We start from the raw sequence: 72,089 nt of genomic DNA on the forward strand, positions 1-72,089 counted from the left end.
TTGAGGAAATCTTGTCTAGAGTCGGTCAGAATTCATCAGCACAATTAATTATGGCAAAATTAACTTGTCAAACATTTGAAAGACTTTCCAAAAATGCCTTAGTTTATAAAAGAATTTCCTTTGATAGGTGGGGTATATCACATTGGGGAGACCGTAAGTTACGCCGTGTTTTCTTTAAAGCATTAAATGCGGGGAACCCAAATGCAATTTTACGCTACGGGTTAAGAACCTATTTTGACTCAACATATCCCAACATAGAATTTCGTGAATTAGAAAGAGCTTCTAACATGCAACATAAAGAAGCATGTTATGCTTATGGGTTAGTGATGTTCGCTTCTTACCAAAGTGAGAAAAAGAACATCGGATTGCAAGTTTTAAATAAAACCTTCCCACAAGTGATGGATTCAGTAGTTGGGGTGAGAAACAAGGTTTTTAGATTATTACGGGGCTGTTGGACATTATGAAAACCTCGTCTTTTTGACGACATTACAACATGCTGCCTAGCCAATGGTCATAACGGTTATTTTCCACAAGACCAATGATGGGAAGTCGTCTTAGTAAAACCAGAATGCGTGACTTGTTTCTGGACTTATGAACTACGTGTCTTTATTTCCTTTTGCTGAACAACTTGCGTATTAACTAGGTTTATCTTCAAAAACTGTCTTGTATCAAAGAGTACTATATTTCTTGTTATATGTAATATAACGAAGTTGTAAGTTTGAAGAATATTTATATGTGATATATTATTATAATCAGTTTTTCATATGGAATTGTAGTAGTTGAATTGTATATTAGCTACTAAGTATGAACTTAACGGGTAGGTAGTACCCGAATTTAAACTTATAAAATGCTAATATGAAGAAAAAGCTTTTATAAATGAGTTCATATTATACTACGAAATACTATTGACTACTCTTAATATTCTGTATGATTAACTCGATTCAGTTGGCTATTTTGAAGGAAATGGCACCGACTACTCGACACACCATGAATATGAGCGAAGAGGAATTTCGTACCTTTCTTGTTGCAAACATAGCCGCAGTACAGGCTGCGCTACATATTAACAATAACTCTGAATCTAGTAATGCAGCTAACGGCGCAAGAAATCGTGTAGGATGCTCCTACAAAGAATTCACTGCCTACAAACCTTTGGAATTTGATGGAACCGAAGGACCAATTGGATTGAAACGGTGGACTGAGAAAGTCGAATCGGTGTTTACCATAAGTAAGTGTACTGAAGAGGACAAAGTTAAGTATGCTACGCATACCTTCACAGGTACTGCGTTAACGTGGTGGAACACCTATCTTGAACAGGTAGGACAAAATGCTGCTTACGCACTACCGTGGTCGGCATTCAAGCAATTGATGAACGAGCAGTACCGTCCTAGAAACGAAGTCAATAAACTCAAGGCAGAACTTAGAGAGTTACGAACACAAGGGTTCGACGTTACCACATATGAATGACGATTCACAGAGTTGTGCCTATTGTGTCCGGGAGCATTCGAAGATAAAGAAGAGAAGATCGACGCATTTGTAAATGGATTACCAGTAAGGATTCAAGAATATGTGAGTTCACACGAGCCCGCTTCTATACAGAAGGTAAGTCGAATGGCTCATAAACTCATAAATCAGATTGAGGGAAGAATTAAAGAGCAGGCGGCCAAAGAAGCCAACACGAAACAACTCAAGAGGAAGTGGGAGGAAAATTGTGACAAGAGTCACCAGTACAACAACAACAACAACAATTACAACCACAATCGCAACAACTATCCCAACAACTGCAACAACAATCGCCACAATAACCAAAATCCTAACAATAACTACAACAAACATCCCAACAACAACAACAACTACAACAACCGTTTCAACAACAATAACAACCCCAACAACAACCTCAATAACAACAACGGCAACAAAAACCAAAAACAGCCATGTCATAGGTGTGAAGAAAATCTTCAGGGGTTTTGCACGACATTTTGCAACAGATGTAAAAGAAATGGTCATAGCACGACAAAGTGTGAGGTCTACGGACTAAAGTTTAACAGAACTAAAGGAACAAATAATGTCGGAACAAGTAATGCCGAAACGAATAGTGTCGGAGCAAGTAATACCAACGCTGTTTGTTATAAATGTGCAAAATCGGGCCACATTATTAGAAATTGCTCGAATCAGGGGAATACTAATGGGCAGGGACGTGGAAGAGTTTTCAATATTAATGCGGCAGAAGCACAGGAAGACCCGGAGCTTGTTACTGGTACGTTTCTTATTGACGATAAATCTGCTTATGTTTTATTTGATTCGGGTGCGGATATAAGCTATATGAGTAGAGAATTTTGTGCTAAATTAAGTTGCCCATTGACGCCTTTGGATAGTAAATTTTTGCTCGACTTAGCAAACGGTAAATTAATTTCAGCAGATAATATATGTCGGGAGAGAGAAATTAAACTGGGGGATGAAACGTTTAAAATTGATTTAATACCAATCGAGTTAGGGAGTTTTGATGTAATAATTGGCATGGACTGGTTGAAAAAGGTGAGAGCAGAGGTCGTTTGTTACAAAAATGCGATTCGCATTATGCGTGAAAAAGGAAAACCTTTAATGGTGTACGGAGAAAAGAACAACGCGAAATTAAATCTTATTAGTAGTTTGAAGGCGCAAAAACTAATAAGAAAAGGTTATTATGTCATTCTAGCACACATCGAGGAAGTTAAACCTGAAGAAAAGAACATCAGTGATGTTCCCATCGTAAAAGAATTTTCCGATGTATTTTCGAAAGAATTATCGGGATTACCCCCACATCGATCCGTTGAATTTCAAATAGACCTTGTACCAGGAGCTGCACCAATAGCTCGTGCTCCATACAGACTCGCACCCAGCGAAATGAAAGAATTACAAAGTCAGTTACATGAACTTTTAGAGCGTGGTTTCATTCGACCAAGCACATCACCATGGGGAGCTCCTGTTTTTTTTGTCAGGAAGAAAGATGGTACATTCAGGTTGTGTATCGACTACTGAGAGTTGAACAAACTTACCATCAAGAACCGCTACCCACTACCGAGAATCGACGACTTATTTGATCAACTACAAGGCTCGTCTGTTTATTCGAAGATCGATTTACGTTCTAGATATCATCAAATGCGGGTGAAGGAGGATGATATTCCAAAGACTTCTTTTAGGACGCGTTACGGTCATTACGAGTTTATGGTTATGCCGTTTGGATTGACTAACGCACCAGCTGTGTTCATGGACCTCATGAACCGAGTGTGTGGGCCATATCTTGACAAGTTTGTCATTGTTTTCATCGATGACATACTTATTTACTCGAAGAATGATTAAGAGCACGAAGAACATTTGAGAAAAGTGCTAGAGTTGCTGAGAAAAGAAAAACTGTACGCTAAGTTTTCAAAGTGTGCATTTTGGTTGGAAGAAGTTCAATTTCTCGGTCACATAGTGAACAAAGAAGGTATTCAGGTGGATCCAGCAAAGATTGAAACCGTTGAAAAGTGGGAAACCCCAAAAACTCCGAAACACATACGCCAGTTTTTAGGATTGGCTGGTTACTACAGAAGGTTCATCCAAGACTTTTCCAGAATAGCAAAACCCTTGACTGCATTAACGCATAAAGGGAAGAAATTTGAATGGAAAGATGAACAAGAGAAAGCATTTCAATTGTTAAAGAAAAAGTTAACTACGGCACCTATATTGTCATTACCAGAAGGGAATGATGATTTTGTGATATATTGTGACGCCTCAAAGCAAGGTCTCGGTTGTTTATTAATGCAACGAATGAAAGTAATTGCTTATGTGTCTAGACAATTGAAGATTCACGAACAGAATTATACGACGCATGATTTGGAATTAGGCATGGTTGTTTTTGCATTAAAGACTTGGAGGCACTACTTATATGGGGTCAAAAGTATTATATATACCGACCACAAAAGTCTTCAACACATATTTAATCAGAAACAACTGAATATGAGGCAGCGTAGGTGGATTGAATTGTTAAATGATTACGACTTTGAGATTCGTTACCACCCGGGGAAGGCAAATGTGGTAGCCGACGCCTTGAGCAGAAAGGACAGAGAACCCATTCGTGTAAAATCTATGAATATAATGATTCACACTAACCTTACTACTCAAATAAAGGAGGTGTAACAAGGAGTTTTAAAAGAGGGAAACTTAAAGGATGAAATACCCAAAGGATCGAAGAAGAATCTTAATATTGGGGAAGACGGAACCCGGTATAGGGCTGAAAGAATTTGGGTACCAAAATTTGAAGATATGAGAGAAATGGTACTTAGAGAAGCTCATAAAACCAGATACTCAATACATCCTGGAACGGAGAAGATGTACAAGGATCTCAAGAAACATTTTTGGTTGCCAGGTATGAAAGCCAATGTTGCTAAATACGTAGGGGAATGTTTGACGTGTTCTAAGGTCAAAGCGGAGCATCAGAAACCATCAGGTCTACTTCAACAACCCGAAATCCTGGAATGGAAATGGGAAAACATTACCATGGATTTCATCACTAAATTGCCAAGGACTGCAAGTGGTTTTGATACTATTTGGGTAATAGTTGATCGTCTCACCAAATCAGCACACTTCTTGCCAATAAGAGAAGATGACAAGATGGAGAAGTTAGCACGGATGTATTTGAAGGAAGTCGTCTCCAGACATGGAATACCAATCTCTATTATCTCTGATAGGGATGGCAGATTTATTTCAAGATTCTGCCAGACATTACAGCAAGCATTAGGAACTCGTCTAGACATGAGTACTGCCTATTATCCACAAACTGATGGGCAGAGTGAAAGGGCGATACAAACGCTTGAAGACATACTACAAGCATGTGTTATTGATTTCGGAAACAGTTGGGATCGACATCTACCATTAGCAGAATTTTCCTACAACAACAGCTACCATTCAAGCATTGAGATGGCGCCGTTTGAAGCACTTTATGGTAGAAAGGGTAGGTCTCTGATTTGTTGGAGTGAAGTGGGGGATAGACAGATTACGGGTCCGGAGATAATACAAGAAACTACCGAGAAGATCATCCAAATTCAACAACGGTTGAAAACCGCCCAAAGTCGACAAAAGAGCTACGCCGACATTAAAAGAAAAGATATAGAATTTGATATTGGAGAGATGGTCATGCTTAAGGTTGCACCTTGGAAAGGCTTTGTTCGATTTGGTAAACGAGGGAAATTAAATCCAAGGTATATAGGACCATTCAATATTATTGATCATGTCGGACCAGTAGCTTACCGACTTGAGTTACCTCAACAACTCATTGCTGTACATAACACTTTCCACGTCTCGAATTTGAAGAAATGTTTTACTAAAGAAGATCTCACTATTTCGTTAGACGAAATCCAAATCAACAAAAAACTTCAATTCATCGAAGAACCCGTCGAAATAATGGATCGTGAGGTTAAAAGACTTAAACAAAACAATATACCAATTGTTAAGGTTCGAGGGAATGCTCGTAGAGGACCCGAGTTCACCTGGGAACGAGAAGATCAGATGAAGAAGAAATACCCGCACTTATTTCCAGAAGATACGTCAACACCTCCAACTGCTTAAAATTTCGGAACGAAATTTATTTAACGGGTAGGTACTGTAGTGACCCAAACTTTTCTATGTTTATACTTTTCTATGTTTATATATATTAAATGAAATTGTTATTTATATGATTAAGTGTTTCCAACATGTTAAGCAATCAAACTTGTTAAGACTTGATTAATTGAAATAGGTTTCATATAGACAATTGACCACCCAAGTTGACAGGTGATTCACGAACGTTAAAACTTGTAAAAACTATATGATGACATATATATGATTATATATGTAGTTAACATGATATTATGATAAGTAAGTATCTCATTAGGTATTTTAACAATGAGTTATATACATAAAATTGTGTTTATTGAATTAAGAAACTCGAAACGGTATATATAACGATTATCGTTATAACAACGTCTTACTAAATACATATGAATCATATTAAGATATTGATGCACTATGTTTAATCATGATAAATGATAAGTAAACATGTCATTAAGTGTATTAACAATGAACTATATATGTAAAAACAAGACTACTAACTTAATGTTTTCGAAACGAGACATATATGTAACGATTATCGTTGTAACAACATTTAACTGTATATATATCATGCTAAGATATATTAATATATCATAATATCATGATAATGTAACAATTTTACATCTCTTTAAATATAATAAACAATGGGTTAACAACATTTAACAAGATCGTTAACCTAAAGGTTTCAAAACAACATTTACATGTAACGACTAACGATGACTTAACGACTCAGTTAAAATGCATATATGTAGTGACCCGAACTTTTCCATGTTTATATATATATTAAATGAAATTGTTATTTACATGATTTAGTGTTTCCAACATGTTAAGCAATCAAACTTGTTAAGACTTGATTAATTGAAATAGGTTTCATATAGACAATTGACCACCCAAGTTGACCGGTGATTCACGAACGTTAAAACTTGTAAAAACTATACGATGACATATATATGGTTATATATATAGTTAACATGATTTTATTATAAGTATGTATCTCATTAGGTATTTTAACAATGAGTTATATACATAAAAATGAGACTATTAATTTAAGAAACTCGAAAACGATATATATAACGATTATCGTTATAACAACGTCTTACTATGTACATTTGAATCATATTAAGATATTGATACACTTGGTTAATTATGTTAAATGATAAGTAAATATATTATTAAGTGTATTAACAATGAAATACATATGTAAAAATAAGACTACTAACTTAATGATTTCGAAACGAGACATATATGTAACGATTATCGTTGTAACGGCATTTAACTGTATATATATCATACTAAGATATATTATATATCATAATATCATGATAATATAACAATTTAACATCTCATTTGTTATAATAAACAATGAGTTAACAACATTCAACAAGATCGTTAACCTAAAAGTTTCAAAACAACATTTACATGTAACGACTAACGATGACTTAACGAATCAGTTAAAATGTATATACATGTAGTGTTTTAATATGTATTCATACACTTTTGAAAGACTTCAAGACACTTATGAAAATACTTCTACTTAACAAAAATGCTTACAATTACATCCTCGTTCAGTTTCATCAACAATTCTACTCGTATGCACCCGTATTCGTACTCGTACAATACACAGCTTTTAGATGTATGTACTATTGGTATATACACTCCAATGATCAGCTCTTAGCAGCCCATGTGAGTCACCTAACACATGTGGGAACCATCATTTGGCAACTAGCATGAAATATCTCATAAAATTACAAAAATATGAGTAATCATTCATGACTTATTTACATGAAAACAAAATTACATATCCTTTATATCTAATCCATACACCAATGACCAAAAACACCTACAAACACTTTCATTCTTCAATTTTATTCATCTAATTTATCTCTCTCAAGTTCTATCTTCAAGTTCTAAGTGTTCTTCATAAATTCCAAAAGTTCTAGTTTCATAAAATCAAGAATACTTCCAAGATTGCAAGTCTACTTCCAAGTTTTCTAAATCCATTCCAAGTAATCATCCAAGATCAAGAAACCTTTGTTACTTACAGTAGGTTATCTTTCTAATACAAGGTAATAATCATATTCAAACTTTAATTCAATTTCTGTAACTATAACAATCTTATTTCGAGTGGAAATCTTACTTGAAATTATTTTCGTGTCATGATTCTGCTTCAAGAACTTTCAAGCCATCCAAGGATCCTTTGAAGCTAGATCTATTTTTCTCATTTCTAGTAGGTTTATCCAAGGAACTTGAGGTAGTAATGATGTTCATAACATCATTCGATTCATACATATAAAACTATCTTATTCGAAGGTTTAAACTTGTAATCACTAGAACATAGTTTAGTTAATTCTAAACTTGTTCGCAAATAAAAGTTAATCCTTCTAACTTGACTTTTAAAATCAACTAAACACATGTTCTATATCTATATGATATGCTAACTTAATGATTTAAAACCTGGAAACATGAAAAACACAGTAAAACCGGATTTACGCCGTCGTAGTAACACCGCGGGCTGTTTTGGGTTAGTTAATTAAAAACTATGATAAACTTTGATTTAAAAGTTTTTATTCTGGGAAAATGATTTTTATTATGAACATGAAACTATATCCAAAAATTATGGTTAAACTCAAAGTGGAAGTATGTTTTCTAAAATGGTCATCTAGACGTCGTTCTTTCGACTGAAATGACTACCTTTACAAAAATGACTTGTAACTTATTTTTCCGACTATAAACCTATACTTTTTCTGTTTAGATTCATAAAATAGAGTTCAATATGAAAGCATAGCAATTTTATTCACTCAAAACGGATTTAAAATGAAGAAGTTATGGGTAAAACAAGATTGGATAATTTTTCTCATTTTAGCTACGTGAAAATTGGTAACAAATCTATTCTAACCATAACTTAATCAACTTGTATTGTATATTATGTAATCTTGAGATACCATAGACACGTATACAATGTTTCGACCTATCATGTCGACACATCTATATATATTTCGGAACAACCATAGACACTCTATATGTGAATGTTGGAGTTAGCTATACAGGGTTGAGGTTGATTCCAAAATATATATAGTTTGAGTTGTGATCAATACTGAGATACGTATACACTGGGTCGTGGATTGATTCAAGATAATATTTATCGATTTATTTCTGTACATCTAACTGTGGACAACTAGTTGTAGGTTACTAACGTGGATAGCTGACTTAATAAACTTAAAACATCAAAATATATTAAAAGTGTTGTAAATATATTTTGAACATAGTATGTATATATTGTTATAGGTTCGTGAATCAACCAGTGGCCAAGTCTTACTTCCCGAGGAAGTAAAAATCTGTGAAAGTGAGTTATAGTCCCACTTTTAAAATCTAATATTTTTGGGATGAGAATACATGCAGGTGGTCTAAATGATTTACAAAATAGACACAAGTACGTGAAACTACATTCTATGGTTGAATTATCGAAATCGAATATGCCCCTTTTTATTAAGTCTGGTAATCTAAGAATTAGGGAACAGACACCCTAATTGACGCGAATCCTAAAGATAGATCTATTGGGCCTAACAAACCCCATCCTAAGTACCGGATGCTTTAGTACTTCAAAATTTATATCATATCCGAAGGGTGTCCCGGAATGATGGGGATATTCTTATATATATGCATCTTGTTAATGTCGGTTACCAGGTGTTCACCATATAAATGATTTTTATCTCTATGTATGGGATGTGTATTGAAATATGAAATCTTGTGGTCTATTGTTACGATTTGATATATATAGGTTAAACCTATAACTCACCAACATTTTTGTTGACGTATAAAGCATGTTTATTCTCAGGTGAATACTAAGAGCTTCTGTTGTTGCATACTAAAATAAGGACAAGATTTGGAGTCCATGTTTGTATGATATTGTGTAAAAACTGCATTCAAGAAACTGATTTCGATGTAACATATTTGTATTGTAAACCATTATGTAATGGTCGTGTGTAAACAGGATATTTTATATTATCATTATTTGATAATCTACGTAAAGCTTTTTAAACCTTTATTTATGAAATAAAGGTTGTGGTTTGTTTTAAAAATGAATGCAGTCTTTGAAAAACGTCTCATATAGAGGTCAAAACCTCGCAACGAAATCAATTAATATGGAACGTTTTTAATCAATAAGAACGGGAAATTTCAATATACATGTAGTGTTTTAATATGTATTCATACACTTTTGAAAGACTTCAATACACTTATCAAAATACTTCTACTTAACAAAAATGCTTACAATTACATCCTCGTTCAGTTTCATCAACAATTATACTCGTATGCACCCGTATTCGTACTCGTACAATACACAGCTTTTAGATGTATGTACTATTAGTATATACACTCCAATGATCAGTTCTTAGCAGCCCATGTGAGTCACCTAACACATGTGGGAACTATCATTTGGCAACTAGCATGAAATATCTCATAAAATTACAAAAATATTAGTAATCATTAATGACTTATTTACATGTAAACAAAATTACACATCCTTTATATATAATCCATATACCAACGACCAAAAACACCTACAAACACTTTCATTCTTAAATTTTCTTCATCTAATTGATCTCTCTCAAGTTCCATCTTCAAGTTCTAAGTGTTCTTCATAAATTCTACAAGTTCTAGTTTCATAAAATCAAGAATACTTCCAAGTTTACTAGCTCACTTCCAATCTTGTAAAGTGATCATCCAACCTCAAGAAATCCTTGTTGTTTATAGTAAGATATCATTTTAAATCAAGGTAATACTCATATACAAACTTTGATTCAATTCCTATAACTATAACTATCTTAATTCGAGTGATAATCTTACTTGAACTTGTTTTTGTGTCATGATTCTACTTCAAGAACTTTCAAGCCATCCAAGATCCTTTGAAGCTAGATCATTTCTTGTCACTTTCAGTAGGTTTACCTACTAAACTTGAGGTAGTAATGATGTTCATAACATCATTCGATTCATACATATAAAACTATCTTATTCGAAGATTTGAACATGTAATCACTAGAACATAGTTTAGTTAATTCTAAACTTGTTCGCAAACAAAAGTTAATCCTTATAACTTGAATTTTAAAATCAACTAAACACATGTTCTATATATATATTATATGTTAACTTAATGATTTAAAATCGAAAAACACGAAAACACCGTAAAACCGGATATACGCCGTCGTAGTAACACCGCGGGCTGTTTTGGGTTTGATAATTAACAACTATGATAAACTTTGATTTAAAACATGTTCTTCTGGGAAAATGATTTTTCTTATGAACATGAAACTATATCCAAAAATCATGGTTAAACTCAAAGTGGAAGTATGTTTTCCAAAATGGTCATCTAGACGTCGCTCTTTCGACTGAAATGACTACCTTTACAAAAATGACTTGTAACCTGTATTTCTGACTATAAACTTATACTTTTTCTATTTATATTCATAAACTTAAGTTCAATATAAAACCATAGCAACTTGAAACACTCAAAACGGATTTAAAACGAAGAAGTTATGGGTAAAACAAGATTGGATATTTTTTGATTGTTGTAGCTACGGGAAATATTGTAACAATTCTATACAAATCATATCCTAGCTAACTTATATTGTATTATATATGTATTATAATATATTATGTAATCTTGGGATACCATAGACACGTATGCAAATGTTTTGACATATCATATCGACCCATATATATATATTATTTGGAACAACCATAGACACTCTATATGCAGTAATGTTGGAGTTAGCTATACAGGGTTGAGGTTGATTCCAAAAATATATATACTTTGATTTGTGATCTAGCCTGAGACGTGTATACACTGGGTCGTGGATTAATTCAAGATAATATATATCAATTTATTTCTGTACATCTAACTATGGACAACTAGTTATAGATTACTAACGAGGACAACTGACTTAATAAACTTAAAACATTAAAATGTATTAAAAATGTTGTAAATATATTTTGAACATACTTTGATATATATGTACATATTTGTTATAGGTTCGTGAATCGACCAGTGGCCAAGTCTTACTTTCCGACGAAGTAAAAATCTGTGAAAGTGAGTTATAGTCCCACTTTTAAAATCTAATATTTTGGGATGAGAATACATGCAGTTTTATAAATGTTTTACGAAATAGACACAAGTAAATGAAACTACATTATATGGGTGAATGATCGAAGCCGAATATGCCCCTTTTTGCTTGGTAGCCTAAGAATTAGTAAACCGATCTACTAATTGACGCGAATCCTAAAGATAGATCTATTGGGCCTAACGAACCCCATCCAAAGTACCGGATGCTTTAGTACTTCGAATTCGTTTATATCATGTCCGAAGGATTTCCCGGAATGATAGGGGATATTCTTATATGCATCTTGTTAATGTTGGTTACCAGGTGTTCACCATATGAATGAATTTTATCTCTATGTATGGGATGTATATTGAAATATGAAATCTTGTGGTCTATTATTATGATTTGATAATATATAGGTTAAACCTATAACTCACCAACATTTTTGTTGACGTTTTAAGCATGTTTATTCTCAGGTGATTATTAAGAGCTTCCGCTGTTGCATACTAAAATAAGGACAAGATTTGGAGCCCATGCTTGTATGATATTATGTAAAAACTGCATTCAAGAAGCTTATTTTTGATGTAATATATTCTTATTGTAAACCATTATGTAATGGTCGTGTGTAAACGGTATATTTTAGATTATCATTATTTGATAATCTACGTAATGCTTTTTAAACCTTTATCGATAAAATAAAGGTTATGGTTGTTTTAAAAATGAATGCAGTCTTTGAAAAACGTCTCATATAGAGGTCAAAACCTCGCGATGAAATCAATTAATATGGAACGTTTATAATCAATATGAACGGGACATTTCATCAACCATCATGATGTCTCCATGTTACTGATCAGACTCCATAATACATAAATATACCCTATATCTAATTGTTCCCTTTTTCTTCTTCTTTTTCCTATCAAAACCCATTTGCAACTTCGTGATCTGTGAATCAATCCATCTATCAGCTATATCCTTATCAATCATCATCTACACGAACATAATCATCATCTAATCACCTCATCATCATAAACATAATCGTATCATCATCATCCTGATTATCATATCGCTAATCAATCATCATTATTCCATCACATAAATCATAATCATAATATCATTATTTATAATCATAATCATCATCGCCTGAACTATTATTTCATGTATCTTTTTATCCTAGTCATAACCATTAGAATCACGATTATCATGTATCATATCCACCATCATCTTCATGATCATCGACACCTTCACACTAGTATCATCATTAAATCTTGACATCCTTATTAAAATCATCCTAGCTAACGGTATTAGCATCACTATATATCGAGTCCCTTACATCATCATCCAACAGATAGATTACCAGCGAGTATATAAATGTATTCAAATTACTCATAGCTTGTTTTAGTTTACTAGTCCAATTACCAACCTAAGTTCGACCCAATCTTAACTATTAGCCTAATCAAAAGTCCATAACTTCAAATGGACCGTAACATCCAAGCAGCCCTGATTAATCCGTATAACCATTAAAGCCCAAGTCACTACATTGTTATACCTAGGATTCGAATAATAAATGACAGAAAAAGAGGAACTAGTTATATGTAGAAAACAAACAAGTGGTAATTTTCCACTAAAAATTGTCGGCTAAAAGAAACAATAATACGCAAGATGATGGAATTAGTGGGTTTTGATTGATAAAGTTGTTTGAGGAAAACCTTATATAATTGCATCGTTTTCTTTTTCTTTCTTTTGTTAGTACTGGAATTAGTGAGTTCCGGAAGAAAAAAAAATGTATAACAGCAGAAGCAATGATAGGGTTATGTAGTAGATGAGGGTTTTGGTTCTATTATTTTGTTGTTCTCGGTGATGGTGGCGTTTAGGGTGATTTTAATCAAGAGAGAGAGAAAGAGAGAATGTGAGAGAAGGATATGATTTTGGAGGTTTTGGGTGGCGGTTTGTGGTGAGTTGAAGTGGTAGTCGTGAGTGTTGGATGATGAGAATTATTGGTCAACAAGATCATATTGGTGTATACGGTTGTGATCGTGATCGAGTAAAAAAAATGGTTTGGGTTTTGGTTGCAATTCAAATAGGAACCGAAGCACTAGTTTGGTGTGGTTGTGATGAGTTCAAGAAGATTATAGTATTAGTGTGGCGTTTGAAAAGGAAGCAGGAAGAAAAAGAAAAAGAAAATGTAGCATGGTACCTTTGGTTTAAAAGAATCGAGTAGCTACAACAATTAAAAATCCAATGATGTTTTAATCCTCTTGCACTAATAGTAGAAGGTGATTCAAAGGATGCAGTAGTGGTTTAGTGGTGGTGATGGTTTAAAGAGACTATTGACAACGGAAGGAGGTAATGGTGAGGGTGAAGATTTTTGTTCGACGTTCATAACTCGTTTGAGGAAGATAGGTTGTGAGTTCCATCAAAGAGAAATAAGATGGTTGTTTTATAACAATAAGGATTGACAGGAAGAATCAATCGTACACCAAAAATAAAGAACGATGTCGATTGCTAACAAATTTTTGGATTTGTCTTAGTGTTTTAGATTCTGATTTGTACGAAAAAAATCAATCAACTACAGCTTGAAAAGGATTGGAAACAGAATACGTTCCCTTCTGTGTTTATATGTATATATACGGTGTTTATATATTTATATATCTGTTTATGTAATTTTATATATAAATATATCAGTATTTTATGTATATATATGCATTTATATATAATTGTGATTATCTGTATAATATATCTGCATTGGTTTATTGAATATGTAAAGGATCATATTAATACAAACATTAATATTTAATATTAATAACAATAATATTAATAAAACTAATAATAATAATGATAATAGAAATAATAATGATATTTATATCATAATAATACTAATAAGAATACTTATAATAATAACTTAAATAAAAATAATAATTTTTAGAAATCAAGTAAATATAATAACTTATACATAACAATATTTTATATATATATTTTATATTATGAATAATAATATTAATAATACAATTATTGATATCAATATTACCAATAATAAAAGTAACAATAATAATATTAATATAACAATTATATTGAAACTTGCACTTAAATTTAATACCATTTATTATTTTATGTAATATTATATTATTTGATGACATTTACTGAATAATTATTATTTACATATTTTATGTATATAATAGAATCATATAAATTTTTAATTTAACATATTTATATATATTTATATATACTTATATATATTTTTAACAATAACTTAATTACTCTACTTATTATTTTTACATTTTCAATTCCAATTAATTAAAGTATACTTTATTAATTCAAAATATTATATATACACTTATATTTATATTTATATATATTTATACGTATTTATTTACAATTAATTGTTCGTGAATCGTTGAAAACGGTCAAAGTTAAATGAATCCATGTGAACAGTTCAGAAATTTTTGAGACTCAACATTACAGACTTTGCTTATCGTGTCGAAATCATATAAAGATTTAGTTTAAATTTGGTCGGAAATTCCCGGGTCGTCACAGTTTGAATCCAAAATTTCTGCAATAGAATAATCTTGTGATGTTAGCATGCTTACGGTTTCTGAACTAACCAGCAAGCTTCACGCACAAGAACAAAGGGTCTCTATGAGATCTGAAGAAAAGGTTGAAGGTGTTTTTCAAGCTTCTTTCAAAAATAACAAGGCGAAAAATTCAAAACAAAACACGTACAAGAAAGGAAATTACAAAGGTACTTTCCCTCCGTGTAAATTTTGTCAAAATACAAATCATCAAGATGTTGATTGTTGGTTCAAAGATAAACCAAACTTTAAGTGCAATTTTTGCAAAAAGTTTGGACATATTGAGAATTATTGTAGAGAAAAAAAATCAGGGCCAAACAAAGAAACTTCAGTTAGTAAATTTCTCTGAGGAAAATCAGGAAGCAAATGAACACTTGTTCATGGCCTCGCATGTTGATTACAAAAGTAGAGATGCGACTGTTGATGAAGGAGCCTATTGGGATTGGAATATGAAGGAAGTTAATAGGCATGAAGCTTCTATTTCAAGTTTCCAAAATGAATCTCTTTATGATGATCCGGAAATTGATGTCGAAGACACAACTGACACCGAAGTTCTGAGAACCAGAAAAATTGTTGATGTATACGAGTCTTGTAATCATGTTATTATGGAGCCCGAAAGCTATATTGAAGCTTTCAAACATGATGAATGGAATGAAGCCATGAAAGCCGAACTCGAAATGATCAAGAAAAATGAAACATGGAAGCTTGTTGATTTGCCAAAGGATAAGAATGCAATAGGTGTCAAATGGGTGTTTAGAACTAAGTTTCAACCTGATGGTTCAGTTCATAAACACAAAGCAAGATTGGTAGTGAAAGGGTATTCTCAGATTGCACGTGTGGATTTTGGAGAGATTTTCGCTCCAGTTGCTCATCATGACATGATCAAGTTATTGATAGCTCTAGCTGCTCAACACAATTTGATAATTCATCATCTTGATGTGAAATCTGCGTTTTTGAATGCTGAACTTGAGGAGGAGATTTATGTAAAGCAACCTCAAGGCTTTGAAGTAGCTGGACAAGAAGAAAAAGTATATAGACTATATAAGGCACTCTATGGTTAAACAAGCACCAAGGGCTTGGTATTCTAAGATCGACGCTCATTTGATGAATCATAATTTTAGGAGGAGTTCAAGTGCATTTTGCTGGAACTCAAAGAAGAAAAGAATTGTCGCACAATCTACCGCAGAGGCAGAATATATAGCAATCGCATATGCTCTTAATCATGTTGTTTGGATGAGAAATGTGATGTCCGACTTGGACCTAACTCAAGAATGTCCAACAGTAATCTATTGTGATAACAAGTCTGCTATTGCTATAGCAGAGAATTCAGTGCAACACTGAAGAACAAAACACATCAATGTCAAATATCATGCTATTCGAGAAGCCGAGAAGAATAGAGAAGTCAACCTGAAATACTGCACCTCTGATGATCAATTGGCAGATATGCTTACAAAGTCTCTCACGTGAATGAAGCTAGATCAATTGAAGACTCGACTTATGATGTCCAACAACAATCTTAAGGAGGAGTGTTAGTGTATCTAAGATTGTTATTAGACATTTGTCTTATGTTATGAAAACTTAGTTATTAATAAAACTTAGCTATTAAGTATTCTTAGCCATTAAGTGCTCTTATCCATTAAGGATACTTAGCTATTAAGTATTCTTAGCCATTAAGTATTCTTATCCATTAAGGATACTTAGCTATTAAGTATTCTTATCCATTAAGGATACATAGATATTTTAGTATCCTTAGTTGTTAAGAAATTATCGATATTCGTGATACTTACCTCTTAAGTTTTTTTAGAGGTTAAGAAAGTTAGTTTTTTTGTAGCCTATAAATAGGAGTTGTAATCAAGGGTTGTATAAGATAACAAATCTTCAAATAATATACTCAATCTTCTAATTATTTCTATTCTACACTTCCATTATTTATTCTAATCTACTTAGCAACAAAGTCTTGCTATTTTAATCTTTAACAACAAAGTCTTGCTACGCTAATCTTTCAAGTGTAGAATTTATTCTATTTTTGAACATTTACATAAAATGTGTTTCTCATGAGAGAATTTCTCAATTAAAATGCCGTGTCGACAAATTTCACCATTTTTGCCTCATAATTACCAAGATAGTAGCCTTCCCACATCTGTATTTGTTTATACAGTATACAATTTAATCACTGGCTCACGAACTGATTTAGTTTCTCAATTATATTGTGAGTTATATTTTAAAACATCACTCTACTCCTTTCTTTGTAGTTGGTTAATACAGGGAAAGAAATGGCACTAGTCAGCCTTCTTTTAACGTGGGCCGTAATTCTCTATTTCAAGAATTCATAACGCTCTGCTTTAAGTAATTGGATATTCAATTCTGTTAACTTTTAACCGTATTTAACAGTCAGTATACTAGATACTATGGTACTTCCCATAAAGTAGTTGAGGATTTGATTCACGATGCTCTAACAAGTAGGTGGAGTCTCATATTTTGTATTTTTGTATTTAAATGAACCTGGTAGATTGTTTTTCTAATATTTTTTATTTTTTTTGGCTGCATTTTGATACTTTGGTTAGTTTACAAGAGGTGGGAAGATAAGATCGAGAAATGGCAAAATTCAATTTTGAAAAATGACAAGCTGCTAGAACGGTGAGTTTTAAAATTTGATTTGATTACACGATACCCGACCAGGTTGCTTTGGGTAACGGGTCAAATGGGTTTGCGTGAAATGGGTCATGGGTCAATGGGTGAGATTTTTTAACGTTCAGATTAAAGTAATATCCACATAATTGCTCAAATAACTTATATCTTGTGTACATGTACAAATTTACGTTGTTCAGTGAGCTGTATTTCTTGGTAGTTGGTAGCACATATTTTCTGTACATAGGTATCACACTTTTATGATTTTTTTCCGAAAATAACTATCAGTATATTGTGAAAGTTGATGTACATACGTATGATTCTTTTTTTAACGAATTTATGACTTTAATCGTACGTAGGTATGATTCTTCTAATCTACTTTTGCTGCTATTCAACTGTCGTAGAATCCGGCCTCTCAATATTTGAGTAAATTACAATCAAGGTATGTCATACTTCGTTTTGCGTTTGATTCATCTAATATTCTATATCTTTCTCTCTATATATTATACATTCTCCAATTAACATGGTTTTTTTTTTCTTTCTATCAAACATAACCCAATTAACATGGTTGATGGGCCGAATTGAGTTATATTTGATAGACAGATAAATTATTTACGAAAAAAATGGGTCAATTTGACCGGTTTATCATGAGTGAGTAAGTTGATTCATTTGATTATAACGCTATCTCTCATACTTGATTGCTATAATCCAAGATTCTTAATGTTATTATTTCATGTATATTTCATTAGGCATTATCAATGCAACACTCATTCTTGTATTTTTATTTTTGTTAGAACTCCGTATGACATGCTTGAATTGGTTTTTTTTTACACTTCCGTGCAACGCACCGGCTCATAAAACTCATTCTCTGCATTTTTATATTTTAAATTCTTATTATTGTAAACGGTAAGGGAAACATATTAGAAGCTCAACGATTGCCTCCAAATGGAAGTTTCAATTATGAAAATAGATACTTAAACGGGTCGATATCATTGAGGTCATCTTCAAGTAGATTTTCCATTGACGAATTTTGTAATGCCCTTGGAGGCATAAGGCCAATTCATTCATAGTATTTTAATTGTAGAATTTTGAAATTACATTGATGAATTTCGTAATTTTATCAAACGGTAATTTGTTATTCAGGTACTGACATTGTTCTGAATTCATTTGTTATGTGTTTTAGATGTCTGTATTTGATTTATATTGTCATGTTTTGCTTGAAGTACTTATAGCTCATGATCTTCTGACGATGGAAGCAGCTGCATGTGCGCACTCTGCTGTTGAATCGAACGTTGTTGACCGTCCGACTGTGACTGGTCTTTTTTACCTACACCATGCGTAAAGTTGAATGAGCGGTGGCAGCATCTGCTGAGCAACTTCACACATGGTGTTGGCAAAAAATGACCAAACGTGCAGTTGCTCACAGTTCATTCAATTACTACAAGGAGAGAATGATTAAATACTATTCAATTTTTTTGTATCAAGGAGGAAGTTGTGGAAACTTGATGACAATAACTAACAATTAATCTTTGCATTGTAATGTAATCGTTATTAGCGTTTAAAATATTAATATTGTTAAAACATTTACTTTCAATGGTAATGCTATCACTAATCAAGAGTTTCGTCATTGTAGTTTTATCATACCGTTAAATGATTTAACATTTTACGTTTTCAATGTGTTTGATTAAGAGTCTCCGTGCAACGCACGAGTTCTTAAATCTAGTATAGGGATAAACCCCCAATCACAGCCTTGATTATGGCCTAACATAATATCAATATTTAAGTCAATAAATGAGGCATGGTTGACTTTATATTAGACAATCAACTAATAATAAATACGATGCATAATTATGGCTAATAGTGTTTGGAGTAAGGGTGCGGACTAGCGGATTACGCTATTCGGTGTTCAAACTGAAATGGTCATGTTAAAGAATAAATATTTGAACGCTGAAAGCAAACCAACCTGAGAACACACATCTTTATTTTTTTAATATGCTATATATTTTGCTAGAGCGCAGAGCTAGGCATCATTGAATACTGGTACTTAAAAATAATTGGCTTTTGATACAAGGAAATTGAAAATGATGGGATGAAAGTAAGCCTAAATGAGGGGCATATTATGTACATTCTTGGTTCTTATTTCAACTCTCTTGCACTTACTTTAATGTGTATCTTTACTTTATCTTTATATCATATAGTCCACCATGAAAAAACCTCATAAAAGAAAGATGAAAAAGCAAGCCAAGTTGGTCTTGAATATATATGATACTACCATTTATAGCTTCAATAATGCGGTTGAGCATATGTCCATGGATTTGGGTACCCTTTTACTTGCCACCTGTGTACATTGGAAAAAATCATTCTTACACTTTTCATCATATATAGAAATTTATGACCGACTTATCTTTTAATCAACGATGATTGCTATGTATCTTTAAATTTTGATAGATTTATTAAAATTGAGCATTTACTTCTATTTACAGTACAAGTAAATAACTCACAATTATAATGAATTTATTAAACTAAATAGTAGACCATATGAAAAACTCACAATCATAATGAATTTATTAAACATAAATAGTATAAACATCACCATATGAAACCTTTCAAATGTTTCATAATAATAAAATAATGAAGTTAGGCTTTTCAAAGTGACGAATTATATTAACACTAACAATGAATTGAATAAGAAAGAATATAATTATAATGGACGTCATTCTTATTCTTACACACTCAAATTGAAAGTTAAAATAACAAAAAAAAATAAAAAATAAAAAACCAATCTCACATAAGTGAGGTATGAGACAAGTCATTTATCCACCCAGAGTTAAACACCTTATGAGTAGAGAAAGTCTTCTCTATCAATTATCTATAGATAGAGAGATTGCTTCCGAATGGACCTCCGGCCAATAAGTAGAAAAAAAAATGTAAGACGTCATGAAAATGGTGACAGTGACAAATTCTAGTCGTCTTTTTACAACACTTGGTGACAGTGGAAAATTCTAGTCATATGAGGGTGGGGTCCTTAGATTTCACTATTTTGGAAATACTTTTTTACAATGTATATTTCTTTGGAGGTGATTCTTACGGACCACATTTTGATTAATGTACATTTTTGTCTCATAAACTTACAATGATACCCCAAGAGTACTCTAGAGAAATGAACTTATATTATTATTCTAACTATAGTTAAGGGTCTAATAGGTAATTAGGTGTACATGGTTTAGAAAAATGGTGTGGGAGGATCACCTCCCATATTTCAAATTGCATATAACACTATTAAATTTTATTATAGAATCCTATATATTTATGAGTATGATTTATGATTTTTTAGATGTAAATAACCACTAAAAAAATGAAAGGGGATCTTGTTGATTGATTATGGAGTTGTTTGATGAAAGGGGAAAAAACTAACAAAAAGGATAAAGATCACCTCTCAATTGTAATTATAATTACAGTATAATTTAATTTTTTTTATTTTATTTATTTATTTTTTTTAAAAGGCAAGAACATTATTATTTAATGTTCAATTCAACCACTGAAAATGCTCTCGTTCTCTTCTTCCTTGCTTACCACTGATAACGGCTTTATTCTCTAATTCCGGCAATCGTACAACTGTTTTTCAATAGATATTTTGTTCTTCAATAATGTTTTCTCTTCACACATCTCCCTTTACACCCAAATCCAATACAGACTCCAGATCTAAACATCGATTGAAAAATTCTCATATCATCAACAATATTAAATATCAACCGGAAAACGTTGGGGTATGGATAAATGTAGATCGAAACAGAAAGAGATACCCCAATGATTCTCCACTTAAATCGAACCTGGGAACAGATCTGTTGCATAAACCTACTGTGAGGAACGGTTCATCTTCTAACCCTAATTGGGTATTTCACAACGATGCTGATTTCCCTCCCATCTCTCAACCTTCATCGAACACTAAATCGACATCATACAATAACTCGAATGAAGCTAATCATCAGATCTATCAAAGATTCAAGATCCGCGAGCATGCCCTAAACCTAATAAAGAAATATGGTAACCCTAACACACCCGTTTTCTCGAAACCTAATAGCAAATCTATATCGTCGTTTCTTTTCTTCAACTTTCCTGAATCCTGGACGGCTGCAAATTTATGGGGTTTATTCAAGAAACATGGCGAACTCTCAGAGATTTACATTCCGAAGAAAACACTAAAGAATGGTAAGAAATACGGTTTTGCTCGCTTTAAAAATATTCCTGACCATTATGTTGACATATTTGTTAGAAAACTTAACATGATTGCAATAGATGGCAAGCTCCTTGTTGTTTATAAGGCACATGATCGTAACAAATTTGGCAAAGATACTCCAGTTGGGCAGCAACCTCAGGTTGATAAACCTGCAAATCCAAAACCGAATCCCACCTTTTCATCTTCCTACCATGACAATGCTAAAGATGACCGCAAATATAATGAGGTACTAAACAATAGAACACCTTATCATAATGTTGAAGTGCCTTTCGATTATCAAAAAGAATTTTCCATTCGTGTTCCTAAAGATGACAAAGTAATTGATATCCTTGGTCACTCATTGATTGGTACCATAAAGAATATTGACCACCTTGATTACTTTAGTGAAATATGTATGTCGGAAAACCTCATTGGTTTTGAAACTAAATACCTCGGGGGAAAGGATATATTGTTAATCTTCGAAGATAAACGACTTGCTTTTGACGTACTTAATCCCCAAGGCTTTGGTTTGAAACACCCTTTGTGGAATTGGCTTGATAATATTCGTCCTTGGGACCCGGAAGAGTTTTCTTCCCCGGGACGTCTCGTTTGGATTAATATTAAAGGTGTTCCCATAACTTGTTGGACTGAATCAACATTCCGAAAAATTGCTAATTGTTGGGGTGAAGTTATTGATATGGAAAATTGTTGTATGGATGAAAAGGGCTCCCAAGATCTTTCATCGGGTAAAATACTCATTTTAACCCACTCATACTCATTCATAAGCGGGCACGTTCACATCCACTATGATTCCAGTATCTTTTCGACTTTTGTTGTTGAATGCCCCGAACAACCGGTTGATTTTAACTCTATTGATAATGAATCATCCGAATGGGATGACGAAGAGGCACAATCCGATGATTACTTATCCGATAATGACTCTTATATGGGTGAAGATCAACCCTTTGATGACAACTTTTCTCAAAAACCCGAAAGCCATAGAAACAATGCACCCGATGAAAATTCTACTCATAACTCTCCACATGTAAAAACTAACAATCAACACTCTCCACCATCTTCAAAACGCATTGAAACCACCGCCTTCCCAAATACCCACACTAGCCCCTCGACTTCCTGTGACAAAAACAATGATCCCTACCCTCATCCCCCCAACGTGAACACTAGTGGTGACACTCACATCTCGGATACACAAATATCCAATGATTCGTATACTTCTCCACATCCGATACACCAAACCTCCTCACAATCTAGCATCTCAACACCGAGTAACAACCACCCCTCTTCGGAACCAATACTACCCCGTAGCCCAAACGACCTAATTAATTCCCTTCTAAATAATCAAACCAAACCCACTGATTTCTTTCCCTCCCATAATGAACAAAACCCCACGGCCTATGAAAACACACCTGGGCCCAATAAGCCCAACTCCCCTTCTCAAAACAATTCGGTCTACTCACCTGATAAGGCTCCAGCTGAACCAAATCGACCCTCTGCTGCTGAAACTGTCCCTGCACAAACTCATGAATTCGGTTCACAGTCCAAAGTGTCTTCACCCCTGAACCAAAAACAGAATACCATGTCTGATGCTCCTAAACAGACTACCACGTCTGATTTGAATAATGGGAACCCTGAAATAATGCGCAACAAAAAAGGCATAAAAAAACTGGGTCCTAAAACTACATCGAAGTCCGACATCAGCACTTTACCGCCTACCGATCCTAGCAAAAAAAACACAAGATCCAAATTCCTATTTGTCAAACATTGTGCAAGAAGCGGACAAAAATTGAAATATTCGAATTTAAACCGTAATGCGACCTCCACACCCAAAATTGTTGGTACTACATTGAAGACATCATCAAAAAGCAAAAGTTCGAATGGGAACAATCTTCCTAAAGGTTCATGTGGTTCTATTGACACACAAGAGTTCGGTCAAGGAATTGGCATTCGATGGGACGCCGAAGTCTGAGCTCCTACTCTCCTTCTCGTTTTGTAAGTTTTTTTTTTAATGTCTTGCATCTCACTTAATATTCGAGGTTTGGGTCAATCGGGTAAAATCACTTGGCTCAAAAAAATCTGTAACAATGAAAATCCGGTTATCCTTGGACTCCAAGAAACAAAATGTAGTAATTCTCCTGATTCTCTAATTGAATCTTTTTGGTACAACTCCAACCTTAAATTTGTACAAAAAGACGCAATCGGAGCCTCGGGCGGACTAGTACTTATCTGGGACCCATCCAGTTTCCTATTTGACCTTGCTGTTGAGGGTGAATTCTTTCTTGCCATCAAGGGCAAATGGGTGGGTTACGACTCAGATATTTTCTTCATTAATGTTTACGGTCCGCATTCACACCAGAAAAAACTTAGATTTTGGTCTGAACTTAATAAACTAATTGAATCCATCGATGTTCCTCATATTATCTTTGGCGACTTTAACGAAGTCAGATCTAATTCCGAACGTCTTAACTGCAACTTTAAACAAACATGGGCTGATAATTTTAACAAATTCATCCTAAACGCTAATCTTATAGATCTCCCCCTAGGGGGTAAAAAATACACACGTATGTGCCTAAGCAAATTAAAATTCAGTAAACTTGATCGATTCCTTATCTCTGAAAGTATGCTTCAACTATGGCCCGACATCTCCTCAAAAACATTAGATCGTGACCTGTCTGATCACTGCCCAATCATTCTAAAGAATTCCTTCGTTAATTTTGGTCCAAAACCCACGCGTGTTTTCAATACTTGGCTTAAACTTAAAAATGCTGATGAAATAATAAAAAACACATGGCTACTCCCTGTTAATGGTAACCGTCCGGATTGTATTCTTCGAAATAAATTAAAAAACGTAAAACTTGAACTAAAAAAATGTAGTCTACAATTAAATAACCTCGATAACGAAATTAACGATCATCTTAACACATCTAATGAATGGGAGAAAATCGCGGAATCTAGACCACTAACCGAATCAGAAAAAGAAAACTGGATTAACAACAAAATGCAACAAATTGAAAAAGAAAAACAGAAAACAAACATGCTAAAACAAAAAGCTCGTATTAAATGGAATCTTGAAGGCGACGAAAACTCCAAATACTTCCATAATTATATTAAAAGACGATTAAATAAAAATAACATCCGTGGTATTTCACTTAATGGTACATGGTCTGAAGACCCCAACATCATAAAAAATGAAGCGCTTAAATATTTTGAATCACTATTTAACTCTAAAAAACGTAAAGGAAATTGTCCATTCGAAAATGAACCTCACCGTTCCTATATCACCCAGGAGGACAACCACTTTCTTGAAGCCCGTTTTACTGAAAAAGAAGTGTGGAATGCCCTTCATGACTGCGAAAGCTCAAAAGCTCCCGGTCCTGACGGATTCAATATGAAATTTTTCAAAGAGTATTGGTGGCTGATAAAAGAGGATCTCATTAACGCCCTTGATTGGTTTTGGCTGAATGATGAAATCTCCAAGGGCTGTAACGCCTCTTTCTTCACATTAATTCCTAAAAAATCCAACCCTATCGGATTCCATGAATATCGGCCGATATGTTTAATTGGAAGCTATTACAAAATTCTCACTAAAATACTCTCCAATCGTCTTGCAAAAATAATACATAAATTAATAGGCATCGAACAAACAGCTTTCCTAAAAGGTCGTAACATCCTAGATAGCGTTCTAATAGCCAACGAAATAATTGATGAATTAAAAAGAAAAAAACAAAAGGGTCTCATCTTCAAAGTAGATTTCGAAAAGGCATTTGATTGCATCGAATGGGATTTCCTTTTCGATACTATGAGATGTATGGGATTCGGAAATAAATGGATTAAGTTTATCAATGCATGTCTCTCATCGTCCACCATCTCTATCCTTATCAACGGTTCCCCTACGTCGGAGTTCACTCCTGGTAGGGGCATTCATCAGGGTGATCCAATCTCCCCCTTCCTTTTCATCATCGCTGCCGAAGGTCTTAACATTCTCACCAAGCGTGCCATTGCAAACGATCAATTCCGCGGTGTATGCGTTGGTCACGATAAGATTGTGGTATCCCATCTTCAATATGCGGACGACACAATCTTCTTCGGTGAATGGAGCAAACGCAACACTAAAAGCGTCTCTAAATTGTTAAAGTGTTTCGAAAACATTTCTGGGCTAAAAGTCAATATTAAAAAAAGCAATCTATACGGAATTGGGGTGCCAAAGAATGAGGTCGAAGTAATGGCCAATTTCATTGGGTGTTCGGCAGGCTCCACCCCGTTCACATACCTCGGACTCCCTATTGGCGTCCCCACCACAAAAGCATCCTCTTGGCAACCCATCCTCGATAAATTCGATAAACGTCTCTCTGACTGGAAAGCTAAAACCATATCATATGGTGGAAGACTCACCCTAATCAAATCTGTGTTATCCAGCCTCCCACTCTACTACTTCTCCCTTTTCCACGCACCGACTAAAATTATTAATGCACTTGAAACTAAAAGAAGGAAATTTTTTTGGGGGGGATTGGAAAATGAAAACAAAATTAATTGGATAAAATGGGAACAAATTTTGTCACCTTATGATAAAGGCGGGTTAAACATCGGATCCTTACGCTGTAAAAACATATCACTGCTATGTAAATGGTGGTGGAGATTTCACAACGAAAAAAACGCCCTATGGGTTAAAATCATATCGAGCATCTATGGGGCGGGGGGCGGGGTTTGCGCTAACGTTTTTTCTAGAAATATTTCAGGTAGCACGATTTGGAATGGAATTATTAAAGCAGGAAAGACAGCGGACAGCATCGGAACCAACTTCTCCACCTCTTTCGTTATTAGCATCGGAAACGGGATTAACACCAAATTCTGGCTAGACAACTGGTGCGGAACTGACAAATTTTGTAATACATTCCGAAGACTATTTATGCTTGAAACAAACAAGCACGCATTGGTCTCAGAAAGGCTCGCAACACACAACTCTTCTACCACCGGCTTGTGGAGCTGGTCAAGAACACCCTCGGGTCGTGTACTCACTGAATTATCTGAGCTAAATTCCCTTTTAACCTCCATTTGCCTCACCGATAAACCCGACACCTGGAAATGGAATCTCGACCCATCCAGCACCTTCACAACAAAATCACTAGCCCACACCCTCGACAACCTAAAACTGGCTAATTCTCACACATCAATTACAACACCAAATAATAAACTCATACCACTTAAAGTCAACATTCTCATTTGGCGTATAATAAATGGAAGAATCCCAACAAGAGTCGAACTTGACAAACGTAGCATCGACCTCGACACATTACTTTGCCCACTTTGTAATTCACAGGTCGAGACTATAGAACATGTCCTTTTCCATTGTCCAAAAACAACATCGATTTGGAATGCTATTCTTCAATGGTGGAACCTCCCTAATAATTCTTTAACCAACATCCATGACATCACCTCAAACGATCAAAACTTCACTTCTACACATACCGGTATTTCAATTTGGCAAGCTACCAAATGGGCCTCATTATATATAATTTGGAAATTCCGCAACGCTAAAGTCTTCAGTAAAAAGGAATGGAATGTCGCAATCATCCTCACCGAAATTCAATCCCAAACCTTTGCATGGATCTCAAAAAGGACAAAAAAGACATTAATCGATTGGCATCAATGGTTCATCAATCCATCTTTCTACATTTCCTCGAACACGCAAAGAATGGGTATAGGCTAAAATCGAGTCTATGATACCCTCCGAAAACCACACGTGATAATTCGCTATTATATTTTGGGCTGTGGTCGTCGTTTCGCACTTGACTAATTGGGTGGTTGTGATCAACTTTGTCATCGCAACTGCGATACTGTTGGTTTGCTCCCTCCCAACTTATATTTTTAAGTGTCGCGGTGCGTTGCGGGGCCTCGTTCCAAAATATTATAGCTCCTTAATGTAAATTTCCATCATTTGATACGATGTATAGTCTTATAGGGATTTGTAATTGACTCCTTTATATTAATACAATTTTACTTGCTTTTCAAAAAAAAAAAAAAAAAAAAAAAAAAAAAAAAAAAAAAAAAAATTATTATTTAATATGTTATAATTATAATAATAATTATAGCTATATATTTTTTTAAAAGATAATTATTTGAAATCACTGATACGGAACTGACCGATTCACCCGATTATTTTTCACGCACGCACACCATCCAGAAGGACATGTGCGAGCTGAAATCCTAGAATACGAGTCGGTTAAATCTCACTGTACTCACTTTATAAATCGCGTAAATAATCTGGAATGTTTTAAAGGAGGGACTCGAACTTCAGACCTCCGTCCATCCAACGTACATACAAGGTGTGGGTGTACTAAACATCATTAATACGAGTAGTGAAATACCTTTTCGGACACAAAGTCTGCTTAAGAAAACAATGATTACGGCAACACCAGCTATAATTCCAATAATAATTGCTAATGTTTTGTCCACATCGCCATCGTCATTATCTGCACAATTTAACTACGATTTAATTAATTTATAAAAACTGCACTTGAGTAGTTTATAACATCGTACAAGTGTCTCACTTTATGATATTCCCTCCGTCCGGTCCTTTTTTTTTTTTTTCCTTCTTAAATTAATCATTTTCATAAATATAAGTACTTTTATTTTTTTACTTTACTTAATTAAAAAAATGTAGGTAAAAAATTAGGATAAAACTGCAAAGTAGATAAAAAAAATACATGTAACAGTAACGTTTTCTCAAAGTGTGTATTTTTTGTCTGAAAACTATTATTATGGAACAGGGGAGCATAATATTAATGATATATTATTATATTATTTATGCCAGAAGCAATCTCAATGCCCTAAAGTAAAGAGATGGATTGCTTTTTCTTTCTGTGAAGAATCTTTCTCGATACATAGGTGAAGAAACGACTTCTCGTTTTTTCTATGATAGCTAAAGGATTGTCTACTTCTCATATCTCCATAATTGGCCATTGTTGTTGTTGTATTATTATTATATTATTTATATTTATATATAAGACTTGAAAATGCAATTTGCAGTATAAATTTATAGGTAAAAAGCAACCACTAGCTAGTTAAGTGATGATAATGTTATTTTTTTTTTTTTTTGTAGAAGGTAAAAATCCGTTGTGTCATGAATTCATGATATAATAGTAAATAACATGTCAGACCTAGACATATATATAAACGGATATATAAACGGATAGAGGTTTTTAATTAAGAAGTACTGGTGACTGGTGATTAATATAATATTTAAAATTCAATACTAAAAAAACACAAATTATTAGTAGAAATTAGAATATTGTTCGAGGGGTAATTTAGTGAATATGAATGCACCAGTAATCGCAACTTAATTAATGAGAATTGAAGGTAATATATATTCTCCCATGCATACCACATAAGAGTATTTTCAGGAAGGGTTCAATTTATATTGCAAGTGAAAACAACACAAGCCCAACCACCAACTATATATGGTGGTTTATGACTTTATGTGGTGGATCAACCACTTACCGCTTCTCGAGTTGAACCCACGTTCAGAATATAGCACATAGCACTTCCCCAAATACATATCTCCCCAAACAGACGCTCCACAATCCGATTTTAGTCGTTCACTTGCCTCTAAAACACAATCTTGACACTCGCTTAAACTCAAATCTTGTACGCATTGCACCACTCCCTGTAAGTTCCCGGACCCACTCACACGAAAATATTGCCCGTTCTGATTCGTCATATATGCCAATACAGCATCTCTACGAGTCAATATATCTGAATTATAACCCGTCGACGGCCCACACTTTTTATAAACTTCAGTTTTGTCCTCAACCCCTAAAAAATATACACTGTCATATTTCACTAGACATCCTTCGAATTGCATGACCCCACCAGTCGATCCGGGGCAAATGACTCCGAGTCGACTAATTGAGTGGGCCACACAATCTTTACAATTAGAGGTGGTGAGATCACCTCTACATTGGAATAGGGCATAGACAATGTCAGATTGGGTGGACCCGGGAACCGAGATTTTAAATTTGTTAAAACTTGAGAAAGAAGCAGATTTTACTAAAGAAGTGAGGGCAGAGTTGACATTAGACTCGTAGGGAGAGTCGGGTGTAAACCTTCCTGATGAGCATCCGCCATAGACGAAAGAGTCTGTGGCTGATGATGATGATGATGATGATGATGATGATGATGATATGTGGAAGAAGAAGAAGAGAAGAAAGAAGAGGCATGAAAGCAAAAGAGTTTGTGGAAGCATTATTGAGAACTTCTATTAGTGGGAGTGATAGAATACTTACATATATTTGTTGTGGAATTTTTTTGGTGGGGGGCAATAATTGAATGAATCTTGGAGAAATAATTTTGTCAAAAGGTTTATTATTTTATTTACGGAAGTGTTGATAAAAAAGTGTCAAGTTAGTAAGATACAAATTCTTAGTGATTATTCCATGTACATCCATGATTATATGAACTTCAGAATTTAAGTCTAAGATAAAATAGATACTAGCGATCTAGGAATAGTAGTTACCAGACTGGATAAAAGCTCAAAATTTTTTACTAGATAACTTATTTTAATAGTGCCACTCAAAAAAACTAACACTAGTTAAAAATTCAAATTTTCTTTTTTACTAGATCGCGTATTTGACCAATAGCACGTGCTCTGACGACCCGACAAAATCGTCATTGACGGCGCCGTCAACTTAGGTCCCGTAACGTGGTCATAAGTCTTTAAAACAAGGTTTGACCAAAATATGTCGCATTCATTTCAAATGTAAAGATGTTTCAAAGTTTACAAAAGTAGTCTGACAAGTTAAGTTACAACGTTTAAGTACAAATGAAACCTATGCGACACAATTTAAGTAAAGTCAAAAGACGCTCCATGTATGCATGTATACTCGACATCCAAGCAAGTATCAAAATAGTGTGCGGAAGCATGAATCACTTAACATTCAAGGACCTGAGAAAACATAGAAAAATCTGGCAACGAAAACGTTGGTGAAATCATAAATTTAGTAAATATGTTGTATTAAACCACAAGATTTAATATAAAGTTGATTATCCAAATCGTTTGCATTCCAAAGTTGTTGTTTGTTCGCGAGCACCCAATTATCAAAACTTAACTGTATACGAACCCCGTTATCATAGTGTTAGAACACACACTATACCCAAAAATATATTTCATCCGCTAACGGTAGCGAACCGTCCGAATGAGGGCTCGTCAAGCCCGTATGGATCCACACAACATAAGTTCTCGCTTACACCCTACAAGTGTAACTAATGATAATCGAGTTGAGGCTTTTTGTTCTAACTCGCACGTGGAATGTTTGTTTCTGGACTTGTGTTCAAAGCATAAAAGTATAATACGTATGTGTTTCTCATCCCATGATTTAAAGAGTAAAAGTTGTTGAAAAGGTAGGACTATGATCTCACATTGAGTGCATGAGTAAAAAGGTACTTCACAAAGTAAACGTGTGCAAGAACGAATGCTAGTCTTGACCTAAACAAGTAGGTTGTATCAATACCGATAAAATACGAGGTCGGTCAAAGTTGTTCAATTAGTCATATGGCTCGTTACGACTCGATTATATAGCATGTGAGTCAAGTTATCAAGTTTCATGCAAGATATAAGTATAAAAGAAGGTTAGAATGATTGCATAAGTCTTTGGTTAAGTTTGACTAAAAGTCAAACTTGGTCAAAGTCAATGGGGTCAGGTCGGGTATCCGACTATTGTTCATCAATAAGTAGTCATATATAAGCATGTTGGCCAAGTTTAATGTTAATCGGAGTTGCGAGTAAGCGGGAACGAAATTGTGAAAAACACAAAAAAAATTGGGACAGAGATATTCTCGCTATACTGAGATTTTGTGCGCACCAGGGCTCGCTATAGCGAGGCCCCTGGTTTCAGGTGCTGAAGTGCTGAAATTTTCAAGTGCACGAACCAAACTTCTTTCAAACACAACTTATGAACCGAAAACACTCAAAACGCATACCATACATCGTTGAAAAGGTAATTTAACAAGGAATACAACTAAACACATATCATCAATCAAATCTATTGGTACGATTTTCTGTGTAGCGACTGTAAGGTACCTGTAAAGAAAAGTAGATGCTCAGCGTGTGGCGTATACTGTTGATTGTTGTTTGCCCTCGAGAAATAATCTCTGCAGACCCGGAACACAGATATTAGATCTGTGGGGTGGCCTCAATCAATCTGTGGATCAATCTGTAATTGATCCGTATAGCGTATTGATGCTAAGCGGCTGATATGTTTTAGAGTGAGAAAGAACTGTGTGAGAGAGAAAGTGTACTTCTCTTTGACTGAAGTTCAGATCAGAATGATGATCTGAAATGTGGTGACTCAGGGGGTCTATTTATAGGCGTAGAATGTCCGAAATTCTCGGGATACACGTGTCAATCACTGATTAATTCTTTTGCACGAAGTATCCGGGAGGTCGGTGGCGTGTGCTGACGTGGCTGGGTGCCGTTCAATCGTTGAGTTAAAGGGCTTAAGCATAGAAGCTGTCTGCAGGGCTTACACTTGACGATGTACGGCAATCACTGAAAACTTTCAAATTTTGGTATGTTTTGTGTTGCTTGATCCATTTTTCTGTACCAAAATGTTGTTTTTATGCGTGTATCCCCTAGGATACACCATTAAAATCCAAACATTTACAACAACCAAATCCACATTGAATGATCATTGAAAGTTCATCATTTAATGTTTCAAGTCCATAAACGCATAAGATTATTCGGGCATCCAATTTACACATACGATATGTCGTTTCGAAGGTAATTAAACATACATTGCAACTAAACACTTACCAACAACATTTCATAGCATTCAATGCATGAAAAGTTCATGTTTAAGCCTATCAAACCCTAACTAAAAATCACAAAATCAATAATCATGTTAGTGAAGTTTCCCAAGTCAACCTACACATCAAATTGAAGCTAATGATGCTAGTAATGTAGTGACCCGGGAATTTCCGACCAAATTTAAACTTAAATCTTTATATGAAATCGACATGATAAGCAAAGTCTATAAAGTTGAGTCTCAAAAAGTTGGAACTATTATTCATGAATGTGTTTGACCTTGACTATTCCCGATGATTCACGAATAATTGTGTGTAAATAAAAACGTATATATTATGTAAATATATATATACAACAATTTGAAATTACAAAATATAATTGAAACATTAGAATCAAATACGTAATGTATGATACACAACAATTAAACTGTTATGAAGAATGAATCCATGTATATATATATATATATATATATATATATATATATATATATATATATATATATATATATATATATATATATATATATGATGTTTATACACAATTAATATACTATGCATATTGTATTAAAAATTCGAATATATTATATGAAGGTTACATAATAAATAATATGTAATGTTAATATATAAAATATTATTACAGAATAGTTATTATATTTATGAACATTACTTTCATTATTAATAATGATATCAAAATTTTTAATATTATTAATAATATTAATTTAATACCTAATATATAGATATGAGTTTGGATAAGCATAATTTGTTATATCAATATCATTATTATTATTACTATTAACATTGGTATTATTATTTGTATTATTAATAATATCAATTTCAATATAAATAAAGTAGGATATGTACAAGTTGTTATTAATATCAATAATATTCGTATTTTTAAGAAGAGTTATTAATAAAGTTAATAATAGTATTATCATTATCATTATTTCTAATTACTACTAAATTTATTAAAACCATCATTATTGTGATAATATTATTCCTATTCCTATTCCTATTATTAATAGTATTACTAAATACTATTATTATTAGTATTATTGATTATTATTAATGTAATTATAATTATAAATATTTAATTTATAATATTTATATAAACTCATATATTTATACAGATTAGGATTTGAACATGTTTCATGTATCATCATACGATAATTAGTTTTATTCTTGTCTTTGAATATATTACCTAAATGAATCCAAACACAGAACTCATCCAAAATCAGTTAAACTTCCTTATCTACTTTTCCATTTTTTTATTTTTTTTCTGTCCTTCCAGCTTGATTTCCTGTCGAGCAATCTTGGCTACAAAACAATTCAATCACTTCTGGACATTGAATTAATCATTCACATACACATATACATTACCAAGGGTTGTTATTGTTGAAAAACAGAAAAATATAAAATAAAAAAACCCCGATGCTTCCCTCTGTTCGTTTAGCTTTTTAACCAAGTCTTAAATTCTTATCAAATTTTAAAATCTATAAATGTGGAAGTGTTAGGAACTATCCAAACGAACTTACTGCAAGATTACAACTTCAAACTCTTCTTATCGATTCCTAATATTCGAGTCAAAGTTCTTGACACAAAAAGTCAAACAGTTGTTCATCAAGGAATTCGATTTCGGTGTGTTGTTTTTGAATCAATTGAGGAGTCACAAAGTTTTTAGAGGTGATTTACAATGTTTTTCATGCCTTAACTATTGTCTAAAAATGTCCCGAATATCAAAATCATTTTTTTTTTCTAAACCGTGAAGCATACATCAGTTTTTTTTTTTTCTGTTTCGATTTAATTTCTTATCAACCTCTAGTGTTTTTTTTTGGTCGATATATAAGTCCTAACACCGTTTGGATGTTTGATTCCTATGTTGATGTGATTCGGGTTTCTGAACTTTGAAAAAGAAGGAGGAGAAGAATAAGAACAGAAAACAATAGAGGGTTAAATAGAATTAGTTTGGGAATAAAACCAGAAAGATGGGCAGTAGCTCGATGGATTAGGGTGTTAGTGTGTATTTGGGAGGTCGCGGGTTCGAGGCTCGTCCAGAGCAAATCTTTTTATGACGACTTTTAAATGGTATATACTTCTATTTTACTTTCTAAATATTATTATTATTAATTATTATTTATTGGTAATATTAATTATTAGTATTAATTTGATTATTAGTGATATTGTTATTATTATTACAATTACAAGTATTAATTATCATTATTACATTATTACGATATTAGTTATAAAAATTGGATATTATTATTATTAGTGTTATTATAAGTATTATATTTATTAATATTAGTATCATATCAAGCATTATTATTACTATAAACATTATTAATGTTATTATCATCATTAGCTTACCATTTTAACACTAATATTATTACTATGATTATGATTAGGATTAATATTATTGTTATTATAACAATAATACAAGATATTGATATTTTCACTAATATTAGTATTAAAAGCATTTTTGTAATTATTAGTACTAATATTAATATTATTAACATAAGTGTCATTTATTTATTTTTTTTCTTCTTTACAATATCGTTATTAATATTAGTATTATCATTATCAAGAAAGTTATTATTATTAGTAACTCAATATTTTTAAAACTATCATTTTTTTTATGGATAAATATTTTGACCTAACAAATATATTAGAATTGTATTAATAGTTTATATACCTATATATAACACATGTTAACACTATTTACATAAATACTTATATATAACAAATCAATAAATTTTAGATATTATACTAACTGTATATATAAATATATATGAATATATGTATATATATATAGATATATTAATATAATTAAATATACATAGATATCAATCATTTTAAATATATATACATCACAAATATATATATAATTATATAAGTAACAATCGTTTTTAAATGTATATACAAATAAAATAAATATTATATAAAGTTATAATAAATGAAATTGTTCGATTACTATTATATGTGTTAATATATATACTTGATATAGGTTCGTGAATCTGAGGCCAACCCTGCATTGTTCAATATTGTCATATGTATTTTTACTACAAAATACATTAGGTGAGTTTCACTATTCCTTTTTTAAATGCTTTTGCAATATATATTTTTGGGACTGAGAATACATGCGCTACTTTTATAAATATTTTACGAAATAGACACAAGTAACTGAAACTACATTATATGGTTGAATGATCGAAATCGAATATGCCCCTTTTTAGTCTGGTAATCTAAGAATTAGGGAGTGTGCTGATTTGGTGAGACGATCAACTATTACCCAAATAGTATCAAAACCACTTGCAGTCCTTGGCAATTTAGTGATGAAATCCATGGTAATGTTTTCCCATTTCCATTTTGGGATTTCGGGTTGTTGAAGTAGACCTGATGGTTTCTGATGCTCAGCTTTGACCTTAGAACACGTCAAACATTCTCCTACGTATTTAGCAACATCGGCTTTCATACCTGGCCACCAAAAATGTTTCTTGAGATCCTTGTACATCTTCCCCGTTCCAGGATGTATTGAGTATCTGGTTTTATGAGCTTCTCTAAGTACCATTTCTCTCATATCTCCAAATTTTGGTACCCAAATCCTTTCAGCCCTATACCGGGTTCCGTCTTCCCGAATATTAAGATGCTTCTCCAATCCTTTGGGTATTTCATCCTTTAAATTTCCCTCTTTTAAAACTCCTTGTTGCGCCTCCTTTATTTGAGTAGCAAGGTTATTATGAATCATTATATTCATAGATTTTACTCGAATGGGTTCTCTGTCCTTCCTGCTCAAGGCATCGGCTACCACATTTGCCTTCCCCGGGTGGTAACGAATCTCAAAGTCGTAATCATTCAATAATTCAATCCACCTACGCTGCCTCATATTCAGTTGTTTCTGATTAAATATGTGTTGAAGACTTTTGTGGTCGGTATATAATACTTTTGACCCCATATAAGTAGTGCCTCCAAGTCTTTAATGCAAAAACAACCGCACCTAATTCCAAATCATGCGTCGTATAATTTTGTTCATGAATCTTCAATTGTCTAGACGCATAAGCAATCACCTTCGTTCGTTGCATTAATACACAACCGAGACCTTGCTTTGATGCATCACAATAAATCACAAAATCATCATTCCCTTCAGGCAATGACAATATAGGTGCCGTAGTTAGCTTTTTCTTCAATAACTGAAACGCTTTCTCTTGTTCATCATTCCATTCAAATTTCTTCCCTTTATGCGTTAATGCAGTCAAGGGTTTTGCTATTCTGGAAAATTCTTGGATGAACCTTCTGTAGTAACCAGCTAGTCCTAAAAACTGGCGTATGTGTTTCGGAGTTTTCGGGGTTTCCCACTTTTCAACAGTTTCTATCTTTGCCGGATCCACCTTAATACCTTCTTTGTTCACTATGTGACCGAGGAATTGAACTTCTTCCAACCAAAATGCACACTTTGAAAACTTAGCGTACAATTCTTCCTTCCTCAATACTTCTAACACCTTTCTCAAATGTTCACCGTGTTCTTGGTCATTCTTTGAGTAAATAAGTATGTCATCAATAAAAACAATGACAAACTTGTCAAGGTATGGTCCACACACTCGGTTCATAAGGTCCATGAACACAGCTGGTGCATTAGTTAAACCAAACGGCATGACCATAAACTCGTAATGACCGTAACGTGTTCTGAAAGCAGTCTTTGGAATATCATCTTCTTTCACCCGCATTTGATGATACCCGGAACGTAAGTCAATCTTTGAATAAACAGACGAGCCTTGTAGTTGATCAAATAAGTCGTCGATTCTCGGTAGTGGGTAGCGGTTCTTGATGGTAAGTTTGTTCAACTCTCGGTAGTCGATACACAACCTGAATGTACCATCTTTGTTCTTGACAAACAAAACAGGAGCTCCCCACGGTGATGTGCTTGGTCGAATGAAACCACGCTCTAAAAGTTCTTGTAATTGGCTTTGCAGTTCTTTCATCTCGCTGGGTGAGAGTCTGTAAGTAGCACGAGCTATTGGTGCAGCTCCTGGTACAAGATCTATTTGAAATTCAATGGATCGATGTGGGGGTAATCCCGGTAATTCTTTCGGAAATACATCGGGAAATTCTTTTGCAATGGGAACATCATTGATGCTCTTTTCTTCAGTTTGTACTTTCTCGACGTGTGTTAGAACAGCATAGCAACCTTTTCTTATTAGTTTTTGTGCCTTCAAATTACTAATAAGATGTAGCTTCGTGTTGCCCTTTTCTCCGTACACCATTAAGGGTTTTCCTTTTTCTCGTATAATGCGAATTGCATTTTTGTAACAAACGATCTCTGCTTTCACTTCTTTCAACCAGTCCATACCGATTATCACATCAAAACTCCCTAACTCTACTGGTATCAAATCAATCTTAAATGTTTCGCTAACCAGTTTAATTTCTCGATTCCGACATATATTATCTGCTGAAATTAATTTACCATTTGCTAATTTGAGTAAAAATTTACTATCCAAAGGCGTCAATGGACAACTTAATTTAGCACAAAAATCTCTACTCATATAGCTTCTATCCGCACCCGAATCAAATAAAACGTAAGCAGATTTATTGTCAATAAGAAACGTACCCGTAACAAGCTCCGGGTCTTCTTGTGCCTCTGCCGCATTAATATTGAAAACTCTTCCGCGGCCTTGTCCATTCGTGTTCTCCTGGTTCGGGCAATTTCTAATAATGTGGCCCGGTTTTCCACATTTATAACAAACTACATTGGCATAACTTGCTCCGACACTACTTGCTCCACCATTACTCATTTCGACACCATTTGTTCCTTTCGTTCTATTAACCCCTGGTCCGTAGACCTCACACTTCGCCGCGCTATGACCATTTCTTTTACACTTGTTGCAAAATTTGGTGCAGAACCCCGAGTGATTCTTTTCACACCTTTGGCATAGCTGCTTCTGATTGTTGTTGTTGTTGCGGTTATTATTGTTGTTGGGATGATTGTTGTAGTTGCTGTTGTTGTTGTTGTTGTTGTTGTTGGGCCGTTTGTTGTAGTTGCGATTGATGTTGCGATTGTTGGGATAATTGTTGCGATTATTGTTGTAATTGCTGTTGTTGTTGTATTGGTGATTCTTATCACCGTTTTCCTCCCACTTTCTTTTGACTTGCTTCACATTGGCCTCTTCAGCAGTCTGTTCTTTAATTCTTTCTTCAATCTGGTTCACTAGTTTGTGAGCCATTCTACATGCCTGTTGTATGGAGGCGGGCTCGTGTGAACTTATATCTTCTTGGATTCTTTCCGGTAATCCTTTCACAAACGCGTCGATCTTCTCTTCCTCATCTTCGAATGCTCCCGGACACAATAGGCACAATTCTGTGAATCGTCTTTCGTACATGGTAATATCAAATCCTTGGGTTCGTAACCCTCTAAGTTCTGTCTTGAGCTTATTGACCTCGGTTCTGGGATGGTACTTCTCGTTCATCAAGTGCTTGAATGCTGACCACGGTAGTGCGTACGCATCGTCTTGTCCCACTTGCTCTAGATAGGTATTCCACCATGTTAACGCAGAACATGTGAAGGTATGCGTAGCGTACTTCACTTTGTCCTCTTCAGTACACTTACTTATGGCAAACACCAATTCGACCTTCTCGGTCCACCGTTTCAATCCGATCGGTCCTTCGGTTCCATCAAATTCCAAAGGTTTGCAGGCAGTGAATTCTTTGTAGGTGCATCCTACACGATTTCCTGTACTGCTAGATCCAAGGTTATTGTTGGTATGTAGCGCAGCCTGTACTGCGGCTATGTTTGAAGCTAGAAAAGTACGGAATTCCTCTTCATTCATATTCACGGTGTGTCGAGTAGTCGGTGCCATTTCCTTCAAAATAGTCAAATGGAACAAGTTAATCATACAGAATATTAAGAGTAGTTAATAGTATTTCGTAGCATAATATGAACTCATTTATAAAAGCTTTTTCTTCATATTAGCGTTTTATAAGTTTAAATTCGGGTAGTACCTACCCGTTAAGTTCATACTTAGTAGCTAATATACAATTCAACTACTACAATTCTATATGAAAAACTGATTATAATAATATTTCGCGTTCAAACTTTTATACAATATTTTACAAACTTACAATACCGCTTATTTTACATAAAGCATGAAATATAGCACACAATAACTTTGATACAAGATAGTTGTGAAGATAATTCTAGCTAGTACACAAGTCGTTCAGCAAAGGCAATAAAGACACGTAATTCATACGTCCAGAAACAAGTCATGCATTCTGGTTTTACTAGGATTACTTCCCATCCTTGGTCTTGTGGAACATAACCGTTATGGCCGTTGATAAGACAGCGTGTTGTAATGTCGTCAAATTGACGAGGGTTACGTAATGTCCAACAGTCCCGTAACAATCTAAAAACCTCATTTCTTACCCCAATTACCGACTCCGTCACTTGTGGAAACGTTTTGTTTAATAGTTGTAGCCCGATGTTCTTGTTCTCACTTTGGTGAGAAGCGAACATTACTAATCCGTAAGCATAACATGCTTCTTTATGTTGCATGATAGCCGCTTTTTCTAAATCACGAAGTCCAATATTCGAATATATTTAGTCAAAATAATTTCTTAACCCGTTGCATAAAATAGCATTTGGGTTCCCCGCAATATATGCGTCAAAGTAAACACATCGTAACTTATGGGTTTCCCAATGTGATATCCCCCATCTTTCAAACGAAAGTCTCTTATAAACCAAGACATTCTTGGAACGTTCTTCGAATGTCTTACAAACTGATCTCGCCTTAAATAGTTGTGCCGAGGAATTCTGACCGACTCTAGACAAGATTTCATCAATCATGTCTCTGGGTAGGTCTCTTAAAATATTGGGTTGTCTATCCATTTTGTGTTTTTAAACTGTAAAATAGACAAGAGTTAGATTCATAAAAAAATACTTATTAATACAAGTAATTTTTACATATATCATAAAGCATAAGCACACTATATTACATATATTACACCACACGAATACAACTATCTTATTCTGACTCGCTCGTTTCTTATTCTTCGGTTTTGGTTCGTTTTGCCAGGTTTCTGGGATATATGATGTTCCCCTAATACGAGCCGTAATTTTCCACATTGGTTTAGAAAAACCTGGTGGTTTAGAGGTTCCCGGGTCATTGTTACAACTTAAGGACTTCGGGGGTTGACGATACATATAAAGTTCATCGGGGTTGGAATTAGATTTCTCTATTTTTATGCCCTTTCCCTTATTATTTTCTTTTACCTTTTTAAATTCAGTTGGGGTAATTTCTATAACATCATCAGAATTCTCGTCGGAATCCGATTCATAGGAGAATTGGTAATCCTCCCAATATTTTGCTTCCTTGGCGGAAACTCCATTGACCATAATTAACCTTGGTCGGTTGGTTGAGAATTTTCTTTTACTTAACCGTTTTATTATTTCCCCCACCGGTTCTATTTCTTCATCCGGTTCCGATTCTTCTTCCGGTTCCGATTCTTCTTCCGGTTCCGACTCTTCTTCCGGTTCCTCTTCGGGAACTTGTGAATCAGTCCACGAATCATTCCAATTTACATTTGACTCTTCATTATTATTAGGTGAGTCAATGGGACTTGTTCTAGAGGTAGACATCTATCACATAATATCAAACGCGTTAAGAGATTAATATATCACATAATATTCACATGTTAAAAATATATAGTTTCCAACAAAATTTGTTAAGCAATCATTTTTTTCAAGTAAACACGGTCGAAGTCCAGACTCACTAATGCATCCTAACAAACTCGATAAGACACACTAATGCAAAATTCTGGTTCTCTAAGACCAACGTTCGGATACCAACTGAAATGTCCCGTTCTTATTGATTAAAAACGTTCCATATTAATTGATTTCGTTGCGAGGTTTTGACCTCTATATGAGACGTTTTTCAAAGACTGCATTCATTTTAAAACAAACCATAACCTTTATTTCATCAATAAAGGTTTAAAAAGCTTTACGTAGATTATCAAATAATGATAATCTAAAATATCCTGTTTACACACGACCATTACATAATGGTTTACAATACAAATATGTTACAACAAAATAAGTTTCTTGAATGCAGTTTTTACACAATATCATACAAGCATGGACTCCAAATCTCGTCCTTATTTAAGTATGCGACATCGGAAGCTCTTAATAATCACCTGAGAATAAACATGCTTAAAACGTCAACAAAAATGTTGGTGAGTTATAGGTTTAACCTATATATATCAAATCATAATAATAGACCACAAGATTTCATATTTCAATACACATCCCATACATAGAGATAAAAATCATTCATATGGTGAACACCTGGTAACCGACATTAACAAGATGCATATATAAGAATATCCTCATCATTCCGGGACACCCTTCGGATATGATATAAATTTCGAAGTACTAAAGCATCCGGTACTTTGGATGAGGTTTGTTAGGCCCAATAGATCTATCTTTAGGATTCGCGTCAATTAGGGTGTCTGTTCCCTAATTCTTAGATTACCAGACTTAATAAAAAGGGGCATATTCGATTTCGATAATTCAACCATAAAATGTAGTTTCACGTACTTGTGTCTATTTTGTAAATCATTTATAAAACCTGCATGTATTCTCATCCCAAAAATATTAGATTTTAAAAGTGGGACTATAACTCAATTTCACAGATTTTTACTTCGTCGGGAAGTAAGACTTGGCCACTGGTTGATTCACGAACCTATAACAATATATACATATATATCAAAGTATGTTCAAAATATATTTACAACACTTTTAATATATTTTGATGTTTTAAGTTTATTAAGTCAGCTGTCCTCGTTAGTAACCTACAACTAGTTGTCCACAGTTAGATGTACAGAAATAAATCGATAAATATTATCTTGAATCAATCCACGACCCAGTGTATACGTATCTCAGTATTGATCACAACTCAAACTATATATATTTTGGAATCAACCTCAACCCTGTATAGCTAACTCCAACATTCACATATAGAGTGTCTATGGTTGTTCCGAAATATATATAGATGTGTCGACATGATAGGTCAAAACATTGTATACGTGTCTATGGTATCTCAAGATTACATAATATACAATACAAGTTGATTAAGTTATGGTTGGAATAGATTTGTTACCAATTTTCACGTAGCTAAAATGAGAAAAATTATCCAATCTTGTTTTACCCATAACTTCTTCATTTTAAATCCGTTTTGAGTGAATCAAATTGCTATGGTTTCATATTGAACTCTATTTTATGAATCTAAACAGAAAAAGTACAGGTTTATAGTCGGAAAAATAAGTTACAAGTCGTTTTTGTAAAGGTAGTCATTTCAGTCGAAAGAACGACGTCTAGATGACCATTTTAGAAAACATACTTTCACTTTGAGTTTAACCATAATTTTTGGATATAGTTTCATGTTCATAATAAAAATAATTTTCTCAGAATAACAACTTTTAAATCAAAGTTTATCATAGTTTTTAATTAACTAACCCAAAACAGCCCGCGGTGTTACTACGACGGCGTAAATCCGGTTTTACGGTGTTTTTCGTGTTTCCAGGTTTTAAATCATTAAGTTAGCATATCATATAGATATATAACATGTGTTTAGTTGATTTTAAAAGTCAAGTTAGAAGGATTAACTTTTGTTTGCGAACAAGTTTAGAATTAACTAAACTATGTTCTAGTGATTACAAGTTTAAACCTTCGAATAAGATAGCTTTATATATATGAATCGAATGATGTTATGAACATCATTACTACCTTAAGTTCCTTGGATAAACCTACTAAAAAAGAGAAAAATAGATCTAGCTTCAATGGATCCTTGGATGGCTCGAAGTTCTTGAAGCAGAATCATGACACGAAAACAAGTTCAAGTAAGATCATCACTTGAAATAAGATTGTTATAGTTATAGAAATTGAACCAAAGTTTGAATATGATTATTACCTTGTATTAGAATGATAACCTACTGTAAGAAACAAAGATTTCTTGAGGTTGGATGATCACCTTACAAGATTGGAAGTGAGCTAGCAAAATTGAAATTATTCTTGATTTTATGTAACTAGAACTTGTAGAATATATGAAGAACACTTAGAACTTGAAGATAGAACTTGAGAGAGATCAATTAGATGAAGAAAATTGAAGAATGAAAGTGTTTTTAGGTGTTTTTGGTCGTTGGTGTATGGATTAGATATAAAGGATATGTAATTTTGTTTTCATGTAAATAAGTCATGAATGATTACTCATATTTTTGTAATTTTATGAGATATTTCATGCTAGTTGCCAAATGATGGTTCCCACATGTGTTAGGTGACTCACATGGGCTGCTAAGAGCTGATCATTGGAGTGTATATACCAATAGTACATACATCTAAAAGCTGTGTATTGTACGAGTACGAATACGGGTGCATACGAGTAGAATTGTTGATGAAACTGAACGAGGATGTAATTGTAAACATTTTTGTTAAGTAGAAGTATTTTGATAAGTGTATTGAAGTCTTTCAAAAGTGTATAAATACATATTAAAACACTACATGTATATACATTTTAACTGAGTCGTTAAGTCATCGTTAGTTGTTACATGTAAGTGTTGTTTTGAAACCTTTAGGTTAACGATCTTGTTAAATGTTGTTAACCCAATGTTTATAATATCAAATGAGATTTTAAATTATTATATTATAATGATATTATCATGTATGAATATCTCTTAATATGATATATATACATTAAATGTCTTTACAACGATAATCGTTACATATATGTCTCGTTAAAAAATCATTAAGTTAGTAGTCTTGTTTTTACATATGTAGTTCATTGTTAATATACTTAATGATATGTTTACTTATCATAGTATCATGTTAACTATATATATATCCATATATATGTCATCATATAGTTTTTACAAGTTTTAACGTTCGTGAATCACCGGTCAACTTGGGTGGTCAATTGTCTATATGAAACATATTTCAATTAATCAAGTCTTAACAAGTTTGATTGCTTAACATGTTGGAAACATTTAATCATGTAAATATCAATCTCAATTAATATATATAAACATGGAAAAGTTCGGGTCACTACAAACCCTGCATTGTTCAATATTGTCATATGTATATTTACTACAAAATACATTAGGCGAGTTTCATTATTCCCTTTTTAAATGCTTTTGCAATATATATTTTTGGGACTGAGAATACATGCGCTGCTTTTATAAATATTTTACGAAATATACACAAGTAACTGAAACTACATTATATGGTTGAATGATCGAAATCGAATATGCCCCTTTTTAGTCTGGTAATCTAAGAATTAGGGAACAGACACTCTAATTGACGCGAATCCTAAAGATAGATCTATCGGGCCAAACAAGCCCCATCCAAAGTACCGGATGCTTTAGTACTTCGAAATTTATATCATGTCCAAAGGAGGATCCCGAAATGATGGGGATATTCTTATATGTATATTGTGAATGTCGATTACCAGGTGTTCAATCCATATAAATGATATTTTTGTCTCTATGCATGGGACGTATGTTTATGAGAAATGAAAATATGAAATCTTGTGGTCTATTAAAATTATGAAATGATTATTTATGTTAAACTAATAAACTCACCAACCTTTTGGTTGACACTTGAAAGCATGTTTATTCTCAGGTACGAAAGAAATCTTTCGCTGTGCATTTGCTCATTTTTAGAGATATTACTTTGAGTCATTCATGATATATTTCAAAAGATGTTACATTCGAGTCATTGCGTTCATCAAGATTATTATTAAGTCAATTATAGTTAGTTGTATTATGAAATGATTTGCATGCCGTCAACTTTCGATGTAATGAAAGATTGCCTTTTCAAAAACGAATGCAATGTTTGTAAAATGTATCATATAGAGGTCAAGTACCTCGCGATGTAATCAACTGTTATGAATCATTTATAATCGATATGGACTTCGTCCGGAGGGATTAGGACGGGGTATGACAGTTGGTATCAGAGCAGAGGTCTTAGCGAACCAGGTCTGCATTAGTGTGTCTAACTGATAAATCGTTAGGAGGCATTAGTGAGTCTGGACTTCGACCGTGTCTGCATGTCAAAAGTTTTGCTTATCATTTCGTGTCGAAAATTTCCTGCTTATCATTCTTAGGGAATCACTTGCTTATCATTCTCAGTCTAGACACATTTTACTGCATTGACTCCATGAATAGTGTATAGACAAAATTCATATCTTAGCGTATCTGCTACTTTATATCTTAGCGTATCTGTTACTGTAACTTTGCCTGACAACTTCCGTAGATTCCTCCGTAACTTATGAGATTTTAGTATTATATATGCATATGTAAATTAGGTATTGCAGGGTAGTAATCTACATCCTATAATCTATTTCTTATCGAAAATTCTTCATCTGATCGTATGAGATGAATCCTGCAACCAGTTCGGGTCCCTCAGTTTCCGATAGCTATTCCGATAGTTATTCCGACAGCTATTCCGACATAGATGTTCACCTAAGCTCCGAAAATAGCGTCATCGGCATGAATCAACCAATCAGCCATTATCAATTCATATGATGGGTTCGTAGTCGACTTAATTAATGGAAACGCGGTGAAGGCAATCCCTTCCACCAACCGAATTCACCTCTTGACAATGAACCTGAAGCGTTTACCGGCGAACCTGTTCGAGACACCATTTTCAGTCTCATTTCCAGGGTAACTCGACAAGATTATATTCTATCCACAATTCTGAACCTTATTCATCCGCTTCTTTCGACCGACAATCATCCTGAAGTAATAAGTCAACGAACTTCGCGCTCGAATAATCAATTCGGAGAATATAGTGCAAAATGTACCAGCTTCAGCAACATCACCGGCACCAACAGTACGATCAATAACAGCACCAGTACCATCAACAATCCATGCTTCAATATTATCATCTGTACTTTGAGTATGATCTTCGTTCTACGTATCGTTCTACCTCATTTATCTTCGTTCGACATGACGAATATGTAATCTCCAAAATTTTAGAGATTATTTATTCTAGTTCCAACCGAAAAGCAAATGAGTTTAATATCATATTAACTCATTAAATCCATGATTACATCTGAAGAAAATATATATGTATATATGTTTTCATAAAGATTGTAATTAATAATTCTTTTGTACAAACTGTTAATGGTGAAAATATTTTAACGGGTAGGTAATACCCGAGGAGTATTCAGATTTCACATTAATATGTTACACTGTACATTAATCGAAGCTGGTTCAACAGTCGTTTACTATCCTACTTACGTCCACCGATATACAAATCCTTTCACCACAGAATAACCATATTCATCCAATTTCATATTTGGATTTAGTTTAAAAAAAAAAATCAAGTGGCATAATGAAGGAAACATTTGACAAAATAAAAATTTGTTAGAAACAAACAAATTAACTATGAGAAATTTTGTTAAAGATCCACGCTAACTGTTCCTAGCTAATTGTTCCCAGCTAACTGATTACACTTTAATTATCGCAATTTAATTATCGCAATTTACATTCTCGCAATTTTATTTATCGTCATTTAATTTCTGTTATTTACTTTACGCACTTTATTTATCGTCATTTAATTTCTGTTATTTATTTTACGCACTTTAAATATCGGGACATGTATACAAGGTTTTGACATATCATATCGACCCATCTATATATATTATTTGGAATAACCATAGACACTCTATATGCAGTAATGTGGGAGTTAGCTATACATGGTTGAGGTTGATTCTACAATAATATATATAGTTTGAGTTGTGATCGAGTCTGAGACATGTACACGGGTCACGATACATATAAATTAATTCGAATATTATATAGTAAACTATAGATAAATTATTATTTGTACACTGCTAACTGTGGATTATCAACATTGGACAATTAAAATGAATTAAAATATTTATTATAACATACGAAACTAAATAATTCTTTAAGTTTGCCACTTGATTTCATCTTAAATCTCATTTGTATCTTGACGATTACAATCTGCGTCCAAACCTTTCGCAATTCTTGAAAACACCTCAATCGAGAGGATGAACCAACCGCACTTCATCTACGGAAGGAAAGATTTATGCATATAGTTATGCACCTGAGAAACTCTCGGCAACTAAGTAATCGTTTAACGCATAGCCGTGTTAATTCCTTAGTGTTATTATTACCCAAAATAACTAGGTAATCCCTTTCAAAGTAGCAAATTTTGTCACAGCTCCAGCAAGTCAACTTCGACTTTTCATTCGAAGTAGCCTTACTATAATCAAGATATATACAATTACCCTTTTGATACCTGAGAATTCTTTTATATTCCACCACATTACCATTATATTCCACCACATTACCATCAAATGTACCAGCAACCTTGTTGCTCCTTAGTTTAAATTCCTTCGACAAATCACTATATTTATCTATTGAAGTCTCGTCATGTACTCATCCGCATCTTGTAACGAGAACTGCCATAACAATTACCAGGAATCAGCAAACAGTACTTTGAAAAGTCACAGCATATCTACATCAAGAGTTATATGTATGACATTTATCTCTTAGAATTATGATCTTTCATTTTGAGATTCTGAAAGGCACCCAGTTTATGAATCGATACTCTGAATGTTGAAAAAGCTGAATGAAGCAACAGAAACTGTAGGCAACCGTAAACGACCTTAGTCGTCGAAAGTTCGATGATAAAGAATAATATGTTGGAAAAGCTCAGAAACGTTGGAACTGGAAAACGGATAAAGTTAAACATGAAGGAGACCAAGGACAAATACAAGGACCATACTTTATATTCAAAGAATCAAGATAATTATGGATCCGTTGAAATCTTCAGAGAATATCTTGCTCCGAAGTCATGTTAAAAATCTTGCAAAAAAATTCTTTCTCCATCAACCATCGAACTTAGAAATTCCAAAATATCATCATCAATATCTTCGATATTTCTGAGGATATTTTCATAAATATTCTCGTCCTAAATTATATACCTCTTCGTACTTCCTGTGTATCATTATATTGGAAACATTCAATAGAAAATTTAGTACCGAAAAGCGTGTTATGCGAAACTATGAAGGAAGCCGTGGACAAATCACAAAGAATAAGTTTGACTTCAAAGAATCTAAATGATTCTGTTTCTGATAAAATCTTTAGCGAATACCTTACTTCCGAATCTAAACCCTTACGGATAAATCTTCTTTATCATCCATCAATATTAGAAATTCCAAGATATCATCGTGTATCCATTTATAAATATCCTCCATATTTCTGAAGATATTTTCATAACTGTTCATATCTGAAATCATTAATCTCTTCATGCTATCAGTGTTACATCATATAGAAACTGTTAGTTTCTATATTCTATAAACTTTCGAGCTTAAAATATGAATGTTATTGAAGTAATGTTGGGAACTGATGCATGAGTTAGTATAATATAATGACACTAGATCAACGTGATTATATTACAGTAAGTCATGCTGAGTTTCTAAATGGAACATGATGATTCACAGATTATAACATCATCATGTGCCATGTTACATAACTCTTTCATTCTGCTTAACTTCTGAACATATCAAGAAAATATATTCTTGATAGTTCTATTCTCAGTAATTCAGGTAATTTGACAAAACAAATCATGCTACTACCTTTCCTTTCTACCTTGTATATTATGATAATTCGAAACTCCATACCTATAAATTCTGGACCGTTACTTGCGAAAAGTAAGCAAAAGCATGAAGCTCCGAAATAGAAAGGGGGTATTAATCGCAGCAAATAAGAGAGCGCGTTAACTGTGGATGACAATAATTATAGGAGACAGAAGCAGGGACATTGAATTATAAGGGGAGGATATAAAACTCAATAACATCACAGATGTTACAAACTATGGATATTAATACGAATAGCAATATAAAGGCACGGTGTAATTAAGAATAGTATCATCCCAAGATAATAGTAGAAGTAAACAGATTCTTCTGGTGGAAGATTAAAAAGAAGGATGACAGAAATGTAATTAGGAAAATATCAAGGATTAGAACTGGTTGAAGCATTTTAAAAATCTTTTAAAAGTAAGAATTAAGAATGAAAGTATAGGAATGATGAAAATATTGGAACGGAAGAAGTTCATTTATAGTAGGAATACCAGGCAGAGCAGTCAAGGCAGATGATCGCATTTAATTAAAGAGATCTAAAATTCTATAAATCTCGAAGAATCAGATCTTATAGATTTTCGAAGATTTTCTTTAAATCCCTTAAATTCCGGAATTCAACCTTGTTTATGTCAAAAGCTAAAGAAAATCTTATTTTCTTCAATTCATTCTTTTGCGATAGCTTCATTCGTATTCTTAGAACAATCAAATTATTTTATCATTATTATTCAATAATGATAAAACTCTAAATATCAACTCATATTGATCATGAAAACATTTTTATTGTTAGCCATGACCACCTCACTCAAATTTCGGGACGAAATTTGTTTAACGGGTAGGTACTGTAGTGACCCGAGAATTTCCGACCAAATTTAAACTTAAATCTTTATATGAAATCGACATGATAAGCAAAGTCTATAAAGTTGAGTCTCAAAAAGTTGGAACTATTATTCATGAATGTGTTTGACCTTGACTATTCCCGATGATTCACGAAAAATTGTGTGTAAATAAAAACGTATATATTATGTAAATATATATATACAACAATTTGAAATTACAAAATATAATTGAAACATTAGAATCAAATACGTAATGTATGATACACAACAATTAAACTGTTATGAAGAATGAATCCATGTATATATATATATATATATATATATATATATATATATATATATATATATATATGATGTTTATACACAATTAATATACTATGCATATTGTATTAAAAATTCGAATATGTTATATGAAGGTTACATAATAAATAATATGTAATGTTAATATATAAAATATTATTACAGAATAGTTATTATATTTATGAACATTACTTTCATTATTAATAATGATATCAAAATTTTTAATATTTTTAATAATATTAATTTAATACCTAATATATAGATATGAGTTTGAATAAGCATAATTTGTTATATCAATATCATTATTATTATTACTATTAACATTGGTATTATTATTTGTATTATTAATAATATAAATTTCAATATAAATAAAGTATGATATGTACAAGTTGTTATTAATATCAATAATATTCGTATTTTTAAGAAGAGTTATTAATAAAGTTAATAATAGTATTATCATTATCATTATTTCTAATTACTACTAAATTTATTAAAACCATCATTATTGTGATAATATTATTCCTATTCCTATTCCTATTATTAATAGTATTACTAAATACTATTATTATTAGTATTATTGATTATTATTATTATTAATGTAATTATAATTATAAATATTTAATTTATAATATTTATATAAACTCATATATTTATACAGATTAGGATTTGAACATGTTTCATGTATCATCATACGATAATTAGTTTTATTCTTGTCTTTGAATATATTACCTAAATGAATCCAAACACAGAACTCATCCAAAATCAGTTAAACTTCCTTATCTACTTTTCCATTTTTTTATTTTTTTTCTGTCCTTCCAGCTTGATTTCCTGTCGAGCAATCTTGGCTACAAAACAATTCAATCACTTCTGGACATTGAATTAATCATTCACATACACATATACATTACCAAGGGTTGTTATTGTTGAAAAACAGAAAAATATAAAAAAAAAGAACCCGATGCTTCCCTCTGTTCGTTTAGCTTTTTAACCAAGTCTTAAATTCTTATCAAATTTTAAAATCTATAAATGTGGAAGTGTTAGGAACTATCCAAACGAACTTACTGCAAGATTACAGCTTCAAACTCTTCTTATCGATTCCTAATATTCGAGTCAAAGTTCTTGACACAAAAAGTCAAACAGTTGTTCATCAAGGAATTCGATTTCGGTGTGTTGTTTTTGGATCAATTAAGGAGTCACAAAGTTTTTAAAGGTGATTTACAATGTTTTTCATGCCTTAACTATTGTCTAAAAATGTCCCGAATATCAAAATCATTTTTTTTTCTAAACCGTGAAGCATACATCAGTTTTTTTTTTTTTCTGTTTCGATTTAATTTCTTATCAACCTCTAGTTTTTTTTTGGTCGATATACAAGTCCTAACACCGTTTGGATGTTTGATTCCTATGTTGATGTGATTCGAGTTTCTGAACTTTGAAAAAGAAGGAGGAGAAGAATAAGAACAGAAAACAATAGAGGGTTAAATAGAATTAGTTTGGGAATAAAACCAGAAAGATGGGCAGTAGCTCGATGGATTAGGGTGTTAGTGTGTATTTGGGAGGTCGCGGGTTCGAGGCTCGTCCAGAGCAAATCTTTTTATGACGACTTTTAAATGGTATATACTTCTATTTTACTTTCTAAATATTATTATTATTAATTATTATTTATTGGTAATATTAATTATTAGTATTAATTTGATTATTAGTGATATTGTTATTATTATTACAATTACAAGTATTAATTATCATTATTAACATTATTACGATATTAGTTATAAAAATTGGATATTATTATTATTAGTGTTATTATAAGTATTATATTTATTAATATTAGTATCATATCAAGCATTATTATTACTATAAACATTATTAATGTTATTATCATCAGTAGCTTACCATTTTAACACTACTATTATTACTATGATTATGATTAGGATTAATATTATTGTTATTATAACAATAATACAAGATATTAATATTTTCACTAATATTAGTATTAAAAGCATTTTTGTAATTATTAGTACTAATATTAATATTATTAACATAAGTGTCATTTATTTATTTTTTTTCTTCTTTACAATATCGTTATTAATATTAGTATTATCATTATCAAGAAAGTTATTATTATTAGTAACTCAATATTTTTAAAACTATCATTTTTTGTTATGGATAAATATTTTGACCTAACAAATATATTAGAATTGTATTAATAGTTTATATACCTATATATAACACATGTTAACACTATTTACATAAATACTTATATATAACAAATCAATAAATTTTAGATATTATACTAACTGTATATATAAATATATATGAATATATGTATATATATATATATATATATAGATATATTAATATAATTAAATATACATAGATATCAATCATTTTAAATAAATATACATCACAAATATATATATAATTATATAAGTAACAATCGTTTTCAAATGTATATACAAATAAAATAAATATTATATAAAGTTATAATAAATGAAATTGTTCGATTACTATTATATGTGTTAATATATATACTTGATATAGGTTCGTGAATCTGAGGCCAACCCTGCATTGTTCAATATTGTCATATGTATTTTTACTACAAAATACATTAGGTGAGTTTCATTATTCCCTTTTTAAATGCTTTTGCAATATATATTTTTGGGACTGAGAATAATGCGCTGCTTTTATAAATATTTTACGAAATAGACACAAGTAACTGAAACTACATTATATGGTTGAATGATCGAAATCGAATATGCCCCTTTTTAGTCTGGTAATCTAAGAATTAGGGAACAGACACCCTAATTGACGCGAATCCTAAAGATAGATCTATCGGGCCAAACAAGCCCCATCCAAAGTACCAGATGCTTTAGTACTTCGAAATTTATATCATGTCCAAAGGAGGATCCCGGAATGATGGGGATATTCTTATATGTATATTGTGAATGTCGATTACCAGGTGTTCAATCCATATAAATGATATTTTTGTCTCTATGCATGGGACGTATGTTTATGAGAAATGGAAATATGAAATCTTGTGGTCTATTAAAATTATGAAATGATTATTTATGTTAAACTAATAAACTCACCAACCTTTTGGGTGACACTTGAAAGCATGTTTATTCTCAGGTACGAAAGAAATCTTCCGCTGTGCATTTGCTCATTTTTAGAGATATTACTTGGAGTCATTCATGATATATTTCAAAAGATGTTGCATTCGAGTCATTGCGTTCATCAAGATTATTATTAAGTCAATTATAGTTAGTTGTATTATGAAATGATTTGCATGCCGTCAACTTTCGATGTAATGAAAGATTGCCTTTTCAAAAACGAATGCAATGTTTGTAAAATGTATCATATAGAGGTCAAGTACCTCGCGATGTAATCAACTGTTATGAATCGTTTATAATCGATATGGACTTCGTCCGGAGGGATTAGGACAGGGTATGACAAGTAACACATTTCATACATGAACTTTAACATCTAAAAACATTTAATCAACCAAAATCAAGAATTAAACAAACCCTTTTTCCAAGTTGATGCTAGTTATGCAAAATAACAAGATCGAGCATACAAATCACATATTCATGTTAGACTTGAGCCATAGACACTAATTAACACTTTTATTAGTCAAGAACACCAAGAACAAGAAATCTAGAGTTTTTGAAAAGCTTACCCCAGGTAATGAAATTGGTACCAAAATGAAGGTCTTGATTAGATGATCACAAATATGCAATTTGTTTTGATGTAAGCTTGCTATATCTAAAATGGATGATGAATCTTTGATTTGGGAGTTGAGAGCAAAAAGTGGAAGTAGTAGAAGATGGGAGGTGAATGGATGAGTGGAGGAAGTGGAGCTTTGACTAGTTGACTAGTCACTAGTTTGCCCACTTGACAACACTAGTCCCTCGAGGTTAAAAGCGGGTGCGTGAATTAACTAAACGAATTACTTTAAAAATGAAAATTAACGGGTGATGTTATAATTAACTAGCGAACTTTAAAATAATTAAACGGAAAGTAAACGGAAAAAGACGGGTTATTACACGTGCTACCGATCATAACCATATAGGTTCGCCCCTTAAAACAGGCTTGTCCAAAAGTGGAATTGCCGACTAGAGAAAAACTTACAAATTGTCATTTTCATTGAACATTATTTATACCCTCGTCCTAAAGGTTTTTCTACATATATTAGACTTTTTGCTCCGATAATCCCTCGTTTTTACATTGTTTTGCATGTGGCCTCCTGTCTTTTTTTAACTAAGGTGATCCCTTCATTTTACAAATGTTATGTGAGTGGTCCATCCGACTACTTCCATTTAAAAGTCGGTTAGTGCATTTCATGTGAGTGTAAATTCGTCTTTTTAACCTTCATCTTCATCTAATTATCTTCACTTCATCTTAATCTTCATCTTCATTTTCAATTCGTCTTCATTTTCATCTTCATCTTCATCACTAAATCAAACAAAAATCCCATCTATACTATATAATAAAAGGAAGTTTGAGCTTATGTCATGATGTGCTTCATTTAGTTGTACCATGTTCTTTAAAGGTTGTAAATGAGAGTTTGGTGATTTAATATTTATAAATTAATATGTAAATAAATTATTCCTGAAATTTAATGCTTTAACTTGTTGATTAATATTACTCATATTTATTCTCACCTCTTTATCATTTCAATTAAATTTTTTTAAAGTTTACTTGCACATTTTCTTTTCATTGTTTATTTGTGTTTAAGTATTCAAATTAAAAATTTATTCTATCATATAAAAGGGGGTTAAGAATGATGAAATAATGTTGTCATGTCATCATCTAAGATAATAAAAATTCTATCTTATGTAAAATTAAAATAAGTTAGATGAAGATGATGTAATGGTAATAGCATTTGATTTTAATTTTCCTTTAGCTTTTGTACATCATAAGCTGTAATGACCAAATCCGTCATTATACCGACCCGATTTTTTTTATACAACACATTAATACTAATAACACTACACCACAATTAATGTTTTCAAAACACTTCCGATTTAACATAACCAAGTGTGATATACTTTAATTTATTAATTACATAAGTTTAGGTGTCAAAATGGGCATAATAACCCAAGACCCATTTAACATAACCAAAAGGCACTTTCAACCCAAAGCGTTTAAATTTCAACAAAAGACCGAGCATGATGATTGGGATTGCACTACCCAATCATAAGTCAAATCCAAAAGCAAGCCTTCTAAAGCAGCCCGCAATAATCCATTAGTCCCCGTGCTTACCCTTGCCACCTCTTCCTTGCGAATCTATAATAATATAAACAACGAGAGGGTAAGCTATAAATCTTAGTGAATGTAAACATATCATATCCATACATATGCATAAATTGAATACGTAAACAACAACAAGTAATAAACACATACCGTATCCATGTATAACTAAGCAAGTTACACGCTACATATCACCATCTTATATCCGCAAGATTAGCTACAACACAACAATATATATATATATATATATATATATATATATATATATATATATATATATATATATATATATATATATATATATATATGCATATACCCAAAATCGCAAGGTTAACCCCTTAACCTCAAACACATGAAGGTTGGCCGAAACCACACGCGCCCTGGTGAATCTGAAACCACACACGCGATTCACTTACTTCACCTCAACGACAATAGGGTTGGCCGAAACCACACGCGCCCTAGGGAATCTGAAACCACACGAGATTCACTACCCTAAGTCATAACAACAACAATAGGAATGTCAGAAACCAAACGCGACATTGTGAATCCGAAACCACACGCGATTCACTTCCCAAATTACCTCAACAACAATAACGGGGTTGACCTACTTGTCAATGTGAATCTGAAACTCACGATATTCACTACCACAAGGGTGGTAACCCAAAATGCACAAACGTGCCAAGTGGACTCGAAACCCATAGGTTCCATTCTCCCATACACACATGTAAAGTGAACCCCAACGTACGAGGATCACTCTACTAGATATGGGTGAGCTGGTCAATGTAACCAGCAAGGCAACCAGCACAAAATCTAAATCTGTTACACCTTAATCAGGCTAAGCAATGACCGTGTTACCATCTCTTTCTTATCACGTAAGTGTTTTTGAAGCTGATTCAAGAAGCTCAGGGGTTACCCTACTTCAGTCCTTAAACTGGAGTAGTTAAGTTTTTATGAATAAAGTTTTTGATAGTTGAAGGCAAGCCAGCAAAGAAGAATGTAACAACCCTGATTTTTCCGTTACTTTTGTTAACCTTCCGTTAGTTTATTTAACGACAATTATTTAGCTATTATGTGTTTACGTGTATTAAATGCGTACTTGATCTTCGGAGGGTTTTAATAATTGATATGGGTTGATATTAATTCAAATAAATATTTCGAATAATGAAATACGATAAAAACGATACGATTTTGATAATAGCTTTTTGAGCAACGAAACGCTCGGGTTTATTTTAATAATTAAATTTATTAATTATTAACTTTTTGAAATATTTGATTTATTGGATTTTTAATAAATTAACGTTTGGTTGCGTTTAACGATCGGTTTAGCATTTCAGGCCTTCGGTACGACAAAACGGTACTTAAAATGGACCACGATTACACGGGATTGCAAAACGAGAGCCCGGGAACCCCATGAGGGCCCCATTCGGCCGAACCCCCTCCCCCTCACCCCTTTATGTTTAATTTTACAACTTTAGGGACTTGTTTGTATTTTATGATAATTAAACCCTAATATAAATTAGAGTGTAAACCTAAATTTAGCAGAACCCTTCACTTATACTCAAAATAATTGACTTCCTCTCCCTCCCTGGCTCTCTTTCACGTTGACATCATCACCATTACCATACCATTCAATTTTCAATTTTTGATTAAACCTCAAGAACCAAAGTTGCAATTCGCGTTATCCTCTACGTATTGGTGTGCTTTGATTGTTGATCTAAGGTATATTTACATGAACCCTAATTCTTAAAATCATATTTTCATGTGAGTTTCATAGTTATGTTGTCAATTGCTCAAGTATATACGCGTACGCATTAATTGTAATCGTTGATTTGATTGTTTGATGCGCTAGGGTTTAAAAACGAATTTGTATTTATTTGATCAGAAAAATTAAGTTTTTCAAATGTTAATTATGATGTTATAATCAGATTCCTTGCGAAAAACTATTGAGTTTAGGCTTTGGATTCGCTTGATTTTGTTTCCGTATGATTAAGTTATGTCGATTTGAATTATCGTTGTGCTTTTATTGCTTGAACAGAAATCTGGTATTGATAGAAAACTAATTGGAATGTGAGACTTATACCACTGGAAAGATAATTTAAAAACACTCAAGTTAGACTAGGATATCATGTCGTTTGCTTATGTATAGCCCGAGATATGCCAGAATTAGTGTAAATGTAGTTTTATACAGCACTTGCATGAAAATAACCTTGTATGATAAAATGTGTTAAATTTTGTGATTGAAGCTTTGCATATTTGAAAATAGACAAAAAGTAATTCATCTTTCATGTAGATATCATAGGCTAATTGTATCTAGATCTTCGGATAATCGTATGCGAATGTGACTAACGAAATGGGAATCAAATCTGTAAATTGACACGGTTTTGTACTTTGTAAATTTTGTATATTGATTGAGAATGTATGCTTCTGGAAAATGAAACTTAACATGATATGTGACTTATTTTTAGTTTATTTCAATCTCTGAAACCTTATGCATTGGGCACAATAGAGCCATACTTTATGTGAATTCTGATTTGAGCTGAAAACTGAATGATCAACTTGCACGGATAAACTGTACCAATTGGCTAAACAAAAGTGGATAGATTTTTGATATGTGTTACTTTGATTTTTCCTTGAACTATGGCCACTGGTCTTGTATCAATTTCATGTTCTTAACTCCGGTTATAGCTAAAATGAAATCAGTGCGCGGTCAGAAACTGACTTGGCAAACCCCAAATGTATCCCTTCTGATTCCTGACTTTAATTGTCGTATGAGTCCCTGGACGGAATTTTTGGAATCAATTTTAAGTGTAATTATGATCTGGAGTTTGTCATATTTACTTGAATTTTGTACTATGAGATAATGTGCTAAGTATGCTACGTGTTCATAAATTTTGTGCATGACGATAAACTGAAATTGTGAAAATGATCATTAATGACCTAAAACGTATTGTATGACTTAGGTTTGACATGTTGACCAATATTTGACATGAACCTATTGATGTTGACTTTAGTTGACTACTTTGACCAAGTTTGACTTTCGGTTTGACTTCGGTTGACTTTGTTTGACTTACATGATATAGTTGACTTTTACTTTAAAACGCGTCGAGTCGAGCAATAAAACAACGTACACTATGAAATCCACACTTATATAAGATATATATATTGACCAACCTACATACGTATACTTAGGTTACATTACTCGGGTCTAAACCGTACAAGTCATTTGTCTTTCATTCCGAGCTTATTCAAAGGTGAGTCTACAATCCCGCTTTTTACATGTTTTCAGGGATGAGAATACACGCTGTTATATTTACATTTTCAATTACTTTTATATTGACATGAGTACTACACATATGCATACTGAGTTTGTACACAAAGCCTCTAGTTTGAATACTTTTAATACCATCGGTGTAAGCACAATTTAGATGGACGGATCCGTTAGGTTGACAACCTCACCCACTATAAAAGCAGTGGTGCATTTATTTTGAACATTAAATACACTCGTACAGGTATATAACATTTTAGGAGGTAAAGGCGGGTATAGTGGCATCTATACTCGGGTTAATGCTAGTATTCAGGTGCTCGGTGTATGCAGCGATATAATCTCGTGGGCAGGGAAATTAAACTATTTTTCTGATAACTGTTTTTCAGATACTAGACAACGATATTTAAACTATGGTTTATGAGCAAATGAGATAAAACTTGACAGGGTGTTGTCTACAAATGATTGAAATTTGACATGGTAGTGTCAACAAACTTTTGAAACGAGAAACGGTGTTGTCTAAAAACTTTAACATTAAACTTTGGTGGTCTTTCACTAGTAAACATTTTCGAAATGTTATTTCTTAAACATACTGTATTGTTTACCTTAAACCTGTAGATTCACTCAACATTATTGTTGACCCGTTTTGCGTGTTTTGTTCTCAGGTATTAATTGCTTCCGCTGTAGAATATTGCTGTTACGTAGAAGTCAAGCCAAGCACTGGGACCAGCGTTAACATTCCGTTAAAGGGATTTGACGGGGTGTTATATTTGGTATCAGAGCTTTGGCTATAGGGAACTAGGATACATTAGTGTGTCTAACCGTAGGGCGCATTAGTGAAGTCTAGTCTATAGCTGTGTGTCTTGGATGACTTTTATACACCATACCTGCACTATTTGCTTCACAATGCTACATGTAAGGCTACACATTACACCACATACATATATGCCTTATACCATACAACATGGACTTGGACTAAATATACTATATCACGAAACACATACGTACACATGAAGCCAGATTTAACTAAATTAAGTTGACTACGCTATCTTGAACTTATGGAGTGATGTCGAATGGATATGTGAGATAGCGTAATGTAATGACCGGGATTACATTATGGTAACTCATATAGAAGTTCCAACATCGCGAAATAAGGAATTGGGAGAGAGTCAAGTAGGTTACTTGGATAAACACCGTTGTGAACACAAACTGTATAACCTTAAATAGGAGTAGAGGCTTACACTGTGGAAACTAATTGTTATTATAACTTATAAGTAACTTGTAAGCATGACACCACTCCTCACCACTCGACACTTCCTGCCACCACCGATCACCACCCGTCACTACAAAGACACTACTTAAACATACTCATCATCTCATACCACTACTCAGTACTGTTTATTGCTGCTAACTACTACTCCACGCTGCCTCTGACTGCTAGTCACGACTGATCACTACTTCTCACTGCTTGTCGATACTAAATGCTACTTAACTGCTACTCCTCGCTACTTGCTACTACTCAATACTACTCATTACTGCTTACCACTACTAAGTAATACTCGACACTACCAACACCTCTGCGTTTTACTACTCGCTAATGTGCATCACAACTCATTTCTGATACGTCTTTAGAGGAGGAATTCCTGATAACCACCCACACAATACGTAGTAGATATTGTCCACTCGATTACCAACTTACCTATCATTCAGCCATCCGCCGTCCATGATTTTGTTTTCCAACATGAGCCTACCGACTGAAGACCATTATGCCTTATTGGGTGCATTAGGGTACATTTTCATATACTTATGATGTGAGCATGCTATCTAACAACTTATACACCACTACTATCATCACTGCTTATCACAACCCATCGCTACTTATCGCTAACGCCACCACTCATTGCTACTAGTAATACTACCCGTTACCATATCCCTCATCATTTTGTTCCAACATACTATTCTTAAGCGACAATCATTTTCATTATACCCACAAACATTACCAACCAACTTTGAATGCATCGACGCAGACTACACTTCATCTGTTTCCCGCGAGGCACACACGTCTGGGAGATTGTACCAACCCTTTTCGATTAAATATCAGATTTTGTTCGGGTTGCCATTATACCTTATTCAATTTTGTTTTCCATGAAATTCTTCACGAAACTGCTCTCACTCACCAATCATAATGCTTATACATGATGTCAACACCGGTGCTAATGGAAGCCTTAACGCTAGAGGAATTGGTTACAACATTTATAACCCTGTGCCTCCCTTAGACAACATGTACTTTATAGAACTATTGAACTGGGAAATTTTAACCTCGTGGTTGAAACAAACTGGTTATCTGATGATACAACCAAGGCAGCTACGACCCGAAGTCTATTTGAATTTCTTTCACCAATAATAATAGTGTACGGAGAAGAGATCAGTACACCGTCATGTTACGCTAATTACTCGAAGGTCCAGAAGTACATGATATGAGAATGTATCGCAATTCTGGCACATGTGAGTAAAGATGAGCCGACATTTAAGAGACCCGAGTATTTCCTGACCATTAGAGATTGCCCTGAGGTTACACGTCCACCCCACCGTGAAGTTGATAAAGGGTTGAATGAGTCGAACATCCTATAATTTTACTCGAATAATCTACTAAACAAGAATTTAACCCGTTACCTCAGAGTCAGAAGGACTCCTTGATACCACTAGGCCAAAGGCCCTCGGATTAATTTGGTGCCAGCAGCTGCACCCGTTACGCGTACAATATACGAACTTGCACCTTTAGAACTACAAGAGCTTCCCATGGTGAAGAATATCAGGGTTATAATGCCCTAATTTGTGACACGTACTAGAAGGTGGGTCACATAGCCATGAAATTCCTAGTTGGAGCTCCGGTCTTGTTTGTTAAGAAGAAGGATGGGTCGATGAGATTATGTATCGACTACAGAGAATTGAACACGTTGACAATCAAGAATCAGTATCCGTTACCGAGGATTGATGACTTATTTGATCAGCTGCAGGGATCCAGTTGTTATTCGAAGATTGATTTGAGATCTGGGTATACCAATTGAGAGTCAAGGAAGCTGATGTCCCGAAAACAGCGTTTTGAACACGTTATGGACATTTTGAGTTTACAGTGATGTCGTTTGGTTTGACAAACGCACCAGCAGTGTTCATGGACCTCATGAACCGTGTGTGTAAGCCATACCTAGATAAATTCGTCATTGTGTTCATTGATGATATATTGGTGTACTCCAAGAACAGAGAAGAGCACGAGCAGCATCTACGTTCGATATTGACTATGCTTAGAGAAGAGCAGTTGTATGTAAAATTCTCTAAGTGTGACTTTTGGTTACCAGAGGTACAATTTCTTGGCTATGTTGTAGGGGCCAATGGAATACAGGTCGATTCAGTAAAGATTGAGTCGGTTAAGAATTGGGAAACTCCAAAGACGCTAACGCAGATTAGGCAAATTTTAGGTCTAGCTGGTTACTACTGGAGATTCATTGAAGGATTCTCTAAGATCGCCTGACCATTAACCGCGTTGACTCATAAGGGCAAGAAGTTTGAGTGGTCAGGACCGCAAGAGACTGCATTTCAGTTATTGAAAGAGAAGTTAACAACTGTACCAGTATTGTCTCTACCTGAGGGAAGTGAAGATTTTGTTGTTTATTGTGATGCCTCACGTCAAGGAATGGGTTGCGTACTTATGCAACGAAACAAAGTTATTTCTTATGGATCACGTCAGTTAAAGATTCACGAGCAGAACTACACTACACATGATCTTGAGTTAGGAGCTGTTGTCTTTGCACTTAAAATGTGGAGACACTACCTGTTTGGAACTAAGTTCACTATCTTCACCGACCATAAGAGTTTACAGCACATATTCGATCAGAAGCAGCTCAACATGAGACAATGACGTTGGATGAAACTATTTAACGATTATAACTGCGAACTTCAATACCATTCGGGCCAGGCGAATGTTGTGGTAGATGCCTTAAGTAGAAAGGAGCGAGAGAAACCTCTTAGGGTTAAAGCGCTTAACATAGTTGTCCGTACGAATCTCACATTACAAGTCCGCGAAGCACAACAAGAAGCCATGAAACAAGAGAATGTTGATGTTGAATTTCTCAAAGGGATGGATAAGAAGTTTGACGTCAAGGAGGACAGAACATGGTACTTTGCTAACCAGATTTGGGTACCAATGTTTGGTGGATTGAGAGAACTAGTGTTGGAGGAAGCACACAAGTCGAGATACTCAATTCATCCGAGATCAGATAAGATGTACCAAGATTTGAAAGCATTTTATTGGTGGCCAAATTTGAAAGCTGACATTGCTACCTATGTCGGGAAGTGCTTGACTTGCGCTAAAGTCAAGGCTAAGCATCAGAAACCATCAGGATTACTGATTCAACCAGAGATTCCCCAGTAGAAGTGGGAAGGAATTTCCATGGACTTCATTACAAAACTGCCGAGAACGACGGGAGGTCACGATACTATTTGGGTTATCGTGGATCGTCTCACTAAGTCCGCACACTTCTTAACGATAAGGGAAACTCATAAAATGGAAAAGTTGGCTCAGATCTACATTAAGGAGGTAATCTCTAGGCATGGAGTGCCTATATCCATTATATCCGACCGCGACAGCAGATTTACTTCCAGGTTTTGGCAATCATTGCAGAAAAGCAATGGGGACCCGTTTAGTTATGAGTACAACATATCACCCCCAGACGGATGGCCAGAGCGAACGAACTATTCAGACTTTTGAGGACATGTTAAGAACATGTGTCATTGATTGTGGAAATGGATGGGATAAGTATTTAACACTAGCTGAGTTCTCATGCAATAACAGCTACCATGCGAGCATCAAAGCTACACCTTTCGAAGCGTTGTATGGAAAGAAGTGTAGATCTCCCGTTTGTTGGAGCGAGTTGGGAGATAGTCAGTTGACAGGCCCTGAGATTATTCAGGAGACAACTGAGAAAGTTCTACAGATTCAGGAACGATTGAGAATGGCTCGAAGTCGTCAAAAGAGTTACGTCAATGTTAGACGAAAGGACATAGAGTTCCAAGTTGGTGACAAAGTTATGCTTAAGGTATCACCTTGGAAGGGTGTCGTACGATTTGGGAAACGAGGAAAACTGAGTCCTAGATATGTTGGATCGTTAGAGATAACTGAGAGAGTTGGACCGGTAGCTTACAGATTGGAACTACCACAAGCACTCAGCAGTATTCATGACGTTTTTCATGTGTCCAATCTAAAGAAGTGCCTAGCCGAAGATAATTTGATTATTCCTTTAGAGGAACTGCGTATCGATAACAAACTTCATTTCATTGAGGAACCTGTCGAAATCTTGGGCCGTGAGGTCAAGCAATTGAAGCAAAGCAGAATTCCTATCATTAAAGTTCAGTGAAACGCGAGGAGAGGACCATAGTTCACGTGGGAGCGTGAAGATCAGATGAGACTGAAGTATCCACAACTATTTTTCGAGGAAACTACTTCAGCGGACGTTCACTAAAATTTCGGAACGAAATTTTCAATAACAGGTGGGTAATGTAACAACCCTGATTTTTCTGTTACTTTCGTTAACCTTCCGTTAGTTTATTTAACGGCGATTATTTCGCTATTATGCGTTTACGTGTATTAAATGCGTACTTGATCTTCGGAGGGTTTTAATAATTGATATGGGTTGATATTAATTCAAATAAATATTTCGAATAATGAAATACGATAAAAACGATACGATTTTGATAATAGCTTTTTGAGCAACGAAACGCTCGGGTTTATTTTAATAATTAAATTTATTAATTATTAACTTTTTGAAATATTTAATTTATTGGATTTTTAATAAATTAACGTTTGGTTGCGTTTAACGATCGGTTTAGCGTATCGGGCCTTCGGTACGACAAAACGGTACTTAAAACGGACCACGATTACACGGGATTGCAAAATGAGAGACCGGGAACCCTATGAGGGCCCCATTCGGCCGAACCCCCTCCCCCTCACCCCTTTATGTTTAATTTTACAACTTTAGGGACTTGTTTGTATTTTATGATAATTAAACCCTAATATAAATTAGAGTGTAAACCTAAATTTAGCAGAACCCTTCACTTATACTCAAAATAATCGACTGCCTCTCCCTCCCTGGCTCTCTTTCACGTCGACATCATCACCATTACCATACCATTCAATTTTTAATTAAACCTCAAGAACAAAAGTTGCAATTCGCGTTATCCTCTACGTATTGGTGTGCTTTGATTGTTGATCTAAGGTATATTTGCATGAACCCTAATTCTTAAAATCTGATTTTCATGTGAGTTTCATAGTTATGTTGTCAATTTCTCAAGTATATACGTGTACGCGTTAATTGTAATCGTTGATTTGATTGTTTGATGCGCTAGGGTTTAAAAACGAATTTGTATTTATTTGATCAGAAAAATTAAGTTTTTCAAATTTTAATTATGATGTTATAATCAGATTCTTTGCGAAAAACTATTGAGTTTAGGCTTTGGATTCGCTTGATTTCATTTCCGTATGATTAAATTATGTCGATTTGAATTATCGTTGTGCTTTTATTGCTTGAACAGAAATATGGTATTGATAGAAAATGAATTGGAATGTGAGACTTATACCACTGGAAATATAATTTAAAAACACTCAAGTTAGACTAGGATATCATGTCGTTTGCTTATGTATAGCCCGAGATATGCTAGAATTAGTGTAAATGTAGTTTTATACAGCACTTGCATGAAAATAACCTTGTATGATAAAATGTGTTAACTTTTGTGATTGAAGATTTTCATATTTGAAAAGTAGACAAAAATTAATTCATCTTTCATGTAGATATCATAGGCTAATTGTATCTAGATCTTTGGATAATCGTATACGAATATGACTAACGAAATGGGAATCGAATCTGTAAATTGAACACGGTTTTGTACTTTGTGAATTTTGTATATTGATTGAGAATGTATGCTTCTGGAAAATGAAACTTAACATGATATGTGACTTATTGTTAGTTTATGTCAATCTCTGAAACCTTATGCTTTGGGCACAATAGAGCCATACTTTATGTGAATTCTGATTTGAGCTGAAAACTGAATCATCAACATGCACGAATAAACTGTACCAATTGGCTAAACAAAAGTGGCTATATATTTGATATGTATTACCTTAATTTGTCCTTGAACTATGGCCACTGGTCTTGTATCAATTTCATGTTCCTAACTCTGGTTATAACCAAAATGAAATCATTGCACGGTCAGAAACTGACTTGGCAAACCCCAAATGTATCCCTTCTGATTCCTGGCTTTTAATTGTCATATGAGTCCCTGGATGGACTTTTTGGAATCAATTTTAAGTGTAATTATGATCTGGAGTTTGTCATATTTACTTGAATTTTGTACTATGAGATAATGTGCTAAGTATGCTACGTGTTCATAAATTTTGTGCATGACGATAAACTGAAATTGTGAAAATGATCATTCATGACCTAAAACGTATTGTATGACTTAGGTTTGACATGTTGACCAATATTTGACATGAACCTACTGATGTTGACTTTAGTTGACTACTTTGACCAAGTTTGACTTTCGGTTTGACTTCGGTTGACTTTGTTTGACTTGCATGATATAGTTGACTTTTACTTTAAAACGCATCTCGAGCAATAAGACAACGTACACTATGAAATCCACACTTATATAAGATACATATATTGACCAACCTACATACGTATACTTAGGTTACATTACTCGGGTCTAAACCGTACAAGTCATTTGTCTTTCATTCCGAGCTTATTCAAAGGTGAGTCTATAGTCCCGCTTTTTACATGTTTTCAGGGATGAGAATACACGCTGTTATATATACATTTTCAATTACTTTTATATTGACATGAGTACTACACATATGCATACTGAGTTTGTACACAAAGCCTCTAGCTTGAATACTTTTAATACCATCGGTGTAAGCACAATTTAGATGGACGGATCCGTTAGGTTGACAACCTCACCCACTATAAAAGCAGTGGTGCATTTATTTTGAACATTAAATACACTTTTACAGGTGTATAACATTTTAGGAGGTAAAGGCGGGTATAGTGGCATTTATACTCGGGTTAATGCTAGTATTCAGGTGCTCGGTGTATGCAGCGATAGAATCTCGTGGGCAGGGAAATTAAACTATTTTTCTGATAACTATTTTTTAGATACTATACAACGATATTTAAACTATGGTTTATGAGCAAATGAGATAAAACTTGACAGGGTGTTGTCTACAAATGATTGAAATTTGACATGGTAGGGTCAACAAACTTTTGAAATGAGAAACGGTGTTGTCTAAAAACTTTAACATTAAACTTTGGTGGTCTTTCACTAGTAAACGTTTTCGAAATGTTATTTCTTAAACATACTGTATTGTTTACCTTAAACCTGTAGATTCACTCAACATTATTGTTGACCCGTTTTGCGTGTTTTGTTCTCAGGTATTAATTGCTTCCGCTGTAGAATATTGATGTTACGTAGAAGTCAAGCCAAGCACTGGGACCAGAGTTAACATTCCGTTAAAGGGATTTAACGGGGTGTTACAAAAAAGAACCAGTAGCTGGACCAACAAATGAGCTTTAATTCAGCCAGTAAAGCTTTAATTCACTTAGCTGGATAACCAGCAAAATGAACCAGCAAAGTTATACTTAGACGAACCAGCTAGTTCAACTAGCTGAAAAATTTTAGTTCAACCAGCACACGAAACTTAGTTTAACCAGCAGGCGACACTATTTTCTTTCTGAAGGGCCAGCTTGATGATATGATTCAAAGTTTACTTATGCTTTTCAATAACCAGGCTAAGTCATTGCTTAACACGTGTGTGTGTGTGTGTGTGTGTGTGTGTGTCTATTCTAGAATATTGAGGTAACCAAGGAAGATTCTTATCTATCATTGGCTGCTTTTATCATGGGAGGAGCACTACGAAATGGCAGGCTATTGCAGATTGTGTAATTTACTCTTATTGGCTAATTTGTAATTGTTTGTCCTTTTTGTCTCCTTTTCCTTTTTACGTTTTTGTCTTATCTAGAAAGTAGCTGATATGCTTCTCCTATAAATAGAGAACTCTTGTAGTTGTAAAACTTAATTGATGAATAAATGAAAGTTTGATAGAGCTTATCTATTTACAAAATCTCTGCATCTTTACGAATCTTTGATTCTGGTGGCTAAGAGTGATTTCTTTATCAGTGTTTGTGGTGTTACTTTATCAAACGTTGTGGTGAAATCCAAATCTTCATATCTGATATTATAATTGTGGTAGAATCTTTATCAGCTGTAATTGAAGGTTTGGAGTGTTTCTAGATCTCTGATTATGGTGTTGTCTTTATCAATTGGGGTTTAGATTCTTTATCCTTTTGTATTCTTATTTTCAGAGTTTTATACTCTGTTTTTGGGTGTTACTGTTACAAATTAGGGGTTTGTGTTCAGATCTGTTGGGTAAAGAAAGCTTGTTCTAATTTGCATTTTTTTAAAGTCATAATTACGCATCAAAGTGGTATCAGAGCTTAGGTTGCTAATCTGAAGCTTTCTTATCATTTTTATTGTTGTTTCACTTCATACTCTGTTTTTGAGCTGAAAAACTTATTTCATGATCTGATTTGAAATGGCTAAAATTCCAAGAAATATGACTCTTAAAGAAGCTTATAATTTTCGAAGAGATAGAGCTATTGAAGGTCTGTAACATCAGATTGAAAGAATGATTAATTTGTTGGAAGATGGTGTGCTATGAAGAAATAGAGTTAGATCTAAAATAGGATCTCATGCTTCTTCACAACGATGGATCTACTACTGGATCTGAAGATTACAACACTGAATCTGAAGATTACAACCATGAATCTGAAGATTACAACCATGGATCTACTAATGGATCTCATGCTTCTTCACAACGAAGAAGAAGGCATAGGAAATGCGTTGATGATTTGAAAGATATCAAGATAGATCCACCTGGTTTGAAGGGTCCTCTAATCCTGAAGATTACTATGAGTGGGTTCAGACCATGGATCGAATCCCAGAAGTTAAGGGCTATCATGATAGAAAGGGCATGAAAGTTGTAGTGATCAGGCTAAATAAGTATGCTTCTATGTGGTATGATAGCCTGAAAAAAGAAAGGCAGTATGAAGGAAAGAAGACAATCAAAACCTGGTCCAAGTTAAAAGAGTGTATTCAGATGAGGTTTGTTCCTCAAGCTTACAAACAAGATCTATATATCCAAATGAATACACTAAAGTAAGGTAGCTTGAATGTTGTTGATTACATCAGAGAGTTTGAGCAACTCATAATTCGTACCAATGTCAAAGAAGGTGAAGAACACACTATAGCAAGATTTTTTGGAGGCTTAAATGCTTATATTGCTGATTAAGTTGAGATGCAGCCTCTATGGACTTTTGAGAGTGCTTGCAAGCTGACTATTCAAGTGGAGAAACTAGCAAAAAAGAAAAATAATTTTAAGCCTTATTCCAAGCCAGCAATGCTACATATGAAGGGTCAATCCTCAATGCTACCCAAGCATAAAGAGGCAGCATCAAAAGCCTGTAAAGCCAAAGAACAAGTTGTGGCTGGTATCCTTAAAGATGATAGAAGGAAATGCTTCAAGTGCCATGGATTTGGGAATTTTCAAGCTCCATGTCCTAACAATCATGCTCTTACACTAAAGAAAATTGAAGATTTAGAAGGGGTATTAAAACTGAACCAGCATATGATGAGTCTGATAATGAAGAGTTTGTTGTTGCTGATATAGGAGAGTTTTTGATGATTCGAAGAGTAATGCACTAAGCAGAAACTATTGAAGATAAGAGCCAGCGTAAAAACATCTTTCATTCAAGGTGCACAATCAAAGGCAAAGTATGCAGCCTGATTGTTGATGGAGGCAGCTGTGCTAATGCAGCATCTACTCACATGGTGGAAAAGATTGAGCTGGTTACAAAGAAGCATCCTCATCCCTACAAACTTCAATGGCTTAATGAAAGCAATGAGGTAAAGGTTATTATCCAAGTTACTGTTCCATTTTCAATTGGTAGTGTTTACCAGGATGAGATTACTTGTGATGTTATTCCTATGGATGCTTGTCATTTGTTGCTTGGTAGACCTTGGTTATTTGATAAGTATGTCTATCATAATTGATGTGTAATTATGACTTTAAAAATGCAATTTAGAACAAGCTTTCTTCACCCAACAGATCTGAACACAAAACCCCCAATTTGTAACAGCAACAACCTAAAACAGAGTATAAAACTCTGAAAGTAAGAACACAAAAGGATAAAGAATCTAAATACCAATTGATAAAGATACCACCATAATCAGAGATCTAGAAACACTCTAAACCTTCAATTACAGCTAATAAAGATTCCACAACAAATATAATATCAGATATGAAGATTTGGAATTTACCACAATGTTTGATAAAGTAACACCACAAACACTAATAAAGAAACCACTCTTAGCCACCAGAATCAAAGATTAGTAAAGAAACTGATATTTTGTAAATAGATAAGCTCTATAAAACTTTTATTCATTCATTAACCAAGTTTTACAATTACAAGAGCTCTCTATTTATAGGAGAAACATAACAACTACTTTCTAGATAGACAAAAACATAAAAACAAAAAAGAGACAAAAAGGACAAACAAACACAAATTAGCCAATGAGTATAAAGTGTAGCGACCCGACCAAATCATGTTTGACGGTGCCGACTACTTAGGTCCCGTTACGTGGTCATAAGTCTTTAACATGATGTTTGAACAAAATATTTCGCATTCATTTATAAGTAAAAGGATGTTTCAAGTTTACAAAAGTAGTTTCAAGACTAGTTACATTACAAAGTTTAACGTACGAATGAAACCTATGCGACACAATTTAAAAGTTGTCAAAAGACGCTCCAACTATGCATGTATACTCGACATCCAAACAAGTATAAAAAAAAAGTGCGTAAGCATGTATCAAGTAGCGTTCAAGGACCTGAGAAAACATATAGAAAACTGTCAACGAAGACGTTGGTGAAATCATGGGTGTTTTAGTAAACGTTGCATTTGAACCACAAGATTTAATATAATATGATTATCAAAATCATTTGCATTCCAAAGTTGTTATTTGTTTCGCGGGTACCCAATTATCAAACTTAACTGTTTTGCACCCTTTGCGTAGTGTTAGAACATACACTAGACCCGAAAATATATTTCATCCGCTAACGGTAGCGAACCGTCCGAATGAGGCTCGTCAAGCCCATGTGATCGGATAATATAAGTTCACGTTTACACCCTGCAAGTGTAACTAATGATAATTGAATTGAGGATTTTCGTTCAAACCCGTACGTGGAATTTTCGTTTTCGTACTTGTGTTCAATGTGAAAAAGTATGATACGTATATGTTTCTCATCCCATAGTTTAAAGCATAAAAGTTGTTTGAAAGATGGGACTATGATCTCACCTTGAGTGCACGTATGAAAAGTACTTCACAAAGTAACGTGTGCAAAGGATAATGCTAGTCTTGACCTAAATAAATAGGTCGTATCAATAACGGTAAACACGATAGGTCAAAGATGTTCAATTAGTCATATGGCTCGTTACGACTCGATTATGTAGCATGTGAATCAAATTGTTAAGTTTCATGCAAGATACAAGTATAGAAACAAATTAGGAAGATTGCATAATCATTTGGTTAAGTTTGATAAAAAGTCAAACTTTGGTTGGTCAAAGTCAACGAAAAAGTCAACACGTTCGGGTCGGGTCTCGAACTATTTTTCTGAGGTTTTTATTCATATATAAGCATGTTAGAACAAGTCTCATGTGAATCGGAGGTCCATAGCGTGCCAAACATTTTTCGTATTTTGACCAAGGAGGTCAGAACT

The 72,089-nt window shown here is 33.7% G+C and overlaps 1 protein-coding gene across 1 annotated transcript; it reads right to left on the reverse strand.

The window, feature by feature from the left end:
- Nucleotides 1-19,937: 19,937 nt before the first annotated feature.
- On the reverse strand, nt 19,938-30,369 carry LOC139859880 (plasmodesmata-located protein 6-like). Its single transcript, XM_071848652.1, has 3 exons — nt 29,625-30,369; nt 28,493-28,597; nt 19,938-20,231 (listed from the first exon to the last, which is right to left on the reverse strand). The coding sequence occupies exons 1-3, from the start codon at nt 30,367-30,369 to the stop codon at nt 20,221-20,223; spliced, it is 861 nt and encodes a 286-aa protein (XP_071704753.1). The 3' UTR covers nt 19,938-20,220.
- Nucleotides 30,370-72,089: the final 41,720 nt, after the last annotated feature.

Source organism: Rutidosis leptorrhynchoides, chromosome 7 (assembly GCF_046630445.1).
Source record: "Rutidosis leptorrhynchoides isolate AG116_Rl617_1_P2 chromosome 7, CSIRO_AGI_Rlap_v1, whole genome shotgun sequence".
NCBI classification, from domain to species: domain Eukaryota; kingdom Viridiplantae; phylum Streptophyta; class Magnoliopsida; order Asterales; family Asteraceae; genus Rutidosis; species Rutidosis leptorrhynchoides.

Bases quoted from the DNA above. Each gene is read 5' to 3' on its own strand.
- LOC139859880 (XM_071848652.1), bottom strand. From the start codon at position 30,369: ATGCTTCCACAAACTCTTTTGCTTTCATGCCTCTTCTTTCTTCTCTTC. The intron at 28,598-29,624 runs GTAAGTGGTTGA...TAAATTGTGCAG, and splicing joins TGGGTTCAACTCGAGAAGCG to ATAATGACGATGGCGATGTG.